Source organism: Coregonus clupeaformis, chromosome 24 (assembly GCF_020615455.1).
Source record: "Coregonus clupeaformis isolate EN_2021a chromosome 24, ASM2061545v1, whole genome shotgun sequence".
NCBI lineage: Eukaryota > Metazoa > Chordata > Actinopteri > Salmoniformes > Salmonidae > Coregonus > Coregonus clupeaformis.
In genome coordinates, this window is record NC_059215.1 from 45,687,000 (window position 1) to 45,757,342 (window position 70,343).

At 44.0% G+C, this 70,343-nt stretch overlaps 1 protein-coding gene and 1 pseudogene across 1 annotated transcript; both read right to left on the reverse strand.

Annotated features, from left to right (window-relative positions):
- Window positions 1-4,275: 4,275 nt before the first annotated feature.
- Window positions 4,276-21,207, reverse strand: LOC121538599 (coiled-coil domain-containing protein 71-like). The gene is made up of 2 exons (XM_045206897.1): window positions 21,005-21,207; window positions 4,276-5,761 (listed from the first exon to the last, which is right to left on the reverse strand). Exon 2 carries the CDS (start codon window positions 5,713-5,715, stop codon window positions 4,918-4,920), a length of 798 nt encoding a protein of 265 aa, XP_045062832.1. The 5' UTR covers window positions 5,716-5,761; window positions 21,005-21,207; the 3' UTR covers window positions 4,276-4,917.
- A 13,488-nt stretch (window positions 21,208-34,695) lies between these two features.
- Window positions 34,696-35,363, reverse strand: LOC121537304 (annotated as a pseudogene).
- Between the last annotated feature and the right edge of the window lie 34,980 nt (window positions 35,364-70,343).

Sequence of the window (70,343 nt, forward strand, 5' to 3'; positions counted from 1 at the left end):
TTTCAAGAAGACGATGGAGAGATGCTCAGCTATTTAGAATGAATAAATACTGATCATTTGTGCTCAAGGGGTAATCCTACAGATTCACATCTTGCAATGAGAAACTGATTTTAATTATATCAGTAAAGGGTGTTGTAACTGTTGCCAAATAATGACATTAACCTTATATTGCTAAGAATGTGAGAGTAGTGGGACTCCCCTAGCTGGTCTCGAACCCAGGCCACCAGCACCAAAGACAAACACCCTAACCACTGTCCAATGAGGGATATCCCTAGGACATGTGCTTATTGGGCCAGTATAGTTAGGCCCTGTCCAGAAGCAAACCCAAACCCCTTCTCTCTCGGCACTTGTGTAGATCTGAAACAACTGGCTGGGTGTAAGCAATAGGGTGACTGCACTTAAGTAAATCTCAGCTCTGTTAAAAATACACTCAAGAAAAACTATTTTTCTGGAGTAACATTAAAACAGGGTTATATGCCCCATCAACATTAGACAACTATACAAAAATCCCTACAATTACCGAAATAAGTAAACATCAAATCAATGATAAGAGAACAGTCAGATTAACATAACTGACACAGACATGGAGGTGTAGCAGGACGATAGGAATGCCGTGAACCAAGAGGTTGGGAGTTAAAATCCCAGAGGAGGCCATGTTGAATAATAACTGTATAAATGTATATGCACAATGTAATCATGTACAGTACCAGTAAACATTTTGGACACTTACTCATTCAATTTAATTTTTTTGTGAAGACATCAAAACTATGAAATAACACATATGGAATCATGTAGTAAGCAAAAAAAGTGTTTAACAAATAAAAATATATTTTATATTTGAGATTCTTCAAATAGCCACCCTTCGCCTTGACAGCTTTGCACACTTGACATTCTCTCAACCAGCTTCACCTGGAATGCTTTTGCAACAGTCTTGAAGGTGTTCCCACATATGATGAGCACTTGTTGGCTGCTTTTCCTTCACTCTGCGGTCCGACTCATCCCAAACCATCTCAATTGGGTTGAGGTCGGGGGATTGTGGAGGCCAGGTAATCTGATGCAGCACTCCATCACTCTCCTTCTTGGTAAAATAGCCCTTACACAGCCTGGAGGTGTGTTGGGTCATTGTCCTGTTGAAAAACAAATGTCCCACTAAGCCCAAACCAGATGGGATGGCATATCGCTGCAGAATGCTGTGGTAGCCATGCTGGTTAAGTGTGCCTTGAATTCTAAATAAATCAGTGTCACCAGCAAAGCACCCCCACACCATCACACCTCTTCCTCCATCCTTTACGGTGGGAACTACACATGCGGAGATAATCGTTCACCCACACCGCGTCTCACAAAGACACGGCGGTCGGAACCAAAAATCTCCAATTTGGACTCCTCAGACCAAAGGACAAATTTCCACCGGTCTAATGTCCATTGCTCGTGTTTCTTGGCCCAAGCAAGTCTTCTTCTTATTGGTGTCCTTTAGTAGTGGTTTCTTTGCAGCAATTCGACCATGAAGGCCTGATTCACGCAGTCTCCTCTGAACAGTTGATGTTGAGATGTGTCTGTTACTTTAACTCTGTGAAGCATTACATTTGGGCTGCAATCTGAGGTACAGTTAACTCTAATGAACTTATCCTCTGCAGCAGGTAACTCTGGGTCTTCCTTTCCTGTGGCGGTCCTCATGAGAGTCAGTTTCATCATAGCGCTTGATGTTTTTTGCGACTGCACTTGAAGAAAATTTCAAAGTTCTTGAAATGTTCCTGGATAGACTGACCTTCATGTCTTAAAGTAATGATGGGCTGTCGTTTCTCTTTGCTTATTTGAGCTGTTCTTGCCATATTATGGACTTGGTCTTTTACCAAATAGGGCTATCTTCTGTATACCTTGTCACAACACAACTGATTGGCTCAAACGCATTAAGGAGGAAAGAAATTCTACAAATTAACTTTTAAGGCGGCACACATGTTAATTGAAATGCATTCCAGGTGACTACCTCATGAAGCTGGTTGAGAGAATGCCAAGAGTGTGCAAAGCTGTCATGAAGGCAAAGGGTGGCTATTTGAAGAAAGAAAAATGAAAATATATTTTATATTTGACAAACACTTTTTTGGTTACTACATGATTCCATATGTGTTATTTCATAGTTTTGATGTCTTCACTATTATTCTACAATGTAAAACAGTAAAAATAGAGAAAAACCCTTGAATGAGTAGGTGTCCAAACTTTTGACTGGTAGTGTATGTCAAAGTGTCAAATATGTAAGTTGAAAACACTGTTAAAGGCATTGTTTGACTGGTAGTGTATGTCAAAGTGTCAAATATGTAAGTTGAAAACACTGTTAAAGGCATTGTTTGTGTGTACGCGTGCAAGTGTCCCTAACCTTGCCAACAAACAAAGAGCTCTGAATGGATCAGTGGTTCAAATATCAGAGCCTTGATGGGCTTGGCCACAGTAACAAGGGGTGATGTGTAATGATGAAACAAACGTTTTGGTTTCAAGAATGTTTCTTTGGGATCATCAGGCGACGTCCGGACAACTGATACACAAATGTTCTGGCAACGTTCCCCTGAAACGTGTCTAGAATGTTCATATTTTATAGTTTGCCATGAGCCCCCCGTGTAGCTCAGTTGGTAGAGCATGGCGCTTGCAACTCCAGGGTTGTGGGTTCGAGTACCACGGGGAGCCAGTATGAAAATGTATGCACTCACTAAGTCGCTCTGGATAAGAGTGTCTGCTAAATGACTAAAATGTAAATGTGCATGTTTGGTGAGACTGATGGAATATTCTCCTAACCCTTAGAAAACATGTCTAGAACATTAATATTGAATATTCTGTGAACATGGTAACCGCATTCTGGGTACGTTATGTTTGACATTAAAGGAATGGTCTCCTGGAAACAGTCCTTGCACATCACTGGAACATTCCTGAGACTTAAGGGAACGTTCTCTAAAGTTGTGGGAACGTTTGCTAGCTGGGTTTTGAGAGGTGGAAAATTCATGCACCTATACCCCAGTGGTCCCATGGGCTGCCAACTCCCCTAGCGCTCTGCCTTATTCATGTGATGTTCTGTACCTCCAATAATGGCTTGAATAATAGGCTAGTTAGTCAGAGGAGTTTTATAGGCAGAAACCATGGCATGTTTTCTAATATGAGATCGTGGCAGCTAGCATTCAGACCTTATGACTGTACACTCCCAGGCAGTAGCCTTTTGGACATATGAGCATTGAGTTGGACAGCTAAAGGGGTTGTTTGTTAAATGAACATCCCCTGATCAATCCATCCCAGTGTCACATATTTTACATCACAAAATTACTGTTATGATATTACAGCTATTATGAACAGCACATTTCAGTGATGAATAGGCCTATATTATGCAAATCACCTTGTCATTACTATTGACAGCTGTAAATTATCCAAAACGTTGTGTCAGAACATAGCTTCATGATCTAAAATGCTGCACAATGTTTGTAGTGCCACGCATTGATTCCTATGCCACCAGTTTAGCGAATGGTTACCCAGTAATGTCACAGCGCAATTAAAAGAAATCCAACTTTTAATGTCTCTGCAGAAAAAATGAAATTGAGATTACTATTGGTTGTGAATAGGCTACTGGGTGGTTGTAGAGTTGTTTTGTAACAGTTGTTTGCCCTGTTCAAATGTTTCATATACATCCTTTAACAAATGTATAGGTCTCCCGAGTGGCGCAGTGGTCTAAGGCACTGCATTGGAGTGCTAGCTGTGCCACTAGAGATACTTGTTCAAATCCAGGCTCTGTCGTAGCCGTCCGCGACCGGGAGACCCTTGGGGCGGCGCAAAATTGGCCCAGCGTCGTCCAGGGTAGGGGAGGGAATGGCCGGCAGGGATGTAGCTCAGTTGGTAGAGCATGGGGTTTGATTCCTACGGGGGGCCAGTATAAAACAATTATGTATGCACTCACTAACTGTAAGTCGCTCTGGATAAGCGCGTCTGCTAAATTACTAAAATGTAAAATGTATAGGACCTCCTAACTTTCAAAATCACACCATTTCAATGGACCCAATTATCCAAAATACAGTAATGACATGACTAGAAAGTGATATAAAATATCTGTATGTATATAGCCCTCCTGTAGCTCAGTTGGTAGAGCATGGCACTTGCAACGCCAGGGTTGTGGGTTCGATTCCCACGGGGGCCAGTATGAAAAATGTATGCACTAACTAAGTCGCTCTGGATAAGAGCGTCTGCTAAATGACTCAAATGTAAAATTCTAGCAAGTGAATGCTGCATAGTTATACATGACATGGCTTCATTGTCAAAGATGTTTATATCATTTATAAAACAGATAAGAAAATTACATTTCATAAGGGTCCAATAGAAGAAAAAGTGTAAAAAGACAAATATACTGTAGGTACAACTCATATGGGGACATACATTGTGCCTCACCACACTTCTCCATTCCTTCCCTTATCAGTCAAGGGGTGACCTATACTATGTGCAGTGTTAAGACAAAACATAAAGCATATTTTTGGATGTTTAGGCAATACCCCAGTGTCCTCTTATGTAAACATATTAACATAAATATCATTTTTTCCAATCTCAGAAAAGTATCCCAAACAATCCCTATCCTCCCAAGCTGAGCACAGCTAAGACAAAGCACTGTCTCGATATGAGATGCAACAAAAAAAAATAAAAAAAGTTTTAAAATGTACATGGAGGACAAATGGACTAAGACTCTTGACGGCCGTTCACATTGGGTAGGCAATAAGTGGTCAAATCTATGACCGGTGACCTCGAAGGATCTTCTGGGCTTACCTCACCTCCTTGTCTGTGATCGAGTCATCAACCTTGATCACCTCAGGTTGTTCTGGCTCAGTCGGCGGTCTTCCTGCTCTTTGACCAGCCAGACCCCATTTCTGGGCCTCTTCACAGAGTTTGTCCTCAGCCTCATCAGTCCTTTTCCTTTTCTGGTCCCTCCAGCAAGGCATTCTGTTGCATTCCTTCAAAACCCGGTCGTTTTGCAGCATGGCAGGAACAGGGACTCCAATGATATTGACTGGGCAAGGCACAAAGTTCACTCTCCTCAAAGTTACTGATTTTGCGGAGTTTCCGGTACCTTCCAAATGCAGTGCTTGTGTCCCTGTTAGAGATGGTGGCCGATGAGAGTTCGGCACCGTTACCTCTTCTGACCACACCTGTGTGGAACTGCAGTCTCGCTGTGTGGCCTGTAGAGGGTCCAATTATGTTTGTCAGTCTTATGTATGACTGCATCTGGACAGGCCCAACAGCCAATTCTGGTGGTTTTGAGAGGACAGTCTGTTTGAGAGACTCCTTTGACAGATTTGTCAAAAGAATCTTGGGTTGATTCTTCAGGACAACTTTCGCTGCTGCACTTAACAAAGCATAGTTGATTTCTGTGTTCTTGCCCAGGGGTTTTCTACCTTTCTTTTTGCCAGTCTTTTTAACCTTTGAGGAAGCAATGTCCAGTGTACTCTGCGTCTTTACTACAGGCCTGAGTACTGAAGTACAAGACCTGTAACCATAAACATCTTTACTTTTAAGTACAGTAGGCTTGTGACCTTCATCTTTGAGTCCCTCAATAAAAGCGGCCAGTTCCTTTTCACTGTCGAAAAGGTCTTTTGACATAGGACTGAATGCCTTCAGGGTCTCCAGTAGAGTAGTTTGGCCAGCTGAGGTGAATCGCGACCATGACAGGACAACCTTCTCTGTCGCTTCCTTACAATTCATGGCATATACCGGTTAGCATTGGTGATACTCACGTCCGAGATCAGCCCTGTGGGAAAGAAAAGTAAAATAAACGTTACAAAATGTGCAGTGACATCGTACTAAACTTCTGTAAATCATTGACATTCAAAAACTTGGATATGGGACATTTCAGGTTGCTGATTAATTAGGCTAACACAACATTTGATTAAAAAGTACCACCACAGACAAAAGGCAAAACCCAGACATGTCACAGGGGGTATAAATCTGAAGCATCCGTTTAGAACTTCCACTCACCACCAAATATGGTGATGATCAGCAGTCCAGTGGCGGGAAGTGGGAGAAAATGGTTCTAGATTAAACTCGGCTGACATTCTTTTAATTCTCTCATCAAGGAAAGATTAAATCTCAACACCGCTTTCGGTTCCCCAAACTAGAATCTGTGCACTAAGTTATGTAGACTTGACCATTTGCCCAAATTTCTAAAAATGGCATTGTTTAGAACGAGTGCACGGGTGTAGAGTTATTGCACACGCGCACTTCAGAGTAGTAACGGAACTATGCAAATGCAGCCTAAAATACGGCAATAGGCTCTTGCTAGCTTGTGCTTAGTTCTGCCCACCTCCTTGATTATTTTGCCCATTGTGCTTCATTTGCTCCAATTGGAAACAACGCCGATGATATATCTTGGGTTAGTTACCAGCAATATTCCCAAAATTTTTCTAGCAATGAGCAAATTTCAGGTCTGCTGAGCGCAAACTGGAACGTTGTGAAAATTCTGTGCAACTTCCAGCGCGCATTTACTGTGAACACCGAGGCTTCACCCGCTTTAAGTTAGTTTCAGACAGTGGTCAAGTAGGCTTCTGTGGCTATTTGATTATAATGTAGTGGCCTACCATCAAAAACAATGGAGAAAATGCATCCCATAACATTTTAACATGGAAATAGCTGTTCTATCATTCAGCCTACAGTAGCAGTCAATGTGTGGTGTTCGATGCCTACATTCCATGAGACTTTGAGGGGGGAAAAAAATGCACGATTTGACATTAACCTGCTTATTCACTTGTCCTTCAGACAAGGTGACTGAAAATGTTGTGTTCGACGCAAGAAATCACTTTACAAAATAAAATGCATTATTCCCATACCATTATACAGAGAATCAGACAAATTATGCTACCCTATGCCTATTAGCTACTTAGCTTATTCAAGCCGGTCTCAAAATACAACACTGCCCCTTTAAGACCCCAAAAAATAGCTTTTTACCCAACTCGCTTTGCAAAGATATCTAGAAAAGTACACGTTTAGTGCTCTTGTAGGACGCAATCACGCCCCCATTGCTGACTACAAATTATCTAACACTGGGCTAAAAACTCACTAACTAGCAAAGGATCTGAGCAAATCTGCACACGTGGCTACATGCAGCTCTCGCATGGATCTCAAAACAAGCACATCTACTCACGACCGCTCATGCTGTAACAGTCCAGTTCAACGTGAATGGCACAGATCTATATATGGCAATGGGATATTTGCATATAGGCCGACTGAAGCTCTGATTGGTTCTGCCGCACCGGTCTGTGTAGAGTACGGGCTGAGTTGTGCATGTCAATGCAAAATCTCTTGCGTAGTTTGTTTTGCATACTAAGTCTAGCATAGTTCATTTTGCTTCGGTATGTTGCATTGAAAGTGGCTAATATGTTGATTCAATCATAAGGGGGAAAACTCTTGAATGTTGAGAAGTTCAATCTCGCGCTTCTGTATCTTTCAGAATCTTGCCGAAGAGAGCTCGACAGACTCTGAAATAAAGTTGATCCATCAGTGGGGGAAAAAGGCACAACCTTTTGCCCATTTAAGAGAAAAGCAATAAGGCTTTTATTAAAACACTATTTCCTCTTGCTCCTAGCCTAACATTTGGTTAGCAACATACACTTTGACGCTATATGGAGGCATGGGCGGTATACCATATTTTACACCACACACGATGCACTGACCAGTTTGAGTTTTTACTTGACCTTCTAACAGTATTTAAATGTTTGGTTCGTTAAATGTGATACGCAACTCTGGCGAGTATAATGTCCATTTTGATAGTTTACTCTATATGCTATTTGAGCCATCTCCCTCTCCTCCTGCTGCTGCATGCCGCTAACCACACCAAGCCCTGCCCCGTCACTCAAGGAGAGAGCAGTTGCTCGACCACGGAGTCACAAGCACTTTCTTGCCGTTCACTCTGCATGGGCAGATGGATGCAACAATGTTGGTGACATGCTGCTTTCCACAAGCGTTCTAGAATTGCATTATTAGTTTGTGCATTACTGTTTGCTAGTTTGTCTTTTTTTAGCAAGGTGTTGCTAAGATAATTTGTGTTAGCCGCAAATTCCAAATCAATAGTTCGCACATTTAGCAAGCTAGCTAGCCAGATAAGAGTCAGCGCAAATGTAGCTAGTTAGCTAATACTGCCTGGTACCAGTGCTGGTGTAGGCCTAGATAAGCATGTCAGAGAGGAATATGCGAAGCATGAATATGTTGGCTAGCTAGCTACATGAAGTAAGAAAACATGTAATGTAACATCTAGGGTCACCTGGAAACACTGACCAACACATTGGTTCCTACCCTGTCAATAATTCCTCACTGGCTTATTCATTTGTTATCACGTCAAAACAATGCATTCAAGGTGCTGCCCACTATATGAATTAGAATAATCATATTTCCATGAGTCGAACAGTTCACCAATTAACTAGGCCTAGATTTGTTGCCCATACAATGATGCGTGGCACAATGTGGAAATAAAAGTGCAGCAAATACAGAAATGTATGAACATTCTGAAAATAATTTTTTGGGAGTAGGATTCAACAGTATAAATGGAGAAAGTCCCATTGAAATCCCTTATAATGTATGTGTTGCCAATCCATGGTCATGAACTACTAAAGCATATTTAGAACATGTATTATTCAAAAATATAAAATACCGTCAAATCAGAAGAATATTGTGATATGATATTTTGTCCATGTCGCCCAGCCCTAGTATACATACCGTATACCGGGGTATTTGGAAATAGCCACGGGATGGTTTTTCCAAAAACAGCAATACTGTTGAAACTATTTCCTTGAAGTTTTTCAATACATTTAAAATGTGTAGCTACTCAAGTAAAGTCCTGCAGGCAACTTGTGCAATACGTTAGGAGATAAAGCAGATCGCATTCATTTCACCTGTCACATTATGAAGCTTCCATAGTTCCCCAAAACAGTTGAGCCAGGCCCGTGTTTGTTTGTAAATAGCACAACGTGAGCAGGTCAGTCCACCTGTGTAGACAATGGTCGCTTTTTATATTGAAAGTCAGTTTTTTTTTTTTTGCTTCAGTGTTATCAGGGACATGCAACCTTCACAGAAAATGCATTAGTCCAACACGTGGCAGAAAACGGCTTCATTGACAGAGGACAACAGAAGTGCAACACTATTTGGCTGGCAGCCACACAAGTAAATGAGCTTACAATAAAAAAACAAAGCAGTATCTTTAGCAAAATGATGCATGGACATGTGGGGATCTATTCTCTTACAACTAGATGTGATGCCTAGCTTAGAAAGAATACATTAATGATTAAACATAATAGGTTTGTGCTGTACTGATATAGATTGTTTAACATAACAAGCTGTGATTAATGTGAGGAACCGTTAGGGGGTAGGCTGAGAGACTTGTGAGTTGTGACACACACACACTGCCTCTTTGTTAAACCGCTCAAGGACATGTGTTCTGCTACAATGAAGAAGAACAAACTATGTCTGAGGTTGCTGACTCGAGACAAGTTGTAAAGATAACTAATGCCCGGCAACAGTGAAGTGCCAAGGGGCTGGGACCAGCCTGTGCGCCATCGATAGGTTGGGTAAGTTTAAACCACACCTAGCCTCTAATCTGACAGGCCCAGCAGGGAGATGGGAACCATCTCTGTCAGAGTATTTAAAGAAGAACTTATAACAATAGCTCAGTTCTCTGTCTGCCCTGCGTGGTGTTTCAGTGGGCCCGTATATACGAACATCATATTTACCATTGAAGTGTTTGCATTAATTAAAAATACTAGTCTATTTTAGAAGATGTGTATTGACTTCTTTTTGTTCCTATACCAGATTTGAATTGACGCAACTTAACAGACATCATATTTCTAATGTTCATCACTGAAAGAATGTAGCCAGCTACATTTCTTAATGTTTTGCTTAAGTTCACCTTGGAGAAAAGTAGGCTGGCTACAGAGAAGTACCAGAGAAAAGTAGCTACACAGTCAGAGAGCAGTCTGCTGATAGAATGCCCAGTCGTGAATTCTCATCCGAGTGGAGAAGTGTAACTGAAGCTCAACATTTGTCTGATGCTGAGCAGAAATTACAAGAAGCATTTTTTGATCTGAGTTTACAAAAAGCATCAATAGATTTCTTATGCACTCTTTTTTTCCCAGTGTAAAAAATGTATTCTGCGTTAACTAGTGAGTTAAACTTAATGGTCTCGTTATCTAAGTAAGTTACTGAATTAATAAAGGTGACTGGGCATCATATTTTGCAAGCTTTCTGCCGTGTTTGAGAAGTCAAAGCCCATTGGATGAGTTCTGTACACCTGCCACCTTTTGATATGGTCGCATTTTTTCTGCTCTCCGTTCTAGGCCCATCTGCTCCTCCCCATCTTCTCTGAGCAGGCAGGCCTGTTGCCCTAGCAACTCCAGACACCGCGTGTATACATGCTATTTCAGAGCCAGTACGGTTCTTCTTTCAGACAAGCATGCATCAAAACTTTGTTCATTTTTACAATGTCTCTCGTTCACATTTAATAGTAAATCTAAATATATATATATATATATATATATATATATATATATTTTGGTAGCTCCCACAGACACATAAAAAATTGAACTGGATTGCCTGTCTTTGCGCTCTTTAGCTAGCAGCCTCCATGGAAATTCACAATTTTGCTAATTTTGTTAGCATTCTGGTGTACTAAGCCAGTGATACCATAAATCCCGGGATGCGAGAAGGACGGTATGAAAATCCGACATGTTATTGACTTTGACCAACTGCGGTCTATTGGTTAGAAAGATGGTTTTATACAGAGGGTGGTTCTATACTGAATGTGTACAAGTAGGTTAGGTAAGGGATGAAGTGTAAACCTATAGGAGGATAGCTCTCCACGACGAGGGATCGGCATGACAGCAGGCTGTTCAATACTGAGCCATACTGACTGACAAGTGGCGTGGATTGGTATAGCTAGGCTCAGTCCCACATAGTATGTTATCACTTATTTGGCTAAATTATCAATAGCAAGGTTTCCGTTAGCCGGCAACTACCGATAAAAAAAAATGAGTGAAAATGCTTTCATTAATGGAAATAACAGTCGATCTACAGTGCCTTCAGAAAGTATTCACACCCCTTGACTTTATCTAGACATTTGTTATCTTACAGCCTGAATTTTTAATTGATTACATTTAGATTTGTCATCACTGGCCTACATCCAATAACCCATAATGTCAGTGGAATTATGTTTTTCTACATTTTTACAAGTTAATAAAAAATGAAAAGCTGAAATGTCTTGAGTCAATAATAATTCAACACCTTTGTTATGGCAAGCCTAAATAAGTTCAGGAGTAAAAATGTGCTTAACAAGTCACATGGACTCACTCTGTGCAATAGAGTTAAACATGATTTTTGAATGACTACCTCATTCGGTACCCCACACACACACAATTATCTTTAAGGTCCCTCAGTCGAACAGTGAATTTCAAAACAGATCCTACCACAAAGACCAGGGAGGTTGTGGAATGCCTCGCAAAGGACACCTATTGGTAGATGGGTCAAAATAAAAAAAAGCAGACTTTGGACATCCCTTTGAGCATGGTGAAGTTATTAATTACACTTTGGATGGTGTAACAATACACCCAGTCACTACAAAGATACAGGTGCCCTTCCAAACTCAGTTGCCGGAGGGGAAGGAAACCGCTCAGGGATTTCACCATCAGGCCAATGGTGACTTATACAGTTATATAGTTTAATGTCTGTGACAGGAGAAAACTGAGAATGGATCACCAACATTGTAGTTACTCCACAATACTTACCTAAATGAACAGAGTGAAAAGGAAGCCCGTACAGAATAAAACATATTCCAAAACATGCACCCTGTTTGCAATACGGCACTAAAGTAAAACCGCATTGGAAAAAATCCAATGTCACCGAGTACCACTTCATAACTTCAAGCGTGGTGGTGTTGTAGAAAATAACCACTATACTTTATTACAAATAAGGTCTTACAGAGTTTTTGTTGCATCAAGAAGTGACTTTATTAAAATTTCAACAAAGCCGATACCAGTCTGCAGAGTGGCACACCATTCTTCCTCTCTCACGTCACATTATATACCATCATCCCAACTCTTCTAGCTCTAAATCCCTCCCTCTTCAGTTTCCCGCTCTTTATCACTCCACACCCACTTCCTTTTTGTCCCCGAGGACAGCTGAACTATTACGCTAACCAATCACTCGCTCCCCTGTCTTGAACACACACTCATGTATAGTTTAAACATGACAAGGCCCTAAATTCTTGAATCATACACAAACCTCACCCCCTCATGCTGTAATCAATCAAGATACCAAGGAGACAAAGGTCTAGCCCAAACTCTATTAAACCCTGGTGCCGCTCCCTTCACTGTGTTTGAAGAGAGAGACAAAAGGCCACCAGCTAGTTTCAGTCTCATCAGATAAGACAGCCATGGATTTAAGTAAGAGCAAGCAATCTGACCCTAGGGCAGATTCCCGCTCTACTCACCCACAGTGAAATTAAATGACCCAATACAATTCCTGGCCCAGTTACAAAGAATTCTAACTATATGCTCTTGATTAACCCAGTTCTACCTCATAGTCCATTAAACTCTACAGTCCATTAATAATAATAATTCACCACAGTGGCTGCATCATGTTATGGGTATGCTGGTCATCGGCAAGGACTAGGGAGGTTTTTTGGGGGCTAAACAAACTGTACAGAGCTAAGCACAGGCAAAATCCTAGAGGAAAACCTGGTTCTGCCTGCTTTCCAACAGAAACTGGGAGACAAATTCACCCTTCAGCAGGGCAATAACCTAAAAACATCCAGAGCATACGTTCATACTTCCCCCCCCGCAGGAATCGAACACACAACCCTGGCGTTGCAAGCGCTATTCTATACCAACTGAGCCACACTGGAATGGCTTAACAAGACGACATTTTACAGCCCTCTAACCAATTGTACTATTATGTGTGTTTTTCCGCGTTATTTGTAATGTATTTTGTACATAATGTTTCTGCCATCGTCTCTTATAACCAAAAAGAGCTTCTGGATATCAGGACAGCTATTACTCACCTCGTATTGGACGAAGATTTTTTCTTCAACGAGGCGGCCACGAAGGATATCCTACAGACACCCGACAAGGACCAAATCCCCGTCATTCGCATGTGAAAGAGAGAGATATCGTGGACGTAGGCCGGGGTGCCTTGTAAGGATCCGACAGCGAGCGAGTAAACTGCCTCTCCCATCAACCCTATTAGCCAATCTTCAATCATTTGAGAATAAATTGGATGACCTAAGATTACGGTTATCTTACCAACGGGACATTAAAAACTGTAATATCTTATGTTTCACCGAGTCGTGGCTGAACGACGACATGGATAACATACAGCTAGCGGGCTATACGCTACATCGGCAGGATAGAACGGCAAGGGGTGGCGGTCTGTGTATATTTGTAAACAACAGCTGGTGCACAAAATCAAATACTAAGGAAGTCTCGAGGTTTTGCTCGCCTGAGGTAGAGTATCTTATGATAAGCTGTAGACCACACTATTTACCAAGAGAGTTTATCATCTATATTTTTCATAGCTGTCTATTTACCACCACAAACCAATGCTGGCATTAAGATTGCACTGAATGAGCTGTATAAGGCCATAAGTGAACAGGAAAACACTCATTCAGAGGCAGCACTCCTAGTGGCCGGGGACTTTAATGCAGGGAAACTTAAATCCGTTCTACCTAATTTCTACCAGCATGTTAAATGTGCAACCAGAGGAAGAAAAAAAAAAGAAGAAAAAAAACTCTAGACCACCTTTACACCACACACAGAGACGCATTCAAAGCTCTACCTCGCCCTCCATTTGGCTAATCTGACCATAACTCTATCCTCCTGATTCCTGCTTATAAGCAAAAACTAAAGCAGGAAGCACCAGTAAAAAAAAAGTGGTCAGATGACACAGATGCTAAGCTACAGGACTGTTTTGCTAGCACAGACTGGAACATGTTCCGGGATTCTTCAGATCGCATTGAGGAGTACACCACATCAGTCACTGGCTTCATCAATAAGTGCATTGATGATGTCGTCCCCACAGTGACTGTACGTACATACCCCAACCAGAAGCCATGGATTACAGGAAACATCCGCACTGAGCTAAAGGGTAGAGCTGCGCTTTCAAGGAACGGGACTCTAACCCGGACGCTTATACGAAATCCCGCTATGCCCTCCGACGAACCATCAAACAGGCAAAGAGTCAATACAGGACTAAGATTGAATCGTACTACACCGGCTCTGACGCTCGTCGGATGTGGCAGGGCTTGAAAACTATTGCAGACTACAAAGGGAAGCACAGCCGCGAGCTGCCCAGTGACACAAGCCTACCAGACGAGCTAAACCACTTCTATGCTCGCTTCAAGGCAAGCAACACTGAAGCATGCATGAGAGCACAAGCTGTTCCGGATGACTATGTGATCACGCTCTCCGTAGCCGATGTGATTAAGACTTTTAAGCAGGTCAACATTCACAAGGCCGCAGGGCCAGACGGATTACCAGGACGTGTACTCCGAGCATGTGCTGACCAACTGGCAAGTGTCTTCACTGACATTTTCAACATGTCCCTGACTGAGTCTGTAATACCAACATGTTTCAAGCAGACCACCATAGTCCCCGTGCCAAAGGACACTAAGATAACCTGCCTAAATGACTACCGACCCGTAGCACTGACGTCTGTAGCCATGAAGTGCTTTGAAAGGCTGGTCATGGCTCACATATACACCATTATCCCAGAAACCCTAGACCCACTCCAATTTGCATACCGCCCCAACAGATCCACAGATGATGCAATCTCTATTGCACTCCACACTGCCCTTTCCCACCTGGACAAGAGGAACACCTACGTGAGAATGCTACTCATTGACTACAGCTCAGCATTCAACACCATAGTGCCCTCAAATCTCATCACTAAGCTAAGGATCCTGGGACTAAACACCTCCCTCTGCAACTGGATACTGGACTTCCTGACGGGCCGCCCCCAGGTGGTAAGGGTAGGTAACAACACATCTGCCACACTGATCCTCAACACGGGGGCCCCTCAGTGGTGCGTGCTCAGTACCCTCCTGTACTCCCTGTTCACCCACGACTGCATGGCAAGGCACGACTCCAACACCATCATTACATTTGCCGACGACACAACAGTGGTAGGCCTGATCACCGACAACGATGAGACAGCCTATAGGGAGGAGGTCAGAGACCTGGCCGTGTGGTGCCAGGATTACAACCTCTCCCTCAACGTGACCAAGACAAAGGAGATGATTGTGGACTACAGGAAAAAAAAAAGAGGACTGAGCACGCCCCCATTCTCATCGACGGGGCTGTAGTGGAGCAGGTTGAGAGCTTCAAGTTCCTTGGTGTCCACATCACCAACAAACTATCATGGTCCAAACACACCAAGACAGTCGTGAAGAGGGCACGACAAAGCCTATTCCCCCTAAGGAGAATGAAAAGATTTGGCATGGGTCCTCAGATCCTCAAAAAATTATACAGCTGCACCATCGAGAGCATCCTGACTGGTTGCATCACCGCCTGGTATGGCAACTGCTTGGCCTCCGACCGCAAGGCACTACAGAGGGTAGTGCGTACGGCCCAGTACATCACTGGGGCCAAGCTTCCTGCCATCCAGGACCTCTATACCAGGCGGTGTCAGAGGAAGGCCCTAAAAATTGTCAGAGACTCTAGCCACCCTAGTCATAGACTGTTCTCTCTGCTACCGCACGGCAAGCGGTACCAGGGCGCCAAGTCTAGGTCTTTTGCACTGCCCCCCCACCCCATCTTTTTACGCTGCTGCTACTCTGTTAATTATTTATGCATAGTCACTTTAACTCTACCCACATGTACATATTACTTCAACTAGCCAGTGCCCCCGCACATTGACTCTGCACCGGTACCACCCTGTATATATAGCCTCCCTGTTATTTTATTTTACTTCTGCTCTTTTTTTCTCTCAACACTTGTTTTATTTTACTTTTTTATTAAAAATAAATGCACTGTTGGTTAAGGGCTGTAAGTAAGCATTTCACTGTAACGTCTGCACCTGTTCTATTCGGCGCATGTGGCCAATAAAATTTGATTTGATTGTTCCCGAGTAGCCTAGTTACAGTTGACTTAAAATCTGCTTGGAAATCTATGGCAAGACTTGAAACTGTCTGTCTAGCAATGAACCACTAACTTGACAGAGCTTGAAGAGATTTTAAAAGAATAATGCGCAAACACTGTACAATCCAGGTGTGCAAAGCTCTTGGAGACTTACCCAGAAAGACTCACAAGTAGGTGATTCTAACATTTGACTCAGGGGTGTGAATACTTATGTAAATGAGATATTTCATTTCCAAAAAAGTTGCAGATTACTAAAAACATGTTCACTGTCATTACAGGGTATTTTGTGTAGATGGATGAGAAAAAAAATCAATTTAGAATTCGGCTGTAACAAGAAAATGTGGAATAAGTCAAGGGGTATGAATACTTTCTGAAGGTACTGTAAATACATTTGACCGCCATGCTTATCGGTCTATAGGTTAATATGCATAATATAGTTAATAAAATTGGCCTGTATTTGTTAGTCATCGTGTATCTTATTTATCCAACTATGACATGTGCACAGCATACAGAGCCTATTTTGAGCGTAATTTCTCCTGTAGCTCCTCAGTTGGTTGCTGCGGGAGAAAAGAACGGTGCTTTTACATGGCTATTCATTGCCCAACAATTCCAAAATGCAATCGCGTGTTAAAAGCAGTTTTGGTGCACAAGTATAAAAAAAAAAAAAAAAAAAAGCCTAGAACTTCCATTGCTCTTTCACACCGAGGATTGGTGATTAGAGGGGGAGATTGGTCTAAATATTTTTCTAATAGCTTACTGTGAGGAACTATAGTTTTAATGGATCACTAGCAATGGATGTTAAACACACCTACATTTCCGCGCAGCAGGCCAGGTACTCCTATGCTTGCTCAGGCGCACTCTCACCGTTATCAGGACAGAGAAACCAGACATGCTCATTGCTCACATTGAGCACTCCAAACAAGAACAAAAATATTTACACATCTCATAAATAATGGTTATGAAGTAAACCAAAACTTGTTTCTCACAAGTGTAGCAGGTTGTGAACTCTAAACGTTTCCAGAATGGTAAATGACCAACAAATACATTAACAGAATTTAAATGTAACGAAATTACTGGGATTAACGGTGCAAATGTACTACTGGTGACATGTTTAAACTGTATTTTTTTTTTTTATCAATCAAAAGGGCAAACAATTCACACATTGATTGCACAAGAATTGGCAGGAGACAGCTGAGCCATTCTGGAGGGAGACTCGCCTAGATCCTCGCCACACACCCCTCCCCTTCTTGTCTCAACATTTTATACTATACTCAGGACACATCATCTTTACACAAACTCAGCAAAAAAAGAAACGTCCCTGTACACTGGAGCGGGATCGATTTGGAGGTGGAGGGTCCATCATGGTCTGGGGCAGTGTGTCACAGCATTATCGGACTGAATTTGTTGTCATTGCAGGCAATCTCAACGCTGTGCGTTACAGGGAAGATATCCTCCCTCATGTGGTACCCTTCCTGCAGGCTCATCCTGACATGACCCTCCAGCATGGCAATGCCACCAGCCATCCTACTTGTTCTGTGCGTAATTTCCTGCAAGACAGGAATGTCAGTGTTCTGCCATGGCCAGCGAAGAGCCCGGATCTCAATCCCATTGAGCACGTCTGGGACCTGTCGGATCGGAGGGTGAGGGCTAGGGCCATTCCTGGGTGAGGGCTAGGGCCATGGACTGCACCACATTTGCCAGTTCTTGCTGAGATGTTACCCCACTCTTCCACCAAAGCACCAGTAAGTTCCAAGACATTTCTGGGGGGGAATGGCCCTAGCCTTCACCCTCCGATCCAACAGGTCCCAGACGTGCTCAATGGGATTGAGATCCGGGCTCGTCGCTGGCCATGGAAGAACACTGACATTCCGGTCTTGCAGGAATTCACGCACAGAACGAGCAGTATGGCTGGTGTCATTGTCATGCTGGAGGGTCATGTCAGGATGAGCCTGCAGGAAGCGTACCACATGAGGGAGGAGGATGTCTTCCCTGTAACTCATAGCGTTGAGATTGCCTGCAATGACAATAAACTCAATCCGATGATGCTGTGACACACCACCCCCAGACCATGACGGACCCTCCACCTCCAAATCGATCCCGCTCCAGAGTACAGGCCTCAGTGTAACGCTCATTCCTTCAACAATAAACGCGAATCCGATCATCACCCCTGGTGAGACAAAACTGCATCTCGTCAGTGAAGAGCACTTTTTGCCAGTCCTGTCTGGTCCAGCGACAGTGAGTTTGTGCCCATAGGAGACATTGTTGCTGGTGATGTCTGGTGAGGACCTGCCTTACAACAGGCCTACAAGCCCTCAGTCCAGCCTCTCTCAGCCTATTGCGGACAGTCTGAGCACTGATGGAGGGATTGTACGTTCCTGGTGTAACTCGGGCAGTTGTTGTTGCCATCCTGTACCTGTCCCGCAGGTGTGATGTTTGGATGTACCGATCCTGTGCAGGTGTTGTTACACGTGGTCTGCCACTGTGAGGACGATCAGCTGTCCGTCCTGTCTTCCCGTAGAGCGATCTTCGGCGTCTCACAGTACGGACATTGCAATTTATTGCCCTGGCCACATCTGCAGTCCTCATGCCTCCTTGCAGCATGCCTAAGGCACGTTCACGCAGATGAGAAGGGATCCTGGGCATCTTTCTTTTGGTGTTTTTCAGAGTCAGTAGAAATGCCTCTTTAGTGTCCTAAGTTTTCATAACTGTGACCTTAATTGCCTATCGTCTGTAAGCTGTTGGTGTCATAACGACCGTTCCACAGGTGCATGTTCATTGAACAAGCATGGGAAACAGTGTTTAAACCCTTTACAATGAAGGTCTGTGAAGTTATTTGGATTTTTTACGAATTTTCTTTGAAAAGCCTGCCTTCTTGGATGGGAACAAGGAAGAATGGCTCCCGTCAAATATGTGTATAACTAACCCAAGATAAACCCCTGCCTGTCGTTTCCAATGGGAACAAATTAGTCATAGTGAGCAGAACAAGCAAGGAGGGAGAAGGGCCAAGCACGAGCTAGCAAGATCCTATTTGCGCGTTATAGCATGTATTTGCATATTTCCGTTAGGGACCACCTACTCTGAAGTGCGCAATAACGCAATTCACCCATGCACTCCTAAACATTGCAATTTTTGGAAACCTTGGCAAAGAGTAAAGTCTACTAAACTTAGTCCACTGTTTAGTAAAAAATAGTTTTCGGAACAGTTAACTGTATTGAGATCAAATGTTTAATTGATGAGAACATTTTTGCAGAATGTCGGCAAAAATTCTCCCACTGCAGGCCACTGGGCTTCCGCTCACCACCATATTTGGTAGTGAGTGGAAAAGCCAAGCAGATGCTTCACACTTAACATCCAGTGAAATATCTGTGCTGTAGTCTTTACAAAGCTAGGCAAAATGCGTCAACCTAGATATCCTGCAATGTCCTGGCAGATAGGAAACTCGTTGAGACATGTCCCTTGGCTTTATTGAACAATGACAACCATATCTACTCACGTGATTGTGCAATTGGCGAAACACAAAGGCCACAATAATTACTACAAAACATGACTCCATGATTACTTTAATTTTTTTTATCAGACAGCAGGCTCAATCAACCAATGACATCATTGGTTTTACTCGCCCGGTGCAAAAATACAGCTATAAATGTCTGAAACACCTTCTCATCACTCAGTTATGAGGGAGACAGGAAAAACGCTATAACTAAAAATTCCATTACAATTTCCGGACAATTTAGGATGTCGCACACACTTGGCTGAACACGGTGTGCAACTTCCTAAGTTGTCCGAAAATGCTGGTGGAAAATACTATTTTATTAAAAGGGATACTTCATCGCATTTGTTTTATTACCACAGTACAAATTTTTCCAGTCCCCCCCCCCCAACGGCTCGCCATAAATGCTAGTTAAGGAGGGAAATTATGCCTTTGTAGCCTGAACGGAGAATGCTTATGTATGAGCCGGCCCATGGCACACGACTGTATTACCGGGAATGCACTTCAACCCCTAGGCGATTGTGCAGATCTAGCGGCAACTATGGACTGCCTAGGCTACATTCGTTTTTGTCCCATCCCCCTCCAGCAAGGCATTATTCGGGAAACACTTTTCACGCCACTTCGAAAAGTGACTTTTCCGCAGCAGGTTAGGAAATTGAACGTAGCAGGTTAGGAGACAGAGGTTAAGGTTATGAAAAGAGTTCGAGTTAGCTAAAATGCAATCCTAACCTGCTACGAAAATCACTCCGTATAGTAGTTGCGTGGGAAGTGTGTGTGCCGGCATTATTCTGCACCTTGAGTGAAGGGTGTGTCACAATAACTTTTAACCACTTTTGTAGTGAAATATTTTTACACAACCAACCATTTCATGGTTGTGTTTTTGTTCTACCTAGGGTAGCTACGTTAGGGGCATCTAAAAATGTGTGGAGGCCTTGCCACTACGCACTAGCCTATAAACCTTCTTGCGATATAAAACAGACTTGAATTCAGTCACATTAGCTAGTTAGATAAGTAGATGCCCCTGTCCTCATTCGATGATTTGAGTAGTTAACTAGTCATCACTCCCAATAGCGAGAAAAGGCAACAACATTAGCTACAAACAAAGTAGATAGCCGGTTATCAGCATTGTTCGCCTGGCCAGAGCAGAGGCAGTGCATTTGAAACACGAGTCGACGTAGATAACGTTAGCTAGCTAGTTAGCCGTTTCTTTTGAAGCCAGACAAAAAAAAATTGCCTTGACAAATTCCTGACTCGAGGAACAAGAGAACACAATACTGTATTGACAAACCGGCGGGTAACGTTAGTTAAAGCCAACTAACGTTAGCTATTTAAACACCAATGCCACCATGGCTTGCTATCCTTTCCCCCCACATCATAGTTTGTGTAACGTTACCTTCTTGTGCAAACCGCTGTTCCCTTGCGCCACTCAGCAGCGCCGATAACTCCAATCAAATTCTAACAGAGACACTTTCTTCATACAAACATTAAAGGGAACAGCACTCAAGTCTTCCTCAAATACTGCTTTGACAGCTAGAAATCTAGTCAAGCCTTGTCCAAAGTAAAATGGCAACTGATGGGGGTGTTTTAAGAACTGAAAGAGAAGACGGGCGGAGTTTCGTCTACAAAAAAAGAGGGACGGCCCTTTGAGCTAAGGCGCGCCCATTGTTCTTCTTCTTTGGTATAATGGTGTTCCCACATTTATTTGTGCATGCCGCCACCTACTATACGGTAGTATGTGATCGTTACATTTTTTGATACAAAAATAAAAAGGATGGGGGAAAGGAACATTTTTGACCTAACATGCTGACCACACCGTGCGCGAGCATTACAAAATAAATGTACACATACATGTTATTTAATCATTGCACCCACACTGCTCACGAGCGTCAAGGACCATCTGCATGGCTAGGCCCTAAAATAGAACTTGGTTCAATGTGTGACGCTCAACGTGCTGCAAGTCCTGCCTCTCCCATCTCCTCATTGGTTTTTAGAAGCATATACCCACGTGGGTGATTGAAAGATGAACTGAGGTCCACACTCTAGTCCAGTTGGTGGTGGTAATGCATCTTAAAGTTGGTTGCCAACCGACACAAAGTCCAAAGAAGATGAAGAAGCCTGAACTTGGTTTACCGTTTTATCTGTCGATAAATTGTTGGAGTAGAGGACCTTGTGCAGTTCAGGTAAATTAACAACCCAATGTTTATATCCCAGGACAAATTAGCTAGCAACAGCAAGCTAGCTAGCTAAATTGGCATAAATGTTTAATGCTTTTCGACCTGTCCCCAAGTTAATATAGTTGGTTCAGAGTTCGTTTAGATATTTAAACCTGTGTGTCCTGATCGTGTGTGGGAGGAAAACATCTGCATGCGCGCGATGGCTAACGCACGCGTGCGTGTGGTCTGGTCAGCATGTAACTTATCCTACACCAGGCCAACGGCCTGGGAAGACGGGACTACAGTAAACCTCATAAACCCAAGCACTTCTCTGCAGCTGCCACCACACCTATTGTCTGTGATTTACATTTCTGTGGTACAGATGATAACCATGGCAATGAATGCTAAGAACCCAACCTTACTGATGCACAAATTCTTATCAATCTGTACTGGCCTAGGCCTACTACTCACCTGTGACGAGGTGTGAAAGAAGGAGTCAGGCACAGGAGGTAAAATACCGAAGTCCAGAGTTTAATCCGTTTGCATAAATCAAACGCCCAAGCGTCAAACGAAACTGTACAAGGGAAAACATCCACCTTGGCAATAACACAGTGAAATGTAGCTCAACCGAGCTACACGCTCTCACAACAAAACAATCACTCACAAAGAAATGGGGAACAGCGGGAACACTTATACACATGCTAATTAGGGGAATGAGCACCAGGTGTGTGTGATTGACAAGTGGAGTGATGAGAATGGTCCTCTGTAGCTCAGCTGGTAGAGCACGGCGCTTGTAACGCCAGGGTAGTGGGTTCGATCCCTGGGACCATCCATAAACAAAAATGTATGCACGCATGACTGTATGTCGCTTTGGATAAAAGCGTCTGCTAAATGGCATATGATATTATATTATATTAATGGGATCGGCAGTAGCTAGTACTCCGGTGACGAAGTCCGGAAGTCGGCTGGTGATGGTGGAAATCCCTCAACAGGGAGGGATCGAGGATGTCCCGCCTTGGGACCCAGCACCGTTCCTCCGGACCGTACCCCTCCCACTCCACGAGATACTGAAGGCCCCCCACCCGACGCCTCAAATCCAGGATGGAGCGGACCGAGTACGCCGGGGCGGAAGAACCTCCCGTACCACAGACTACTGGAGCGGACCAGCTACCACCGGCCTGAGGTGAGACACATGAAACGTAGGGTTAATACGGTAATCAGGGGGGAGTAACAACCTGTATGTCACCTCGTTTATTCTCCTCAGGACCCACAAACCGCGGGCTCAGCTTCCGGCAGGGCAGGCGGAGGGCCAGACCCGATCCCCCGGTACGAAAACCGGGGCCTCCCTGCGGTGGCGGTCAGCGTTGGCCTTCTGACGACGCACAGCGCGCTGGAGGCGAACGTGGGCAGCGTCCCAAGTCTCCTCCGCGCGCCGAAACCAGTCATCCACCGCGGGAGCCTCGGTCTGGCTCTGGTGCCACGGTGCCAGGACCGGTTGGTACCCCAAAACACATTGGAAGGGTGTTAGGTTAGTGGAGGAGTGGCGGAGAGAGTTCTGAGCATATTCTGCCCATGGCAGGAACACCGACCACTCCCCCGGCCGGTCCTGACAGTAGGTCCGTAGGAACCTACCCACATCTTGATTCACCCTTTCCACCTGCCCATTGCTCTCGGGGTGAAAGCCAGAGGTCAGGCTGACCGAGACCCCCAGACGTTCCATGAATGGCTTCCAGACTCTAGACGTGAACTGGGGACCTCGGTCGGACACTATATCCTCTGGTACCCCGTAGTGCCGGAAGACGTGAGTAAACAGAGCCTCCACAGTTTGTAGGGCCGTGGGGAGACCGGGCAGAGGAAGGAAGCGGCAGGACTTTGAAAAGCGGTCCACAATGACCAGGATCGTGGCGTTACCTTGGGAGGGGGGAAGATCAGTGAGAAAATCAATACTCAGGTGAGACCATGGTCGTTGTGGAACTGGTAAAGGTTGTAGCTTACCCGCTGGGAGGTGACTAGGTGCCTTACTCTGGGTGCACACTGAGCATGAGGAAACATACACCCTCACGTCCTTAGCCAAGGTAGGCCACCAGTACTTCTCGGTCAGGCAGCACATTGTACGACCGATACCTGGATGACCAGAGGAGGGTGACTTGTGTTCCCAGTAGATCAGACGATCACGTACTGCAGCCCAGCTGGACACTGCGGTGGAGATGGATCTGTACGTAATGCCTGCGCTATATCTGCGTCCATCGCCCATACTACCGGCGCCACAATGCATGAGGCCGGGAGTATGGGGTGTTGTCTCTGGGCCTCTCCTCTGTGTCATACAGCCGAGACAGTGCATCTGCCTTCACGTTCTTCGTACCTGCAATGTATGAGAGTGTGAAATCAAACCGGGTGAAGAAGAGGGCCCACCTGGCCTGGCGAGCATTCAGCCTCCTCGCTGCCCGAATGTACTCCAGGTTACGGTGGTCTGTCCAGAAAAGGAAAGGGTGTTTCGCCCCTTCGAGCCAATGTCTCCACACCGTCAAAGCTCGGACAACAGCCAACAGCTCCCGATCACCAACGCTGTAGTTCTGCTCTGCTGAGCTGAGCTTCTTAGAAAATAAGGCACAAGGGCAGAGCTTGGGTGGCGTGCCTGAGCGTTGGGATAAGACAGCTCCTATCCCTACCTCGGACGCATCCACCTCCATTACGAACAGTAGTGATGGATCGGGGTGAGCCAGTACCGGGGCTGAGGTGAACAGACCCCGCAATCTACTGAATGCCAAATCAGCCTCAGCAGACCAGCGGAGCCGGGACGGCCCACACTTCAACAAGGAGCTAATGGGAGCTGCGACCTTGCCAAAACCCAGAATAAACCTTCGATAGTAGTTGGCAAAGCCAAGGAAGCACTGCACCTCCTTTACCGTGGTTGGAGTCGGCCAATTACGCACGGCTGCAATGCGGTCTCCCTCCATCTCCACACCTGTGGTGGTAATGCAATACCCGAGGAAGAAGATTGACTGCTGGAAAAACTCACACTTCTCTGCCTTGGCATAAAAATCATTTTTCAGCAGTCGGACCAGTACTTTGCGAACCAGGGACACATGCACGGCGCACGTAGCGGAATACACCAGGATGTCATTGATGTAGACCACCACACCACGACCAAGCATATCCCGAAACACCTCGTTCACAAAGGACTGGAAAACGGATGGAGCATTCATCAAACCGTAGGGCATCACCAGGTATTCATAATGCCCCGAGGTTGTGCTGAATGCTGTTTTACACTCATCCCCTTCCCGAATACGCACCAGGTTGTAGGCACTCCCGAGGTCTAATTTGGTGAAAAAACGGGCCCCATGCATTGACTCAATCACTGAAGGAATGAGGGGAAGAGGATAACTAAATCGTACCGTCACATTATTCAGTGGTCGATAATCAATGCACGGGCGTAAACCGCCATCATTCTTCTTCACAAAGAAGAAACTCGAGGAGGCAGGTGAAGTGGAGGGACATATATACCCCTGGCGCAGGGACTCGGTGACATATATTTCCATAGCCTCCGTTTCAGCCTGCGACAGGGGATACACATGACTCCTGGGAGGTACAGCGTCTACCCAAAGGTTTATCGCGCAATCCCCCTCCCGATTAAGTGGTAATTTAGTCGCTTGCGTCTTGGAAAACTCAAGCGCCAGATAATGGTATTCGGGGGGAATGTGCACGGTGGCGTAACGTCTGGACTTTCCACCGTGGTCGCACCAACGGAAACACCTAGACACCTACCCGGACACTCACGCGACCACCCCGTAAGAACCTCTGTGGCCATGAGAAATTGAGGTTGTGAAGGGCTAACCACAGGATACCCAATACTACAGCGTAAGCAGGAGACTCAATAATCAGAAAGGTGATGTGCTCAACATGTGTCTCCTGCGTAATCATGGTGACTGGTACAGTAACTTCCTTAACCAACCCGGACCCTTATGGTCGACTATCTATTGCTCTGATGGGGAGTGGAATGTTTAGGGGAACCAATGAAATGCCTTGACGGTGTGCAAATGCCCTGTCCATAAAATTCCCAGCTGCGCCTGAATCAACTAGCGCCTTACACTGGGAACCTACCAAGTGATCTGGAAAGGAGATAGATAAAGTACAGTGCGCCGCAAAGGGCTCTGAACAAGTTTGGGTGTTCATTACCTGGGGTGATGCGTGAGTACCCTGCCTACCGCCTCCAGACCCAAAAGAACGTTGACTGTGACGTGAGGTGGATTGTCCCTTCGTGCCACCAGAGTGGCACTGTCGCTGTCCTCCTGCGCTCTCTCGACCGGCGGCTCCCCCCAGCTCCATCTGCTCGGGGTCAGAGTCGTCCGGAGTGGGAACGGGCAGACCCCTACCAGGACGTCCTCTGGCTGCTAGCAGATTGTCCAGCCGGATGGCCATGTCCACCAGTTGGGATAACGATAGCATGGCATCCCGGCAGGCTAGCACGTCCTCCCTTAGATGGAACTGGACATTTTCTATCAGGGCCCGCTCGTTCCACCCGGACCCCGCTTCCAGCGTCCGGAACTCCAGCACGTAGTCCTGAGCGGTCCTCGTCCCCTGCCTTAGATGAACCAGTCCTTCGTCCGCCTCTCGACCCTCAGGCGGGTGATCAAAAACAGCCCGAAAGAGGCGAGCAAACTCCCCGTAGTTCTCCAACGTGGTACCTCCCTCGTTCCATAATGCGTTGGCCCACTCCAGGGTTCTCCCACAAAGGCAGGAAACGAGGACGGTCTCGATAGATCGGATCCTCTCCTCTCCAGACGTTCAACCACCTGTAGAACTCGATCCATCGCTTCCCCCAAGCTGGCCAACATCGAGGAATGCTCCTGGACCCTTGCCACATCTCCAGGCATGCAGTCTTCTCCTGCTGACTCCATATCAGATCAGGTGAGTGATTCTGTGACGAGGTGTGAAAGAAGGAGTCCGGCGCAGGAGGTAAAATACCAAAGTCCAGAGTTTAATCCGTTTGCATAAATCAAACGCCCAAGCGTCAAACGAAACTGTACAAGGGAAAACATCCACCTTGGCAATAACACAGTGAAATGTAGCTCAACCGAGCTACACGCTCTCACAACAAAACAATCACTCACAAAGACAAGGGGAACAGAGGGGAATGAGCACCAGGTGTGTGTGATTGATAAGACATGACAAGTGGAGTGATGAGAATGGGATCGGCAGTAGCTAGTACTCCGGTGACAACGAATGCCGAAGCCTGCCCGAACCAGGAGGGGGGGCAGCTTCGGCGGAAGTCGTGACATCAGCCTTAACCAATCATCCTCTACTCTTCACTGCTCTTCACTGCCTCAGCATACAACACCTTCTGTTCTACTCTGACCCTGGCAACCTCAACCCATCTTTTCACAACAGGCACTTCTGATCCCCAGCAACATGGGCATCCCCACAATTGACACATTTTCTTCCACCTATGCTACACATTCCTTTGTTCCATGCCCTCATTCACACTTCTCACATCTCGGAATCTCCCTCCTACAAACTGTTGCAACATGACCATAAGCTTGGCATCTAAAACACCTTAGTGGGTTCGGCACAAAAGCTCTCGTGGGATAACTGACATATCCTAACATGACTTTGTGAGGTAAAGACTCTGCTTCAAAACTCAAAAGGACTGACAGTGTCTTCTCAGTTTCGCCATGCTCGGCACTTGGTCTGCGTCACAAGCACGCCCATTAGACATGATCAGTGTCCTTAAAAGGGAAAGAGGCGTGGTTTGGGTGTGGTCCCGAGCAGGAAAGGATAATTTAAAGATCCTTTTATTATTTTTATTCACATGCTTTGAACTCGTTGAGAACGGCGATTGGCTAATGGAAAACAAGCTGCATTTCCCATAAACTAAAAGTACAGCTATCATGCTCATAAACAAATTATAGTGTTCAAAAACCATATTAATAGATTGTTTATATATAGTGTTTTGTTTTATTTACCTGCAGAAAATGCTGTTATTAAGTTAATATCAGTTCAGCTGCAGCATGTGGGAGAAGTCTGAGATCAGAGACGATAGATGAGTTTCCCATTAGTAATTATCAATTGGCGGGGCGTTCAAGTGTATTTTTCCCACTCCTATTCTTTTTAAAACAAATTTACGAGATGTTATGAACATGTAATGAGGCATAACCCTTTAGGTGTAATCACAGATTATCCATTATATTGACCAGATACTCTAGTGGCCGCTCTAACAATGAAAAAAAATGTGTTAAAAAATGGAAGGCAGTCAGGGGGAGGCATGACGAGGTGGGACCATTCTAGCCAATGAGAGGGCAGATACCCATACGAACAACAGGCACAACGGTTTCCATTAGTTACCGCTGCCACAAAGTCAAAATTGGCTATATTTTAAAAATGTATGAAAACCAAATGTGCTTTTTGGTCTTAATTTAAGGGTTAGGTGTAAGGTTAGCAGTGTGGTTAAGGTTAGGATTAAAATCAAATTCTAAGAAGATAAATTGTAGAAATAGGCAGGGTTTATGACTTTGTGGCTATGGTAACTAGTGACGACCAAAAAAGTGTTTTTTCTCAAAGTTGCCGGGATGTCACATGTCCTACTTATATCAGTATATTCGTAACAACCTAACTCTTACGAAATGCCTATTTGATCAAATAAGCCACACGTAGCAAATAAGCCAATCCATTTTTTGCTAACCAAATTCAACACTCTCTCATTGACCTCTATACAACAACTCCTCGCTTGGTGAGTGGAAATAATGACACCTGCTGGGCCCAGTTATCCCTCTCGCTTCGCTTCTTCCTCTATGGCGTAATCAGTCTTCCAGATAGATATACCAAGGTAGTGGGTTCGATCCCCGGGACCACCCATACACAAAAAAAATTATGCACGCATGACTGTAAGTCGCTTTGGATAAAAGCGTCTGCTAAATGGCATATTATATTATATTATATATACAATGTATGCAGCTGACAAGATTCTGTAGTCTACATCAGTGGCTTTATTTGACTGGACAGACCATCTACATCACTGATGACATGAGCTCTAGAGTGTTTCCTTTATTTTGGCAGTTACCTGTTACCACAGTGCAGGTATTGCAACCATATGCCATATAGGCCTAAACAGACATTGTTAATATACAGATGAGACAGACATATCCATATATTTACAGAAGGACTGATGATTATTATGAATTATCTTAATTTTACAATCAAATTGTGTTACTATTTACATCTCGTCAATTCGAAAACCAAGATGGCGTAGCAATGCGGTCGTGTATTCTGTTGTGTCCTCGTGTAAATAGCCAGTTTTTTTGTTTTTTGTCTTTTTTCGTATATATTTCTCTATCTCACTTTCCATCCTTTAACTAAATATACTTTCCTACAACCCACCTCACCCAATGTGGAATGGAATCTATTATTTCTTAATTTTTTATCAAGAACCTACGGCTGAAACTAGCCAGCTAGCCAGCTAACTAGCTACTTGCTATTAGCCACCATTAGTGGTCTTCACCACTGTCCGTGGCCTGCACTACCTACCAGCTCTAGCCTGGACAATTATCGGCCAGTGTGCACAGCGTGCTATCGACCCAGAGCATATCGGATTTTCTGCCGGAATCACTGAATCACTGGACCTTAACACCAGATCATCGCAATTAGCTAGCTGCAACCGAATGGCTGTTGTTGGCTAATCACCACTGTCCCGACGCACCAGTTAGCCTTGAGCTAGCCTCGAGCCAGGCCCATCTCCCTACTATCTACCTCTCTGTCAACCGGACGGGACCTCCTAGTGTCGACACGGAGCCCTGCCGATCCATCACGACTGGTCTGCCAACGTAATCGTCTGATGTGGTTTCAACAGGCTTCCCATTGCGACGACCATGAAGATCCATCTGCTAGCCCTGGCCCGCTAGCACGCGCAATCAACAGCCATGCCTCCTGCTCGCATGTGCTGTAGCAGCCTACGAACTGCTCCCGGACTTACCTATTGCTGTTCACTGGACCTTATGATCACTCAGCTACACAGCTGATGCCTGCTGGACTGTTCCTTTACACGGTACCCCATCCTGTTTATCTGTTTAGCCTCAGCCCAAACTTTCGTCGCCATTACCAGTTGTTGTCTTAGCCCTCTCGAATAACACCTGTGATTGCGTTATGCCTCTCTCCCATGTCAATATGCCTAGCCTATTGCTGTTTGGGTTAGTTCTTATTGTACTATTTCACTGTAGAGCTCCTAGTCCCGCTCAACCTGCCTCAGATAGCTCCTTTGTCCCACCCCCCATACACGCGGAGACCCGCTCAATCGGTACCTCCAGTGATGCTATCTCTTTCATCGTTACCCAATGCTTAGGTGTACCTCCACTGTACTCATATCCTTTCATATCCTTGTCTGTACATAATGCCCTGAATCTATTCTACAACGCCGGGAAATCTGCCCCTTTTATTCTTTGTACCCAACGCACTAGAAGACCAGTTCTTAAAGCCTTTAGCCGTATCCTTATTCTATTCCTCCTCTCTTCCTCTGGTGATGTAGAGGTTAACCCAGGCCCTGTAGCCCCCAGTATCACTCCTACTCCCCAGGCGCTATCATTTGTTGACTTCTGTAACCGTAAAAGCCTTGGTTTCTTGCATGTTAACATCAGAAGCCTCCTCCCCAAGTTTGACATTTCACTGCTTTAGCACACTCTGCCAACCCTGATGTTCTAGCAGTGTCTGAATCCTGGCTTAGGAAGGCCACCAAAAATTCAGAAATGTCCATCCCGAACTACAACATTTTCCGTCTAGATAGAACTGCCAAAGGGGGCAGAGTTGCAATCTACTGTAGAGATAGCCTACAGAGCTCTATCATACTATCCAGGTCTGTGCCCAAACAGTTTGAGCTTCTACTTCTAAAAATCCACCTTTCCAGAAATAAGTCTCTCACTGTTGCCGCTTGCTACAGCTCCCCCTCAGCCCACAGTTGTGCCCTGGACACCATACGTAAATTGCTTTCCCCCCATCTATCCTCAGAGTTCGTACTGCTTGGTGACCTAAACTGGGATATGCTTAACACCCCAGCCATCCTACAATCTAAACTAGATGCCCTCAATCTCACACAAATTATCAAGGAACCTACCAGGTACAACCCTAAATCCGTAAACATGGGCACCCTCATAGATATCATCCTGACTAATTTACCCTCTAAATATACCTCCACTGTCTTCAACCAGGATCTCAGCGATCACTGCCTCATTGCCTGCGTCCGTAATGGGTCCGCGGTCAAACGACCACCCCTCATCACTGTCATCCGAGCTGGTCATGGGTGCACCTCAGCCACGCTCAAGGTCCTAAACAATATAATAACCGCGATCGATAAAAGACAGTACTGTGCAGCCGTCTTCATCGACCTGGCCAAGGCTTTTGACTCTGTCAATCACCGCATTCTTATTGGCAGACTAAATAGCCTTGGTTTCTGAAATGACTGCCTCACCTGGTTCACCAACTACTTCTCAGATAGAGTTCAATGTGTCAAATCGGAGGGCCTGTTGTCTGGACCTCTGGCAGTCTCTATGGGGGTGCCACAGGGTTCAATTCTCTGGCAGACTCTATTCTCTGTGTATATCAATGATGTTGCTCTTGCTGCTGGTGACTCTCAGATCCACCTCTACGCAGACGACACCATTTTGTATACATCTGGCCCTTCATTGGACACTGTGTTAGCAAACCTTCAAACGAGCTTCAATACCATACAACACTCCTTCCGTGGCCTCCAACTGCTCTTAAACGCTAGTAAAACTAAATGCATGCTCTTCAATCGAACGCTGCTTGCACCCGCCCGCCCGACTAGAATCACTACTCTCGGCGGGTCTGACTTAGAATATGTGGACAACTACAAATACCTAGATGTCTGGTTAGATCGTAAACTCTCCTTCCAGACTCACATTAAGCATCTTCAATCCAAAGTTAAATCTAGAATTGGCTTCCTATTTCGCAACAGAGCCTCCTTCACTCATGCTGCTAAACATGCCCTCGTAAAACTGACTATCCTACCGATCCTTGACTTCGGCGATGTCATTTACAAAATAGCTTCCAACACTCAGCAAATTGGATGTAGTCTATCACAGTGCCATCCGTTTTGTCACCAAAGCCCCATATACTACCCACCATTGTGACCTGTACGCTCTCGTTGGCTGGCCCTCACTACATATTCTTTCGCCATTCCCACTGGCTCCAGGTCATCTATAAATCACTTCTAGGCAAATCCCCGCCTTATCTTAGATCATTGGTCACCATAGCAACACCCACCCGTAGTATGCGTTCCAGCGGGTATATCTCACTGGTCATCCCCAAAGCCAACACCTCCTTTGGCCGCCATTCCTTCCAGTTCTCTGCTGCAAATGACTGGAACGAACTGTAAAAATCTCTGAAGCTGGAGACACTTATCTCCCTCACTATCTTTAAGCATCAGTTGTCAGAGCAGCTTACCAATCACTGCACCTGTACACAGCCCATCTGTAATTAGCCCACGCAACTACCTCATCCCCATATTGTTATTTACATTGTTATTTATTTTACTAATTTTCACCCCAGTATCTCTATTTGCACATCATCTTCTGCACATCTATCACTCCAGTGTTAATACTAAATTGTAATTATTTTGCACTATGGCCTATTTATTGCCTTACCTCCATAACCTACTACATTTGCACACACTGTATATAGATTTTCTATTGTGTTTTTGACTGTACGTTTTGTTTATTCCATATGTAACTCTGTGTTGTTGTTGTTTTTATCGCACTGCTTTGCTTTATCAATGATGTCGCTCTTGCTGCCGGTGATTCTCAGATCCGCCTCTACGCAGACGACACCATTTTGTATACATCTGGCCCTTCATTGGACACTGTGTTAACAAACCTCCAAACGAGCTTCAATACCATACAACACTCCTTCCGTAGCCTCCAACTGCTCTTAAACACAAGTAAAACTAAATGCATGCTCTTCAATCGAACGCTGCTGGCACCCGCCCACCCGACTAGAATCACTACACTCGACGGGTCTGACCTAGTGTATGTGGACAACTACAAATACCTAGGTGTCTGATTAGACTGTAAACTCTCCTTCCAGACTCACATTAAGCATCTCCAATCCAAAGTTAAATCTAGAATCGGCTTCCTATTTCGCAACAAAGCCTCCTTCACTCATGCTGCCAAACATGCCCTCGTAAAACTGACTATCCTACCGATCCTTGACTTCGGCAATGTCATTTACAAAATAGCCTCCAACACTCTACTCAGCAAATTGGATGTAGTCTATCACAGTGCCATCCGTTTTGTCACCAAAGCCCCATATACTACCCACCACTGTGACCTGTACGCTCTTGTTGGCTGGTCCTCACTACATATTTGTTGCCAAACCCACTGGCTCCAGGCCATCTATAAATCACTGCTAGGCAAATCCCTTCCTTATCTTAGCTCATTGGTCACCATAGCAACACCCACCCGTAGTATGCGCTCCAGCAGGTATATCTCACTGGTCATCCCCAAAGCCAACACCTCCTTTGGCTGCCATTCCTTCCAGTTCTCTGCTGCCAATGACTGGAACAAACTGCAAAAATCTCTGAAGCTGGAGACTCTTATCTCCCTCATTAACTTTAAGCATCAGTTGTCAGAGCACCTTACCGATCACTGCACCTGTACACAGCCCATCTGAAATTAGCCCACCCAACTACCTCATCCCCATATTGTTATTTATTTTGCTCATTTGCACCCCAGTATCTCTATTTGCACATCATCTCTTGCACATCTATCATTCCAGTGTTAATACTAATTGTAATTATTTTGCACTATGGCCTATTTATTGCCTTACTTCCATAACTTGCTACATTTGCACACACTGTATATATATTTTCTGTTGTATATTTGACTTTATGTTTTGTTTTACCCCATATGTAACTCTGTGTTGTTGTTTTAATCGCACTGCTTTGCTTTATCTTGGCCAGGTCGCAGTTGTAAATGAGAACTTGTTCTCAACTGGCTTACCTGGTTAAATAAAGGTGAAATAAAAAGAATAATAATAAAACTAGTATTAGACCATGAATTTACCACTTGTTATTCACACCTTCACTCTTCCATGGTATGAAAGTGACTCCATATACTACAGATGTGGCATAGTTGTCAGTCTTCTATACTGAACAAAAATATAAACGCAACATGCAACAATTTCAAAGATTTTACTGAGTTACAGTTCATATAAGGAAATTCATAAAAATGAATTAATAGGCCCTAATCTATGGATTTTGCATGACTGGGCAGGGGCGCAGCCATGGGTGGCCCTGGGAGGTCATATGCCCACCCACTTGAGAGAAAGGCCCACCCACTGGGGAGCCAGGCCCAGCCAATCAGAATGAGTTTTTCCTCATAAAAGGGTTTTATTACAGACAGAAATACTCCTCAGTTTCATGAGATGTCCGGGTGACTGGTCTCAGACGATCCCGCAGGTGAAGAAGCCAGATGTGGAGGTCCTGGGCCGGTGTGGTTACACGCGGTCTACGGTTGTGAGGCCGTTTGGACGTACTGCCAAATTCTCTAAAACGACTAATGGTAGAGAAATTAACATTAAATTATCTGGCAACAGCTCTGGTGGACATTCCTGCAATAAGCATGCTAATTGCACACTCCCTCAAAACTTTAGACATCTGTGGCATTGTGTTGTGTGACAAAACTTCACACTTTAGAGTGCCATTTTATTGTCCCCAGCACAAGGCACCTGTGTAATGATCATCATGCTGTTTAATCAGTTTCTTGATATGCCACACCTGTCAGGTGGATGGATTATCTTGGCAAAGGAGAAATGCTCACTAACAGGGATGTAAACAAATATGTGTACATCATTTGAGGGAAATAAGCTTTTTGTGTGTATGGAACATTTCTGGGATCTTTTATTTCAGCTCATGAAACATGGGACCCACACTTCAGTATATTTTGCGAGCCAGCCTGCAGAATGTCCAGTGGTGCTCCACTCTATTCTCATTGGCTCACTCGCTCATGTGATGCACTCAAGTGTTCCGAATGGTGAAGCCCTGCTTCATGATGTAGTCCATTAGGTGAACCGTGATTGACACTTCCTGGTGATAGTCACACGGTCCAAAGGTGAACGACACCTGGAAGTCTCTGGTGTCCATCATGTGTTTATTCCACTTGGTGAAGTTTTTGCAGATGCCCTCCAGCAGGGCATCGACCTTGGTTGTTATGGTGAGCTGCGTGATAATGACAGCCACCGGGTTTGAGTACATGGAGAGCTTCCTCGTGCTGGACAGCTCCATCACCTGCTCAAAGATGTCCAGAGGATAGAGTGGCTTGGGGTCATTGAGGCAAGGAATCAGTGGCTCGATCTGGTAAGTCTGCCTCCTTCCTCAGGAGGTCCATCTCTGTGAAGTCCACAGGGACGGTAAGCTCAGACATAAGCAGGAAGTTTAGCACGTATCGGAAGAGCGTCCCGTCGAGGTCGATTAAGTAGTTTCCCTGGGTGTCCCGCGTTGTGGGAAAATCTCTGCGGAACATGTCTAGGTAGCGCTGCAGGGTCGATAGGGAGGTAGTGTACAGGTGGCCCCCCCACATTCAAGGTGACTGGGTTAGTCATCTACAGAGAGTGAGAAATTGAGAAATAATACATCAGGGCATTTCCATGTAAAAGGACCCATGTTCATAGGAGTATGTCAAATCTGGTGTCAAATGAAAGAGTCTATATTTTGTAGAAATTAAGTCATATATTTTTCAACAATTTTCTAGCCTATTAGGAATAAGCAAAGGCTTTGATTGATTACTGGACAAACAAATGGAAAAGGGGTCTTAGAAAACAGTGCTGAACGATTAATGCTTTTTGAGGTCGGTTCGGTTTAAAATAAAAAATACCAATAACTTTCGATATTTTTTAACAATTGATGGTAGTGTCTGTCCATTACAATACCTTATTAGGCTCTAAGCATCATTTATTCACATTACTTTACTTGAATAAAATATTTGGGTTGTGTATATTACATATTTGTTTTTAGTATGATGATGACTATTATTTCAAAACCACCCACAGTGTGGTGAAGAATGCGCAACAGCGCCTCTTCAACCTCAGGAGGCTAAGACCCTCATAAACTTTTACAGACGCAAAATGAGGGCATCCTGTCGGGCTGTATCGCCGCCTGATACGGCAACAGCACCGCCCGCAACCACAGGGCTCTCCAGAGGGTGGTGCGGTCTGCCCAACGCATCACCCGGGGCACGCTGCCTGCCCTCCAGGACACATACAGCACCCGATGTCACAGGAAGGCCAAAAAGGTACTCAAGGACATCAACCACCCGAGCCACAGCATGTTCACCCCGCTATCATCCAGAAGGAGAGGTCAGTACAGGTGCATCAAAGCTGGGATCGAGGGTTAGGCCATCAGACTGTTAAATAGCCATCACTAGCCGGCTACCACCGGCTACTCAACCCTGCCCTATATACATAGACATGGAATCACTGGCCACTTTAATAATGGAACACTAGTACCTTTAATAATGTTTACATACTGCTTTACTCATCTCATATGTATATACTGTATTCTATTCTACTGTATTTTAGTCAATGCCAATCCGACATTGCTCGTCCTAATATTTATATATTTTAATTACTGCAATTGAATTTGCTAATTGGGAAATCATAGTAGTCACAAACTACAATTGGGTCACCTGCTACAGTCTTCCCTTCCACTGGAATACTGTTATGTTCAGCTAATACTTTCTCATTTTTTTGTCTGGTGGTCAAAGCAAGTGTGAAAACAGTCTGGACAACCCCTCCCTCTCTCGCCGGTTAATGTCACCTCTCCCGGTCAAATACTTATTTCCCTCATTAAAATGCAAATCAATTTATAACATTTTTGACATGCGTTTTTCTGGATTTTTGTTGTTGTTATTCTGTCTCTCACTGTTCAAATAAACCTACCATTAAAATTATAGACTGATCATTTCTTTGTCAGTGGACAAACGTACAAAATCAGCAGGGGATCAAATACTTTTTTCCCTCACTGTATGTTTCACAAGTCTGAAGAGCACAGTACAGTAAAACATTTTTTAGTATAGTACATTTTAGTCATTTAGCAGACGCTCTTATCCAGAGCGACTTACAGGAGCAATTAGGGTTAAGTGCCTTGCTCAAGGGCACATCGACAGATTTTTCACCTAGTCAGCTCAGGCATTCAAACCAGTCACCTTTCGGTTACTGGCCCAACACGCTTAACCACTAGGCTACCTGCCGCCCCGTTCAGTACAGTACAGTAAAGTACAAAAAGTTGTGTAACGCAGGGGTTCCCAACCTTCTTTCCCTATGGCCCCCCCTTTTCAAATTTGAGTAATGGTAGCCTATATTAAATACAACACCGGCTTGATTTTGTTTAATTTGAGGGACCTAGGAAAATGGTGTCATTTTGAAGCTCATTTCCTGCAATTCTACGTAGTTTAACAAAACTCATTACATCTTTAGGTAGTCTATTAAATGATAATAATAATAATAATAAAAAATACAATATTATTCCACTACCAAATATGTTTTATTGTGATAATTTATATGAACCCTTAATTTAATTATGAATATGATATTTTACAGAAAGAAAAAAAAATCAATTGATAGCGACAGTGTCACACATTGTATAAGATGACTTCCAAACAAAGTCCAATTTCTTTGACTCCTTGACTTTGGTTGTAGCTCAGCTTCTGAATGTCAGAGGCAAACAAAAAATATTCCCATGTTTCCGCTTTTTTCTAGCCTAAAGCATTGCGGATTTATGCGTTGTTTTAGATCGATATAAACAATTGTGAATTTTTAAATATATATCCACTACCGGTCAAATGTTTTAGAACACCTACTCATTCAAGGGGCTTTCTTTATTTTTGCTATTATCTACATTGTAGAATAATAGTGAAGACATCAAAACTATGAAATAACACATATGGAATCCTGTAGTAACCAAAAAAGTGTTAAACAAATCAAAATATATTTGAGATTTGAGATTCTTCAAATAGCCACCCTTTGCCCTGATGACAGCTTTGCAAACTCTTGGCATTCTCTCAACCAGCTTCATGAGGTAGTCACCTGGAATGCATTTGAATTAACAGGTGTGCCTTCTTAAAAGTTAATTTGTGGAATTTCTTTCCTTCTTAATGCGTTTGAGCCAATCAGTTGTGTTGTGACAAGGTAGGGGTGGTATACAGAAGATAGCCCTATTTGGTAAAAGACAAATTCCATATTATGGCAAGAACAGCTCAAATAAGCAAAGAGAAACGACAGCCCATCATTACTTTAAGACATGAAGGTCAGTACATTCAGAACATTTTAAGAACATTGAAAGTTTCTTCAAGTGCAGTCGCAAAAAACATTAAGCGCTATGATGAAACTGACTCTCATGAGGACCGCCACAGGAAAGGAAGACCCAGAGTTACCTGCTGCAGAGGATAAGTTCATTAGAGTTAACTGCACCTCAGATTGCTGGCCAAATTAATGCTTCACAGAGTTAAAGTAACAGACACATCTCAACATCAACTGTTCAGAGGAGACTGCGTGAATCAGGCGTTCATGGTCGAATTGCTGCAAAAAAAAACACTACTGAAGGACACCAACACCTCAATACGAAGAAGAGACTTGCTTGGGCCAAGAAACATGAGCAATGGACATTAGACCGGTGGAAATTTGTCCTTTGGTCTGATCAGTCCAAATTGGAGATTTTTGGTTCCAACCACTGTGTCTTTGTGAGACGCGATGTGGGTGAACGGATGATCTCCGCATGTGTGGTTCCCACCGTGAAGCATAGAGGAGGAGGTGTTATGGTGTGGGGGTGTTTTGCTGGTGACACTGTCAGTGATTTATTGAGAATTCAAGGCACGCTTGGCTACCACAGCATGGCTACCACAACATTCTGCAGCGATACGCCATCCCATCTGGTTTGCGCTTAGTTGGACTATCATTTGTTTTTCAACAGGACAATGACCCAAAACACACCTCCAGGCTGTGTAAGGGCTATTTGACCAAGGAGAGTGATGTAGTGCTGCATCAGATGACCTGGCCTCCACAATCACCTGACCTCAACCCAATTGAGATGGTTTGGGATGAGTTGGACCGCAGAGTGAAGGAAAAGCAGCCATGTTTAAAGCTGTCATCAAGGCAAAGGGTGGCTACTTTGAAGAATCTCAAATATTAAATATATTTTGATTTGTTTAACACTTTATTGGTTACTACATGATTCCATATGTGTTATTTCATAGTTCTGATGTCTTAACTATTATCCTACAATGTAGAAAATAGTAAAAAATAAAGAAAACCCCTTAAATGAGTAGGTGTCTCCAAACTTTTGACTGGTACTGTATATATATTATACATACTTTGTTTACCCCTCAAATCAGGGAAGGTCCCATGCCATTAGCCAATCTGTGTTTTTCATTGCCTTCAAATCACATGAATGCATCCAACTGGTATTTATGGCTTCACAACTGGTAAACGCCCACCTCCCACATGGTTACAAACGCAGCATCAGAGTGGAAACTTGAGAGGCCCAACATAACAATCTTGTCACAACAGACAATGCAAGGAACATTGTGAATGCTAAACATTGTGAATGGCATTTAATTTCCCCCTGTACCGAAACCGTACTGTGAACCCAAAACATACCAAACCGTGGGTTTGTTGAACCGTTACAGCCCTATTCAGTACACAGTAGAGCACGCTAGAGTTGAGTACACTATAATTTACTGTATTGTACTGTGCTGTACTCTATTTCAGTGGTTCCCAACATGTTTTGAACCATGGCACACCTTGCTGCACACCTAAAATTAATTAATTGGTTGTTCTAAATTCCCTGCTGGGGAGTGTTATCAGCTCCTCACAACCCTGAGCAGCACACTCCACTTCCCATCCCCCACAACCGGAGCCTGAGAGTCTAGGGGGATGCCATAAACCTGCCTCTCAAACTCTCCCTGACCTGTGTTCTGATAGGTTGCTAGGGAGGTTACTAGGGGGGCAGACATCTGCCCATCCTCTTGACTCTGCAGGTCCAACACAATCTCACACTCAATTCCTGCAAATACTGCTGAGGAGTATTTCTGTCATTCAGCTAAAACTCATTCTGATTGGCTGGACCTGGCTTCCCAGTGGGTGGGCCTATGCCCTATCAGGCCCACCCATGGCTGCACCCCTGTCCAGTCATGTGAAATCCATAGATTAGGACCTAATGTATTTCTTTCAATTGACTGATTTCCTTATATGAACTGTAACTCAGTAAAATCTTTGAAATTGTTGCATGTTGATTTATATTTTTGTTCAGTATAAATTACCATCAACCCCACACAAGTATTTGATTGGTCATCTGCATAGCTGGACTAGTTTTGCTGCAGCCTGGGGCAACATTGATGGGTTTCCACTAGATAGCAAAGTCACAAAGTAAAAATAGGCTATATTGTAAAAATTATTGAAAACAAAAATCCGTTTTTAGGTCTTAATTTAAGGTTAGGATTAGGCATAACGTTAGCAGTGTGGTTAAGGTTAGGGTTACACCTCAGAGTGGTTGGGTAGGCTGTTTGGAGTGTTTATTTATGTTTATTCGACTGGATTTAGGACCACGCGGACGCCACAGTGCGGGCTGACAGGCTGTGTGAAGGCAAAGCCTCTGGAAGCCTGGCTGGACCAGCACGGGAGAGTAGAGCATAGTTCAGTGTATGCGTTGCAGTCTTTCACCGAGTTGTAAAAGGAACAGAAACTGGCTACTCTTTAGTTGTGTGATGTAGCTGGCAAGGTAACTGCTGCTTAACTTAACAGAAAGAAACTAAACTAGTGTTTATTCGCAGTGCTGAGCTAGTATTGTAACTGACATGTAACGTTAGCTAATGTTTCATCCCCTCTCGACTGAGTTGAATGAATAAGCTACACTGGTGAGTAGCTACCACAGCCAGGTCAGCTCTAGCCTCTAGTTATCTGTCAGATAGCGATATGAGGTGGCTATTATTACTATCTAACAGCAGTTGTTTGTATGGACATTTTTTGTAGCCTTTGTTTTGTCATGTTTCAGAAGTAAATGAACCTGGCAAGCTTCCCCAGTTAGAGAGAGAGCAGGCCAAAAGTTGGCTTACATTAGTTATTATTTGAAGATTGATATTCTGACGTTTTTTTCAGTGCAGTGTGAGCTGTATTAGTCAGTATGTCAATGTAACGTTATTGATCTGTCAGTTTCCCTAGCTAATACCCTACTTTTCACACTGACACAGTAATAAACAGCTCTAAAGTTACAGGCTTCACTGTCACGGTGCACAGTAGAGGTCTGCATGGGACTAATTTCTTCCTCCCGCTCCCGCCCACACCCTCTGGCTTTCTGTCCGACTCCCACCCGCTACCTCAAGAACTGGTCCCAAACCAAACCGCAGTCCCGCAATGTTATTGTAGGCGTATGTGACGCAGCTCACTTGCCAGCCATGGTCCCAGCAATTTTGTGCCCTATAGGCAATATCAAATGCGCAAAAGTAACTTAAGAAATAGGTTAAATTACCAGAGATTCTCACATGGCCCTTACATTGTATTACTGGGCTATATCAGCAAATATGCTAGTTTGAAGAGAGCAGAGTTGGAGACACTTGCACTTTCTCTTGAGTTATTTTTTATAGCCTACCTTTTAGGAGTGGGTAGATTTTCAGACGGAGAAATATGGGTGATCAATATTTAAGCCTATTTCTAGGCAATGTAGTAAACTATAGCCTAATCATAGGCCTATTTAGGAAGTACATTTCCTTGGAAAGATAACTGTCTCGTGCTTCTCCGCCATGTATACATAGACTATAGCCTACTCTATTTAATTGAGACCACACGTGCACCTGATCTCGCAGGTATGGCTACTGAACTGGAGGCAGCAAGAATGATGACAGCGACACTTGCTATGTTTTGCATAGTCCTATAGGATATAGCCTACCTTTTTAGGAGGACGATTTGTAGGCAGAGACAAATAAATGGGAAATCTATACTGATTGAAAATGAAAAGGCGCAACGCTCGCTCACCATAGTAGCCTAACCTATGTGCGTGTTGTGCCTTTTCCTTTTCAATCATGATTACATTTTTTGATTGCACTTCGACTCACGTTGGTTGTGCGCCCTCCACGTCTTTCCATTATCAATATTTATTTACAGACACTGTAGTAAACTACAGTCTAATCATGTTTAAGTTAATTTCATATTCAAGTTAACTGCCACATGATTCTCCGCCCATGTAGTCAGCCTACTCTATTTCAATGAGACCACACACACTAGGCACACTTGAACTCTCACGCCCAACTAGGAGAGGTAGGCTACTGAAGTTGAAGCAGCGAATTGTGAATAATGCGAAGAATATGTGCTTTTAATACAATAGGTAGGCTAATGCATACAAAGCAGAAAGAGGACCGTTTCAAAATAATATGTGGGACAACAAAAATATTTTCATCCCAAAGTCATCTGTCTGACCGCCCATTCCCGCCTACAGCGTGAAAAATGCCGACCACACCGCAATGATCTCTGTCGGGACCCGCAGGTCCTGCAGGCATCCGGCGGGAATGTAGCCCATTAGTGCAATCAGTACACAACACTATGCTCATCATGTCTTAGCAGGATCATATGGTGACAGGGGTCCCAGCATCGTCAGCCAGGGAAGACCAGTCTACGGAGCTCAGGTGAATTTTGCAGTATATTAACAATATCAGTGAATGATACAAAGTTCCATCTTGAATCGATGGGTAGACCTACAGTAGCTACAGGACAGCAGCTTAAGCTTAAAGCTACAGTCTGGGATCTGGGAATAATGGTCATTTCAATTATTGAACCATTGATTCTATTCTTGGATATTATAATGTATAAATGTACACCAAGGTAATTGTTTGTCATGTCTCATTTTAGGAGGATCTGATGGTGACAGGGGTCTCAGCAGAGTCAGGCAGCCAGGGAAGACCAGTCTGTGACAGAGGTGAGGTGAATCTTTGCAGATACATCACTTTAGTCCCTCTGTGCAGCAAACACTGGACAAACCAGATGCTATTTTAAGGCAGTCTGACAAACCTCCAAAGTTGATTTCCAAACTGTATCAAGGGTTGATCGAGGATTTTCCCGATGACACAAAACGTGTCAAACAAAAATGTGAGGAAGACCTGGGAGACGCTATTGATGATCATGAATGGATACAGATATGTTAGAATGCCCAGTCATGTTCATCTAATCTCAGACATAAATGACTGCAGTTTAAGACCATCCATAGAACGTACTATATGCCAGTGAAACTGAATATCATGCACTCAGAAATTGTATTGTTCTGCTGGAGGTATAAAGCACAAAAGGGGACATATTTGCATATGTTGTGGTCCTGTGAAGGCTGGCTGAATTCTGGCAAGTGTATGTTCTTTTATCTCAGCATGTCTACAGATTCTCCCTTCTCCCTGTTTTTGTTTGCTTGGAAATGTTGATACTGGAGACTGTTATCATTAGAAACTATGTAACCTAGCATTTATAGTGGCTAATAAATGCATTGCCATTAATTGGAAGGTTGGTTATCCTCCCACAATGTATGGAAGAAATGTGAAGTTATGTACAGCATCACTATATTTGTTTAAAGATTAAGGGTATACTGTGCAACTTTCATAAGGTCTGGATGCCTTATATGGAATACTGTACGACAAAAGGAGTCTGTATTGAAAACATGCCCACGTCAGGGGAGAGTTATGCAATCCCTAGCTGCTGGGCTGCTTAGTCCTGGCCCTGGGGGTCTGCTGTACTGTTGTCATTCTGGCCTTGGCCTAACACACCTGAAACCAATAATTAATGGGTTGGGGCGCTACAGGGCCGTGGACCCCTAGGGGCAGGACAGGGTGACCCAGCTATATTGTGTGCAAGTAAAAAGATATCTACAGTACTATTAGGCCTATGATATTAATTATATGGAGGGTGTACTGTTTCTGTGTGTTAATGTGTGGTGTATGTGTGTTTTCATTCAACTTCTGTTTTCTAAACCTTTCCCTTGAGACATAAAAAAAAGATTGGAAGGAAGTTGTGTTGGGGAGAGAGTTTAGTTTTTGACTAGACTGGTGGGGTTCAGGCGTGTAGGTGGCTAGGGTTGGCTGGGCGGTCTGGCTGAAATTTGATAGAGGATGTCTTAAAAGACAATCAAAATGTGTCTTTATACTTTATTTGTAGGAGTTGTTTGTTTGTTAGGCTATTAGATGACTGTGGGCATTTTTGCTTACTTTTTGTTGTTCTAAATAGAGATGGCTAGAAGGGTCAAGGGTCATATTAGATTGTTTAGAAATGCAGGAAATCTGCTTTAGATGCCCCCAAAATTGGAGGGCCCCCAGACCCCTGCCAAGTTATGTCCCCCTCTGCAAATAGCACTGATGGGTGATTTTTAAAAGTAATAGTCAATCGATCAATAATATAATAAAATGTTTATTTTTTATTTACAATATGTAGAATCTATGTTCAGAAACATCACAGCACAGTTGAAATACAGTGAGGGAAAAAAGTATTTGATCAACTGCTGATTTTGTACGTTAGCCCACTGACAAAGACATGACCAGCCTATAATTTTAATGGTAGGTTTATTTGAACAGTGAGAGACAGAATAACAACAAAAAAATCCAGAAAAACGCATGTCAAAAATGTTATAAATTGATTTGCATTTTAATGAGGGAAATAAGTATTTGACCCCTCTGCAAAACATGACTTAGTACTTGGTGGCAAAACCCTTGTTGGCAATCACAGAGGTCAGACGTTTCTTGTAGTTGGCCACCAGGTTTGCACCTGTCCCACTCCTCTTTGCTGATCTTCTCCAAGTCATTAAGGTTTCGAGCCTGACGTTTGACAACTCGAACCTTCAGCTCCCTCCACAGATTTTCTATGGGATTAAGGTCTGGAGACTGGCTAGGCCACTCCAAGACCTTAATGTGCTTCTTCTTGAGCCACTCCTTTGTTGCCTTGGCCGTGTGTTTTGGGTCATTGTCATGCTGGAATACCCATCCACGACCCATTTTCAATGCCCTGGCTGAGGGAAGGAGGTTCTCACCCAAGATTTGATGGTACATTGCCCCGTCCATCGTCCCTTTGATGCAGTGAAGTTGTCCTGTCCCCTTAGCAGAAAAACACCCCCAAAGCATAATGTTTCCACCTCCATGTTTGACGGTGGGGATGGTGTTCTTGGGGTCATAGGCAGCATTCCTCCTCCTCCAAACACGGTGAGTTGAGTTGATGCCAAACAGCTCGATTTTGGTCTCATCTGACCACAACACTTTCACCCAGTTCTCCTCTGAATCATTCAGATGTTCATTGGCAAACTTCAGACGGGCCTGTATATGTGCTTTCTTGAGCAGGGGGACCTTGCGGGCGCTGCAGGATTTCAGTCCTTCACGGCGTAGTGTGTTACCAATTGTTTTCTTGGTGACTATGGTCCCAGCTGCCTTGAGATCATTGACAAGATCCTCCCGTGTAGTTCTGGGCTGATTCCTCACCGTTCTCATGATCATTGCAACTCCACGAGGTGAGATCTTGCATGGAGCCTCAGGCCGAGGGAGATTGACAGTTCTTTTGTGTTTCTTCCATTTGCTAATAATCGCACCAACTGTTGTCACCTTCTCACCAAGCTGCTTGGCGATGGTCTTGTAGCCCATTCCAGCCTTGTGTAGGTCTAAAATCTTGTCCCTGACATCCTTGGAGAGCTCTTTGGTCTTGGCCATGGTGGAGAGTTTGGAATCTGATTGATTGATTGCTTCTGTGGACAGGTGTCTTTTATACAGGTAACAAGCTGAGATTAGGAGCAATCCCTTTAAGAGTGTGCTCCTAATCTCAGCTCGTTACCTGTATAAAAGACACCTGGGAGCCAGAAATCTTTCTGATTGAGAGGGGGTCAAATACTTATTTCCCTCATTAAAATGCAAATCAATTTATAACATTTTTGACATGCGTTTTTCTGGATTTTTTTGTTGTTATTCTGTCTCTCACTGTTCAAATAAACCTACCATTAAAATTATAGACTGATCATTTCTTTGTCAGTGGGCAAACGTACAAAATAAGCAGGGGATCAAATACTTTTTTCCCTCACTGTATACAGTGGGGGAAAAAAGTATTTAGTCAGCCACCAATTGTGCAAGTTCTCCCACTTAAAAAGATGAGAGAGGCCTGTAATTTTCATCATAGGTACACGTCAACTATGACAGACAAATTGAGGAAAAAAAATCCAGAAAATCACATTGTAGGATTTTTTATGAATTTATTTGCAAATTATGGATTTATTTGCAAATTATGGTGGAAAATAAGTATTTGGTCATCTACAAACAAGCAAGATTTCTGGCTTTCACAGACCTGTAACTTCTTCTTTAAGAGGCTCCTCTGTCCTCCACTCGTTACCTGTATTAATGGCACCTGTTTGAACTTGTTATCAGTATAAAAGACACCTGTCCACAACCTCAAACAGTCACACTCCAAACTCCACTATGGCCAAGACCAAAGAGGCTGGGAATACTGAATCTGCAATAGGTAAGCAATTTGGTTTGAAGAAATCAACTGTGGGAGCAATTATTAGGAAATGGAAGACATACAAGACCACTGATAATCTCCCTCGATCTGGGGCTCCACGCAAGATCTCACCCCGTGGGGTCAAAATGATCACAAGAACGGTGAGCAAAAATCCCAGAACCACACGGGGGGACCTAGTGAATGACCTGCAGAGAGCTGGGACCAAAGTAACAAAGCCTACCATCAGTAACACACTACGCCGCCAGGGACTCAAATCCTGCAGTGCCAGACGTGTCCCCCTGCTTAAGCCAGTACATGTCCAGGCCCGTCTGAAGTTTGCTAGAGTGCATTTGGATGATCCAGAAGAGGATTGGGAGAATGTCATATGGTCAGATGAAACCAAAATATAACTTTTTTGGTAAAAACTCAACTCGTCGTGTTTGGAGGACAAAGAATGCTGAGTTGCATCCAAAGAACACCATACCTACTGTGAAGCATGGGGGTGGAAACATCATGCTTTGGGGCTGTTTTTCTGCAAAGGGACCAGGACGACTGATCCGTGTAAAGGAAAGAATGAATGGGCCCATGTATCGTGGAGATTTTGAGTGAAAACCTCCTTCCATCAGCAAGGGCATTGAAGATGAAACGTGGCTGGGTCTTTCAGCATGACAATGATCCCAAACACACCGCCCGGGCAACGAAGGAGTGGCTTCGTAAGAAGCATTTCAAGGTCCTGGAGTGGCCTAGCCAGTCTCCAGATCTCAACCTTATAGAAAATCTTTGGAGGGAGTTGAAAGTCTGTGTTGCCCAGCGACAGCCCCAAAACATCACTGCTCTAGAGGAGATCTGCATGGAGGAATGGGCCAAAATACCAGCAACAGTGTGTGAAAACCTTGTGAAGACTTACAGAAAACGTTTGACCTGTGTCATTGCCAACAAAGGGTATATAACAAAGTATTGAGAAACTTTTGTTATTGACCAAATACTTATTTTCCACCATCATTTGCAAATAAATTCATTAAAAATCCTACAATGTCTCATTTTGACTGTCATAGTTGACGTGTACCTATGATGAAAATTACAGGCCTCTCTCATCTTTTTAAGTGGGAGAACTTGCACTAAATACTTTTTTCCCCACTGTATATATATACAGTGGGGAGAACAAGTATTTGATACACTGCCAATTTTGCAGGTTTTCCTACTTACAAAGCATGTAGAGGTCTGTCATTTTTATCATAGGTACACTTCAACTGTGAGAGACGGAATCTAAAACAAAAATCCAGAAAATCACATTGTATGATTTTTAAGTAATTAATTTGCATTTTATTGCATGACATAAGTATTTGATCACCTACCAACCAGTAAGAATTCTGGCTCTCACAGACCTGTTAGTTTTTCTTTAAGAAGCCCTCCTGTTCTCCACTCATTACCTGTATTAACTGCACCTGTTTGAACTCGTTACCTGTATAAAAGACACCTGTCCACACACTCAATCAAACAGACTCCAACCTCTCCACAATGGCCAAGACCAGAGAGCTGTGTAAGGACATCAGGGATAAAATTGTAGACCTGCACAAGGCTGGGATGGGCTACAGGACAATAGGCAAGCAGCTTGGTGAGAAGGCAATAACTGTTGGCGCAATTATTAGAAAATGGAAGAAGTTCAAGATGACTGTCAATCACCCTCGGTCTGGGGCTCCATGCAAGATCTCACCTCGTAGGGCATCAATGATCATGATGAAGGTGAGGGATCAGCCCAGAACTACACGGCAGGATCTGCTCAATGACCTGAAGAGAGCTGGGACCACAGTCTCAAAGAAAACCATTAGTAACACACTACGCCATCATGGATTAAAATCCTGCAGCGCACGCAAGGTCCCCCTGCTCAAGCCAGCGCATGTCCAGGCCCGTCTGAAGTTTGCCAATGACCATCTGGATGATCCAGAGAAGGAATGGGAGAAGGTCATGTGGTCTGATGAGACAAAAATATAGTTTTTTGGTCTAAACTCCACTTGCGGTGTTTGGAGGAAGAAGAAGGATGAGTACAACCCCAAGAACACCATCCCAACCGTGAAGCATGGAGGTGGAAACATCATTCTTTGGGGATGCTTTTCTGCAAAGGGGACAGGACGATTGTACCGTATTGAGGGGAGGATGGATGGGGCCATGTATCGCGAGATCTTGGCCAACAACCTCCTTCCCTCAGTAAGAGCATTGAAGATGGGTCGTGGCTGGGTCTTCCAGCATGACAACGACCCGAAACACACAGCCAGGGCAACTAAGGAGTGGCTCCGTAAGAAGCATCTCAAGGTCCTGGAGTGGCCAAGCCAGTCTCCAGACCTGAACCCAATAGAACATCTTTGGAGGGAGCTGAAAGTCCATATTGCCCAGCGACAGCCCCGAAACCTGAAGGATCTGGAGAAGGTCTGTATGGAGGAGTGGGCCAAAATCCCTGCTGCAGTGTGTGCAAACCTGGTCAAGACCTACAGGAAACGTATGATCTCTGTAATTACAAACAAAGGTTTCTGTACCAAATATTAAGTTATGCTTTTCTGATGTATCAAATACTTATGTCATGCAATAAAATGCAAATTAATTACTTAAAAATCATACCATGTGTTTTTCTGGATTTTTGTTTTAGATTCCGTATCTCACAGTTGAAGTGTACCTATGATAAAAATTACAGACCTCTACATGCTTTGTAAGTAGGATAACCTGCAAAATTGGCAGTGTATCAAATACTTGTTCTCCCCACTGTATATAGATATATTTGGTTGTATTATGTCCCCCCCCACTTCTAAAACCAAAGTTGCTCCCCTGGTTGGCACAGCCACAGTTATAAAATCAGATTTTAAACCTAACCAGTAGTCCAATAATGGACTAAAGGAGCCTAACATTACTCCTTATAGTCCAAGGACATTGGCTCTGTTTAGAGGTGAAATGGCTCTGGCAGCCAAAACAGCCAAATACTCCATCTAAACGTGAATCGATTCTCAATTGCGGTACAGTTCTAGAAACATATAGTCCAACCTTAACCACACTGCTAACCGTAATGCCTAACCCTAACCTTAAATACATATTTGTTTTCATGAATCTTTACAATATAGCATTTTCTATACTTTGCAGCTGGCCCATCGAGTGGAAACCACTCAGTTCTGCCTCCAGGACAAGACTCGTCCCAATAAACATCAACCTACTCAATATGATGACATTTCATCTTGCTTTGTGACTTGTTTTCCCAGGTGATATTGAAGACAGAGTCTGCTCATATCAGCAGCCTCTCTGGGTCTGACATTAAAGTGGCCTTCTTTGTTTACAAATGGAGAATGGAGACTAGGGCCTTAGGGTACGTAACACAGAATAGCTTAAAGTCAAAGCTACCTCAAAATTCTGTGCAGATTATGTTGGGGCTGCTGAGAGGAGTATGTTGATCAGTACCAGAGAGCATGGAATGAAATCTGTGATGCATTGTCAGATGTTTTTTGTTCAACATACATGCTTGCTCTTGATGCTATTCTTTCTTGATTTCTTGATGTCTTGATATGGCTATATTGACTTTCTTGACTTTCACCACAATGCTGATGGGCAATTTCACGATAACGGAATTGCGCAGACACTCAGATTTTTCACTTTAAAATGTATGTCAAATAAAAACGATTGATTTCAAAGTTTAACAAACCATACAACTCTATCTACAAGGACTACTTTGAACAATTTCAACTGAACATTTTACAAAAAAACATTTACTGGAAGAACTGTGTAAAATAATTTTGGTAAAATCTTCCTCAGTTTTTATGTGACCACGTTTTCCAAAAACTCTGTTAAATATCACCTTGACTTTGAAAAAATAACACTTTTGGTTATTGAACTACAGTAAGTGAAGTGGACCCGGTAACAGTATTACAGTAACAGAATTTCATCATGGGTCTCTGATCTGTACCGTTCGTTGAGTACAGGATTTGATCAAGGTGCAGGGTGGAATGCATACATGTTTATTCACTAAGTTCACACACAACAAAAACAACATAACGTGAAGCTCACAATGGCTACACACAAACAAGCATCAAGATCCCACAACATAGGTAGGCAAAATGGCTACCTAAGTATGATTCCCAATCAGAGACAACGATCGACAGCTGCCTCTGATTGGGAACCACACCCAGCCAACATAGAAATACACCACATAGATTTACACATAGAAATTCACATTACATAGATACTCACACCCTGACCAAACCAACTAGCGAACTCTGTCAGGGCGTGACAGTACTACACATAAACACATACTTATGGATATGAATGTAATTATTTTCATGGGGATGTAACCTAAATAAAACAAAGGTAGAAATATGCAATATCCTCCTTTGCATATTTGGCTGTTATTATTATTTGGGTATTATTATTATTTTAATGAGCTCCTGCCCCTTTAAAAGCTAGCATTGATTTTGTACCCTATGTTATTATTGTGATCCTCACCAAATATGTTGTAGTTTTCTCACATTATTCAAACACTACAATCAAATTAACAGCCTATGAAGCTATTTTGTAGCCTATAGATTAAATGTAGCAAAAATTATAATCGGAACATTTAGTCAGTACAAAACTCCACACGTTTTGGCATTTCTGTGCATCCTTGACGATCAATGTCCAAAAACGGCACACATATTTTCCTGCAAAACATCTTCTCTCATTTGTGGCACCAATTTGAAGGGTTATTACATGCTGACCACACCGCTCGTGTTACGTGTGCGAGCGTTGCAAAATAAATGTACACATATATGTTATTCAATCATTCATTCACTTCCGGAAGTTTACTCGAAAGATGAGTGAACCATTCCTTCACCTCATTATAACATCTTTGCTCTGACAGACGTTTACGTGACACCCAGAATGCATTGTATAATGCCAACATACATAGCACCACACATAGCTGGAAAATAGCTTAGCATTAGGCTCATTATAATCAGTACAACCTTAAAAAGGTATTTTACACACATCATAGGTGTCATTAATCTCTGCAATAATTGGAATGCATTATTTGTCACCAGTACTTGAAAACATGTGAATAAAACAGTAAATACATTATGCTTCGTAAATACATACATACAGTGAGGGAAAAAAGTATTTGATCCCCTGCTGATTTTGTACGTTTGCCCACTTACAAAGAAATGATCAGTCTATAATTTTATTGGTAGGTTTATTTGAACAGTGAGAGACAGAATAACAACAAAAAAATCCAGAAAAGCGCATGTCAAAAATGTTATAAATTGATTTGCATTTTAATGAGGGAAATAAGTATTTGACCCCCTCTCAATCAGAAAGATTTCTGGTTCCCAGGTGTCTTTTATACAGGTAACGAAATGAGATTAGGAGCACACTCTTAAAGGGTGCTCCTAATCGCAGCTTGTTACCTGTATAAAAGACACCGTCCACAGAAGCAATTAATTAATCAGATTCCAAACTCTCCACCATGGCCAAGACCAAAGAGCTCTCCAAGGATGTCAGGGAAAAGATTGTAGACCTACACAAGGCTGGAATGGGCTACAAGACCATCGCCAAGCAGCTTGGTGAGAAGGTGACAACAGTTTGTGCGAATATTCGCAAATGGAAGAAACACAAAAGAACTGTCAATCTCCCTCAGCCTGGGGCTCCATGCAAGATCTCACCTCGTGGAGTTGCAATGATCATGAGAACGGTGAAGAATCATCCCAGAACTACACGGGAGGATCTTGTCAATGATCTCAAGGCAGCTGGGACCATAGTCACCAAGAAAACAATTGGTAACACACTACGCCGTGAAGGACTGAAATCCTGCAGCGCCCGCAAGGTCCCCCTGCTCAAGAAAGCACATATACAGGGCCGTCTGAAGTTTGCCAATGAACATCTGAATGATTCAGAGGAGAACTGGGTGAAAGTGGTGGTCAGATGAGACCAAAATCGAGCTCTTTGGCATCAACTAAACTTGCCATGTTTGGAGGAGGAGGAATTCTGCCTATGACCCCAAGAACACCATCCCCACCGTCAAACATGGAGGTGGAAACATTATGCTTTGGGGGTGTTTTTCTGCTAAGGGGACAGGACAACTTTACCGCATCAAAGGGATGATGGACAGGGCCATGTACCGTCAAATCTTGGGTGAGAACCTCCTTCCGTCAGCCAGGGCATTGAAAATGGGTCATGGATGGGTATTCCAGCATGACAATGACCCAAAACACACGGCCAAGGCAACAAAGGAGTGGCTCAAGAAGAAGCACATTAAGGTCCTGGAGTAGCCAGTCTCCAGACCTTAATCCCATAGAAAATCTGTGGAGGGAGCTGAAGGTTCGATTTGCCAAACGTCAGGCTCGAAACCTTAATGACTTGGAGAAGATCTGCAAAGAGGAGTGGGACAAAATCCCTCCTGAGATGTGTGAAAACGTGGTGGCCAACTACAAGAAACGTCTGACCTCTGTGATTGCCAACAAGGGTTTTGCCACCAAGTACTAAGTCATGTTTTGCAGAGGGGTCAAATACTTATTTCCCTCATTAAAATGCAAATCAATTTATAACATTTTTGACATGTGTTTTTCTGGATTTTTTTGTTGTTATTCTGTCTCTCACTGTTCAAATAAACCTACCATTAAAATTATAGACTGATCATGTCTTTGTCAGTGGGCAAACGTACAAAATCAGCAGGGGATCAAAAAATGTTTTCCCTCACTGTACATACATACCTACTTCATGCTACAGTAGAAACAATAACACGATATACAGAAAATAAGGCACTTACTTTGATAGGAACGCACACATGTCCAAAGTTATTATTTGTAAGGAAAACCACAAAGGCGGCAATGCGAGCGCCAGCCAGAAAATGTGCCAGTTCGTGCAAGACTGTGCAAATGTCAGCATACTTGATGTGCGGAAAAAAAGGGGAAGGGCTTTCCTCAAAGAGCCTCAAACATAAATTGTCCGCAACACTGAAATGGACTACTTCTATGTGAATTAATGAGGAGGCGGAACACACCTTAATTGAAACTGTTGTTAGAAAATACAACTTGTTAGAAAATAATTTGAAATTGACAAGTTGAAACATAGCATTAGCTCATTATAATCAGTGCAATGCAACCTTAACAACCTGGACAAGAGGAATACCTATGTAAGGATGCTGTTCATTGACTATAGGTCAGTCTTCAACACCATAGTACCCTCCAAGCTCATCATTAAGCTCGGGGTCTTGGGTCTGAACCCCGCCCTGTGCAACTGGGTCCTGGCCTTCCCGACAGGCTGCCCCCAGGTGGTGAAGGTGGGAAACAACACCTCCACTTCACTGATCCTCAACACAGGGGCCCCACAAGGGTGCGTGCTCAGCCCTCTCCTGGACTCCCTGTTCACCCATGACTGCGTGGCCACGCACGCCTCCAACTCAATCATCAGGTTTGCAGACAACACAACAGTAGTAGGCCTGATTACCAACAATGACGAGACAGCCTACAGGGAGGAGGTGTGGGCCCTGGCAGAGTGGTGCCAGGAAAATAACCTCTCCCTCAACGTCAACAAACGAAGGAGCTGATCGTGGACTTCAGGAAACAGCAGAGGGAGCACACCCCTATCCACATCGACGGGACCGCAGTGGAGAAGGTGAAAGCTTCAAGTTCTTCGGCGTACACAGCACTGACAATCTGAAATGGTCCACCCACACAGACAGTGTGGTGAAGAAGGCGCAATTGATGGTAGTGACTGACCATTACAATCCCTTATTAGGCTCTAACCATCATCTAACCATCACATTACTTTACTTAAATAAAATATTTTGGTTGTGTATATTACATATTTGTTTTTAGTATGATGATGGCTATTATTTCATTAATAAAACCACCCACACAGACAGTGTGGTGAAGAAGGCGCAACAGCACCTCTTCAACCTCAGGAAGCTGAAGAAATGTGGCTTGGCACCTAAGACCCTCACAAACGTTTACAGATGCACAATGAGAGCATCCTGTCGGGCTGTATCACCACCTGGTACGGCAACTGCACTGTCCGCAACCGCAGGGCTCTCCAGAGGGTGGTGCGGTTTGCCCAATGCATCACCGGGGGCACAGTGCCTGCCCTCCAGGACACGTACAGCACCCGATGTCACAGGAAGGCCAAAAAGATCATCAAGGACATCAACCACCCGAGCCCGGCCTGTTCACCCCGCTACCATCCAGGCGAGGTCAGTACGGATGTAGTGATCACAATATAGTAGCCATATCTAGGAAAACCAAAGTTCCAAAGGCTGGGCCTAATATAGTGTATAAGAGGTCATACAATACGTTTTGTAGTGATTCCTATGTTGTTGATGTAAAGAATATTTGTTGGTCCGTGGTGTGAAATGAGGCGCAAACAGACGCTGCACTTGACACATTTATGACATTTCTCATTCCAGTTACTAATAAGCATGCAACCATTAAGAAATTGCAGGTAGCTTAGTGGTTAAGAGCGTTGTACCAGTAACCGAAAGGTCGCTGGTTCTAATCCCCGAGCCGACTAGGTGAAAAATCTGTCGATGTGCCCTTGAGCAAGGCACTTAACCCTAATTGCTCCTGTAAGTCGCTCTGGATAAGAGCGTCTGCTAAATGACCAATTTATTTATAAATTGACTGTAAAAACTGTTAAATCCCCGTGTATTGATGAGGAATTGAAAAATTGTATCTTTGAGAGGGATGAGACAAAAGGAATGGCAAATAAGTCTGGCTGCACAACCGATTGGCAACGTATTGTAAATTGAGAAATCATGTGACTAAACTGAATAAAAAGAAGAAGAAACTACACTATGAAAGAAAGATAATTGACAAAGAATGATAGTGAAAAGCTTTGGAGCACCTTAAATTAAATTTAGGGAAAAAAGGCAAAATCGGCTCCATCACTCATTGAATCAGATGGCTCATTCATTAAAAAAAAAACTGATATTGCCAACTACATTAATAATTTTTTTATTGGCAAGATTAGCAAACTTAAGCATGACATGCCAGCAACAAACGCTGATACTACACATCCAAGTATATCTGACCAAATTATGAAAGACAAGCATTGTAATTTTGAATTCCGTAAAGTGAGTGTGGAAGAGGTGAAAAAAATGATAGTTGTCTATCAACAATGACAAGCCACCGGGGTCTGACAACTTGAATGGAAAATTACTGAGGATAATAGCGGACGATATTGCCACTCCTATTTGCCATATTTTTTATTTAAACCTACTAGAAAGTGTGTGCCCCCAGGCTTTGAGGGAAGTGAAAGTAATTCTACTACCTAAGATTAGTAAAGCCCCCTTTACTGGCTCAAATAGCCAACCAATCAGCCTGTTACCAACCCTTATTAAACCTTTGGAAAATATTGTGTTTGACCAGATACAATGCTATTTTACAGTAAACAAAATGACAACAAACATTCAGCATGCTTAAAGGGAAAGACATTCAACAAGCACAGCACTTACACAAATGACTGATGATTGGCTGAGAGAAATTGATGATAAAAATATTGTGGGGGCTGTTTTGTTAGACTTCAGTGCGGCTTTTGACATTATCGATCGTAGTCTGCTGCTGGAAGAACGTATGTGCTATGGTTTTACACCCCCTGCTATATTGTGGCTAAAGAGTTACCTGTCTAACAGAACACAGAGGGTGTTCTTTAATGGAAGCCTCTCCAACATAATGCAGGTAGAATCAGGAATTCTCCAGGGCAGCTGTCTAGGCCCCTTACTTTTTTCAATCTTTACTAATGACCTGCCTTGAGTAAAGCCAGTGTGTCTATGTATGCAGATGACTCAACACTATACATGTCAGCTACTACAGCGACTGAAATGACTGCTACACTTAACAAAGAGCTGCAGTTCGTTTCAGAGTGGGTGGCAAGGAATAAGTTAGTCCTAAATATTTCTAAAACTAAAAGCATTTTGTTTGGGACAAATCATTCACTAAACCCTAAACCTCAACTAAATCTTGTAATAAATCATGTGAAAATTGAGCAAGCTGAGGTGACTAAACTGCTTGGAGTAATCCTGGATTGTAAAATATCATGGTCAAAACATATTGATACAACAGTATCTAAGGGGAGAAGTCTGTCCATAATAAAGCACTGCTCTACCTTCTTAACAGCACTATCAACAAAGCAGGTCCTACAGCCCCTAGTTTTGTCGCACCTGGACTACTGTTTAGTTGTGTGGTCAGGTGCCACAAAAAGGGACTTAGGAAAATTGCAATTGGCTCAGAACAGGGCAGCACGGCTGGCCCTTGGATGTACACAGCACAGAGAGCTAATATTAATAATATGCATGTCAATCTCTCCTGGCTCAAAGTGGAGGAGAGATTGACTTCATCACTGCTTGTATTTATGAGTGGTATTGACATGTTGAATGCACCGAGCTGTCTGTTTGAACTACTGCTGCACAGCTTGGCAACCCATGCATACCCCACAAGACATGCCACAAGAGGTCTCTTCACAGTCCCCAAGTCCAGAACAGACTATGGGAGGCACACAGTACTACATAGAGCCATGACTACATGGAACTCTATTCCACATCAAGTAACTGATGCAAGCAGTAAAATTAGATTAAGAAAACAGATAAAAATACACCTTATGGAACAGCGGGGACTGTGAAGCAACACAAACATAGGCACAGACACATGCATGCACACACGATATCATACGCACTATACACACACGTACACATGGATATTGTACTGTAGATATGTGGTAGTGGTAGAGTAGGGGCCTGAGGGCAAACAGTGTGTTGTGCAATCTGTGAATGTATTGTAATGTTTTTAAAATTGTATAAACTGCCTTAATTTTGCTGGACCCCAGGAAGAGTAGCTGCTGCCTTGGCAGCAGCTAATGGGGATCCGTAATCAATACAAATACAAAGTACACGTGTATCAAAGCTGGGACCGAGAGACTGAAAAACAGCTTCTAGCTCAAGGCCATCAGACTGTTAAATAGTCATAACTAGCCAGCTACCACCCGGTTACTTAACCCTGCACCTTAGAGGCTGCTGCCCTGTATACCTAGACATGGAATCCCTGGTCACTTTAATAATGTTTACATACTTCTTTACTCATTTCATATGTATATACTGTATTCTATTCTACTGTATTTAGTCAATGCCACTCCGACATTACTCGTCCTAATATTTATATATTTCTCAATTCCTCTTAATTCCATTATTTTAGATGTGTGTATTGTTGTGAATTGTTAGATACTGATGGAGCTAGGAACACAAGCATTTTGCTACACCCGCAATAACATCTGCTAAATATGTGTATGTGACCAATACAATTTGATTTGATTTGATTCATAGATAATGACAGGCAGCGCGTGTTAACTGTCATGTGGCGTAACAATCACATTTTGGAACAGTGAGTGCATTCTGACATCACGTGCATAAAACAACTCACGCTGGGGCGACCGTTAGAGATATTTGGAACTCACTTGTGAAAAGGTTCAAACCTACGGGGTATAAGATGTTGGGAATAGTGCCATAGGATAGTCTGAAATGAATTAAATAACCTAACCCTAAGCTATGTTCAATGTCAGCAGCAATTTCCAGTGTGAAATGCTCATTCTGAAGCCATTAGGCTATGGGTTTCACAGCCCTATAATAATGATAGAAGTTATATCACCTTAAAAAGGGATTATTTACAACCTCTGAGGTATAACATGTTGGGCAAAGTGGTAAAGGAGAGTCTGACATATAACCCCTAACTTGAGTTCAGTCTTCGCCAATGAGAACCAAGAGGGGCCTAGCTTCGTCCTTCATGACTGGGAAAGGCCTCGATTCTAGGCCGTAGAAAATCATACATCCATCTCATTAGATCAGAACAGGATGAATCAACAGTGATTTATATTACTGGTTTGCATCCTACAAAAAGGTGTTACGTGAATTATTTAACAAACTAATTCAGTGTCTCTGTGCGTCTCCCAAAAGGTTGTAAGTCTTTTGGGATTTAAGTAACGGACAGAGTCCCGGTCTGCATAGTCAGAGATTTATTCATTGAGAATTCTGCCATCACAATTTCAGAGTCCATCTTTTATACTCATATGTCATACAAAAACCCCTCCTCTCTGTAGGCAGGCTGTAGTTTTCCACTTTATAATTGCTCTCCTGACCATCAGTTCACACACACACACACACACACACACACACACACATATGCACACACATATACACATTTACACACATACATTTTCTTATCATAGTCTCTCTCCTCCCTAAATTCCTCAGTTATCTTGGTTTCTCAGTTGCCTGTAGACAGTTCTCCTTGTCCTTTGTTGTCTGGCCTAACTCTTACTCACATTGCTAAATAGTAGCACAATGTCATAATCTTTACTGGTCCTACACTCACACATTACCAGGTAGTAGATTCTAACACATCTTACACAGTTTCAGAGTGTAATAATTAGTCACTACTAAGAAAGTACTAATCATACTTAAAACAAGAACATTTCACAACTATATTTAAGGGTGGAACATTTAGTCATTACTTTTAACCTGTATATAGAATTAATTTCTATATCAAAAGGTTAGTTGTGTTTTGCTGCATAACACATTATTTGTATACCCATATGATGTGGATAATTGTCAGGTTATTTGATATACACTACCGTTCAAAAGTTTTGGGTCACTTAGAAATGGCGTTGTTTTCGAAAGAAAAGCAATTTTCCTGTCCATTAAATTGATCAGAAATACAGTGTAGACATTGTTAATGTTGTAAATTGCTATTGTAGCTGGAAACGGCTAATTCTTAATGGAATATCTACATAGGCATACAGAGGCCCATTATCAGCAACCATCAGTCCTGTGTTCCAATGGCACGTTGTGTTTGCTAATCCAAGTTTATCATTTTAAAAGACTAATTGATCATTAGAAAACCCTTTTGCAATTATGTTAGCATAGCTGAAAACTGTTGTTCTGATTAAAGAAGCAATAAAACTGGCCTTCTTGAGACTAGTTGAGTATCTGGAGAATCAGCAATTGTGGGTTCGATTACAGGCTCAAAATGGCCAGAAACAAATAACTTTCTTCTGAAACTCGTCAGTCTATTCTTGTTCTAAGAAATGAAGGCTATGATAAACTTGGGGCTCCCGAGTGGCGCACTGCATCTCAGTGCTTGAGGCATCACTACAGACCCCCTGGTTCGATTCCAGGCTGTATCACAACTGGCCGTGATTGGGAGTCCCATAGGGCGGCGCACAATTGGCCCAGCGTTGGCCGGTGTAGGCCGTCATTGTAAATAAGAATTTGTTCATTACTGACTTGCCTAGTTAAATAAAGCAAACACAACGTGCCATTGGAACACAGGACTGATGGTTGCTGATAATGGGTCTCTGTACGCCTATGTAGATATTCCTGGAAAAATCTGCAGTTTCCAGCTACAATAGACATTAACAATGTCTACACTGTATTTCTGATAAATTTGATGTTATTTTAATGGACAGAAAAATTGCTTTTCTTTCGTGAATACAGTGTAGACATTGTTAATGACCCCAAACTTTTGAACGGTAGTGTAAATTAGACAGTCACAGAGGATTTTCTTATGAATAATTGGTCAGGGCATAGCCCTTTCCATTCAGCTTCAGGCAACTTTAATGTAAGGCTTAATCACACCTGTAGTGACTACTTCTATCCGTCACACCCATTGTTGCTTATCCATTGTTCACTAGATATATCAATGTAATTACACCCAACACAATATTGAAAAACAGAATGCTTCCCTCCACTAGATCACATAACTAGACATGAGCTGGACGTGATCCCAACACTGCCACCAATGTAGCGGAAGAAAGTGAAAGCTGTAACAGGGACTCTAACCAGGGCTCATACTTGGCAAAGTGAGCTCTAATGGCCGTTGCCATGAAAGCCTAGTAGGCCTCTGGGCAGAGGCAGTAGGACTACAATGCTGGCATATGCCTTGTTACAATAGCCTAAGTATATAACATGATTGACACGACCGTAATAATCATAATGAAATGGCCTTGGATGTGCCATAAGTGTAAGCCAACATAATTCATTATGTTACATTAACCTGTTTAACTACACTGATATGGCTTAACTGATCATAGTCCAGACTCGTTATAGTTGCAAATACCATGCAATTGCACCAGGGGAATTTAAACCACAGATTTCTTGCAGGTGTTCTGTTTCCCCACATTTATTGATGTATTAATTTCCCATCATGAAAATCTATCCCTATTCCCCAATCAAATACCTTAAATTGATACCACAATAAAAAAAAGACTAAAACAGTTTTTTACTCCAATCTGGCAACCCTCATAAAAGTATTAAGCGAAAACAAGCATAGAAAACAGCATAGGTATTAATAAAAAATATATTTAAAAAGTATGGCTACTATTATTATAAGTATTTCGGTGACAACCTGGTTGATTAACAATATTGGGTTGTTAACACGTTTGTTTTTTATATAAATAAATGTGGGACACCAAAAAAGGCAGTGTAGAACACCATTGCCCAAAAACATTGCTCCAATAACTTTCAAAAGATTGTTCATAAGCTTGCCCCCCAAAAATGTATTTTCCTACGAATTAAGTCGCACACAGTATTTTTCCCACCCGAATTAAGCCATACAAAAACTCACAAAATCTGTTGAAATACTTTTTGAACATATTTGCACGAATTGAGTGTGAGATTGTGTTGCACCTCTAGAAGATAATAGTCAGACCTTCAAAATTCTGATTACTCCATGCAAAACAATTGCGCACATTTAGCTCTATCATCAGAGTTACAGTTGAAGTCGGAAGTTTACATACAACTTAGCCAAATACATTTAAACTGTGACGAGGTGTGAATGAAGGAGTCAGGCGCAGGAGGTAAAATACCGATGTCCAGAGTTTATTCCGTTTACATAAATAAAACGCTACAAGTGTCCAATGAAACTATGACAAGGGAAAACATCCACCTTGGCATAAACACAGTGAATAGTAGCTCAACCGAGCTACACGCTCTCACAACAAACAATCCCTCACAAAGACAAGGGGAACAGAGGGAACACTTACACACATACTAATTAGGGGAATGAGCACCAGGTGTGTGTGATTGACAAGACATGACAAGTGGAGTGATGAGAATGGGATCGGCAGTAGCTAGTACTCAGGTGACGACGAACGGCGAAGTCTGCCCGAACCAGGAGGGGGGGCAGCCTCGGCGGAAGTCGTGACAGTAGCCCCCCCCCCCCCCGACGCGCGGCTCCAGCAGTGCGCCGGCCTCGGGGACGGCTAGGAGGACGCGGAGCAGGGCGAGCCGGATGGCGACAGTGGAAATCCCTCAACAGGGAGGGATCGAGGATGTCCCGCCTTGGGACACAGCACCATTCCTCCGGACCGTATCCCTCCAACTCCACGAGATACTGAAGGCCCCCCACCCGACGCCTCGAACCCAGGATGGAACGGACCGAGTACGCCAGGGCCCCCTCAATGTCCAGAGGAGGTGGAGGAACCTCCCGTACCTCAGACACCTGGAGCGAACTAGCTACCACTGGCCTGAGGAGAGACACATGAAACGAGGTGTTAATAAGGTAATCAGGGGGGAGTAACAACCTGTATGTCACCTCGTTTATTCTCCTCAGGACTTTAAATGGCCCCACAAACCACGGGCTCAGCTTCCGGCAGGGCAGGCGGAGGGGCAGATTCGGGTCGAGAGCCAGACCCGATCCCCCGGTACGAACACCGGGGCCTCCCTGCGGTGGCGGTCAGCGTTGGCCTTCTGACAACGCACGGCATGCTGGAGGTGAACGTGGGCAGCGTCCCAAGTCTCCTCCGCGCGCCAAAACCAGTCATCCACCGCAGGAGCCTCGGTCTGGCTCTGGTGCCACGGTGCCAGGACCGGTTGGTAACCCAAAACACATTGGAAGGGTGTTAGGTTAGTGAAGGAGTGGCAGAGAGAGTTCTGAGCATATTCTGCCCATGGCAGGAACACCGACCACTCCCCCGGCCGGTCCTGACAGTAGGTCCGCAGGAACCTACCCACATCTTGATTCACCCTTTCCACCTGCCCATTACTCTTGGGGTGAAATCCAGAGGTCAGGCTGACCGAGACCCCCAGATGTTCCATGAACGCCTTCCAGACTCTAGACGTGAACTGGGGACCTCGGTCGGACACTATATCCTCTGGTACTCCGTAGTGCCGGAAGACGTGAGTAAACAGAGCCTCCGCAGTTTGTAGGGCCGTGGGGAGACCGGGCAGAGGAAGGAGGCGGCAGGACTTTGAAAAGCGGTCCACAACGACCAGGATAGTGGTGTTACCTTGGGAGGGGGGAAGATCAGTGAGAAAATCAATAATCAGGTGAGACCATGGTCGTTGTGAAACTGGTAAAGGTTGTAGCTTACCCGCTGGGAGGTGCCTAGGTGCCTTACTCTGGGCGCACACTGAGCATGAGGAAACATACACCCTCACGTCCTTAGCCAAGGTAGGCCACCAGTACTTCTCGGTCAGGCAGCACATTGTACGACCGATACCTGGATAACCAGAGGAGGGTGACGTGTGTGCCCAGTAGATCAGATTATCACGGATAAGCGCAGGCACGTACTGCAGCCCAGCTGGACACTGCGGAGGAGATGGATCTGTGCGTAATGCCTGCGCTATATCTGCGTCCATCGCCCATACTACCGGCGCCACAATGCATGAGGCCCGGGAGTATGGGGGTGTTGTCGCTGGGCCTCTCCTCTGTGTCATACAGCCGAGACAGTGCGTCTGCTTTCACGTTCTTCATACCCGGAATGTATGAGAGTGTGAAATCAAACCGGGTGAAGAAGAGGGCCCACCTGGCCTGGCGAGGATTCAGCCTCCTCGCTGTCCAAATGTACTCCAGGTTACAGTGGTCTGTCCAGACGAGGAAAGGGTGTTTCGCCCCTTCGAGCCAATGTCTCCACACCGTCAAAGCTCGGACAACAGCCAGCAGCTCCCCGATCACCAACGGCGTAGTTCTGCTCCGCCGAGCTGAGCTTCTTAGAAAAGAAGGCACAGGGGCGGAGCTTGGGTGGCGTGTCCGAATGTTGGGATAAGACAGCTCCTATCCCTACCTCGGACGCATCCACCTCCACTACAAACGGTAGTGATGGATCGGAATGGGCCAGTACCGGGGCTGAGGTAAACAGACCCCGCAATCTACTGAAGGCCAAATCAGCCTCAGCAGATCAGCGGAGCCGGGACGGCCCACCCTTCAACAAGGAGGTAAATGGGAGCTGCGACCTTGCCAAAGCCCCGAATAAACCTTCGATAGTAGTTGGTAAAGCCAAGGAAGCGCTGTACCTCCTTTACCGTGGTTGGAGTCGGCCAATTACGTATGGCTGCAATGCGGTCTCCCTCCATCTCCACACCTGTGGTGGTAATGCGATACCCGAGGAAGAAGATTGACTGCTGGAAAACTCACACTTCTCTGCCTTGGCATAAAGATCATTTTCCAGCAGTCGAACCAGTACCTTGCGAACCAGGGACACATGCTCGGCGCGCATAGCGGAATACACCAGGATGTCATTGATGTAGACCACCACACCGCGACCAAGCATGTCTCGAAACACCTCGTTCACAAAGGACTGGAAAACAGATGGAGCATTCGTCAAACCGTAGGGCATCACCAGGTATTCATAATGCCCCGAGGCTGTGCTGAATGCTGTTTTTCACTCATCCCCTTCCCGAATACGCACCAGGTTGTAGGCACTCCTGAGGTCTAATTTTGTGAAAAAGCGGGCCCCATGCATTGACTCAATCACTGAAGGAATGAGGGGAAGAGGATAACTAAATCGTACCGTCACATTATTCAGTGGTCGATAATCAATGCATGGGCGTAAACCGCCATCTTTCTTCTTCACAAAGAAGGAACTCGAGGAGGCAGGTGAAGTGGAGGGACGAATATACCCCTGGCGCAAGGACTCGGTGACGTATGTTTCCATAGCCTCCGTTTCAGCCTGCGACAGGGGATACACATGACTCCTGGGAGGTACAGCGTCTACCCAAAGGTTTATCGCGCAATCCCCCTCCCGATGAGGTGGTAATTTAGTCGCTTGCATCTTGGAAAACGCGAGCGCCAGATCATGGTATTCGGGGGGAATGTGCATGGTGGGGGTAACGTCCAGCTGGTCTCGATAGATCGGATCCTCTCCTCTCCAGGCGTTCTACCACCTGAAGTACCCGATCCATCGCTTCCCCCAAACTGGCCAACATCGAGGAATGCTCCTGGACCCTTGCCACAACTCCAGGCATGCGGTCTTCTCCTGCTGACTCCATATCAGATCAGGTAAGTGATTCTGTGACGAGGTGTGAATGAAGGAGTCAGGCACAGGAGGTAAAATACCGAAGTCCAGAGTTTCTTCCGTTTACATAAATCAAACGCCCCAAGCGTCAAATGAAACTATTACAAGGGAAAACATCCACCTTGGCATAAACACAGTGAAAAGTAGCTCAACCGAGCTACACGCTCTCACAACAAACAATCACTCACAAAGACAAGGGGAACAGAGGGAACACTTATACACATACTAATTAGGGGAATGAGCACCAGGTGTGTGTGATTGACAAGACATGACAAGTGGAGTGATGAGAATGGAATCGGCAGTAGCTAGTACTCCGGTGACGACGAACGCCGAAGCCTGCCCGAACCAGGAGGGGCAGCCTCTGCGGAAGTCGTGACATAAACTCAGTTTTTCACAATTCCTGACATTTAATCCTAGTAAAAATTCCCTGTCTTATGTCAGTTAGGATCACCATTTTATTTTAAGAATGTGAAATGTCAGAATAATAGTAGAGAAAATTATTTATTTCTTTCATCACATTCCCAGTGGGTCAGAAGTTTACATACACTCAATTAGTATTCGGTAGCATTGCCTTTAAATTGTTTAACTTGGGTCAAACGTTTCGGGTGGCCTTCCACAAGCTTCCCACAATAAATTGGGTGAATTTTGGCCCATTCCTCCTGACAGAGCTGGTGTAACTGAGTCAGATTTGTAGGCCTCCTTGCTCGCACACGCTTTTTCAGTTCTGCCCACACATTTTCTATAGGGTTGAGGTCAGGGCTTTGTGATGGCCACTCCAATGCCTTGACTTTGTTGTCCTTAAGCCATTTTGCCACAACTTTGGAAGTATGCTTGGGGAAATTACATGATTATTGATGTGTACTGATCATGAAAAGCATGCAGTTACTTGCTGTATAACTCTGATGATAAAATACCAAGATGGCGTAGCAGTGCAGTTTAGTTTTTGTCGTGTGTCTGTAAATAGCCTATAAATACCCAGTTTTTTTGTATTTTTCGTACATATTTCCCTATCAGACTTTTCATCCTTCTACAAAATATACTTTCCTGCAACCCGCCTCACTCAATGTGGAACAGATTCTATTATTGACTTACCTTTTATCTAGAATCTCCAGTTGAAACTAGCTAGCCAGCTAACTAGCTACTTGCTATTAGCCACAGTTAGCGGTATTTCACCCAGAACATTGGATTTTATGCCGGAATAATTTAATCACTGGACATTAATCACCGGATCGCAACTAGCTAGCAGCAAACGAATGGATGTTGCTGTTTGGCTAATCACCACTGCCCCCGATGCAAGCACCAGTTAGCCTCGAGCTAGCCTAGAGCCAGGCCCATATCCCGGCTATCTACCTCTCGGTCTATCGGACGGGAGTAGCCAGCTAACTAGCTACTTGTTATTAGCTACCGTTAGCGGTTTTTCACCATTGTCCGTGGCCTGCACCACCTACCAGCCAGCTCTAGCCTGGACTATTATTCGGCCAGTCTGCACTGTCTGCACAGCGCGTTATCGACCCAGAACATATCGGTTTTTCTGCCGGAATCACTGGATCACTGGACCTTTAACACCGGATTCATCGCTACCAGCTAGCTGCAACAAAATTGCCGTTGTGGTTTGGCTAATCAGCCTGAGCTAGCTTTGAGCCAGGCCCATGAGATGAGCCAGGCCCATCTCCCGGCTATCAACCTCTCTGTCAACCGAACGGGACCACCTAGTGTTGACACGGAGCCCCGCCGATCCAACACGACTGGTCTGCCGACGAAATCGTCTGATGTGGTTACAACAGGCTTCCCGTTACGACGTCGACCACGAAGATTCCATCTGCTAGCCCTCGTCCCGCTAGCACACGCTAGCCGTGGCCTCTTGCTCGCTAGTGCTTTAGCAGGCCCCAAACTACCTCCAAACTATTCTATTGCTGTTCACCGGACCTTATGATAACTCAGCTATACAGCCGATGCCTGCTGGACTGTTCCTTTTTACGGTACATCATCCTGTTTATGTTTAGCCTCAGCCCAAACTGTGTCACCATTACCAGCTATTGTCTTAGCTCTCTCAAATTACACCTGTGATTGCTTTATGCCTCTCTCCCATGTCAATATGGTTTGCTTGTTGCTGTTTCAGTTATTTCTTATTGTACTATTTCACTGTAGATCCCCCAGCCCAGCTAAACCTGCCTTAGATAGCTCCTTTGTCCCACCCCCCATACATGCGGAGACCGACTCAGATCGGTGCCTCCAGTGATGCTATCTCTTTCATTGTTACCCAACGCTTAGGTTTACCTCCACTGTACTCATATCCTTCCATATCCTTGTCTGTACTTAATGCCCTGAATCTTTTCTACAACGCCCGGGAAATCTGCCCCCTTTACTCTCTGTACCCAATGCACTAGAAGACCAGTTCTTAAAGCCTTTAGCCGTATCCTTATTCTATTCCTCCTCTGTTCCTCTGGTGATGTAGAGGCTAACCCAGGCCCTGCAGCCCCCAGTATCACTCCTACTCCCCAGGCGCTATCATTTGTTGACTTCTGTAACCGTAAAAGCCTTGGTTTCTTGCATGTTAATATCAGAAGTCTCCTTCCTAAGTTTGAATTATTCACTGCGTTAGCACACTCCGCCAACCCTGATGTTCTAGCAGTGTCTGAATCCTGGCTTAGGAAGGCCACCAAAAATTCAGAAATGTCCATCCCCAACTATAACATTTTCCGTCTAGATAGAACTGCCAAAGGGGGTGGAGTTGCAATCTACTGTAGAGATAGCCTGCAGAGCTCTATCATACTATCCAGGTCTGTGCCCAAACAGTTTGAGCTTCTACTTCTAAAAAAACACCTTTCCAGAAATAAGTCTCTCACTGTTGCCGCTTGCTACAGCCCCCCCTCAGCCCCCAGCTGTGCCCTGGACACCATATGTGAATTGATTGCCCCCCATTTATCCTCAGAGTTCGTACTGCTTGGTGACCTAAATTGGGATATGCTTAACACCCTGGCCATCCTACAATCCAAACTAGATGCCCTCAATCTCACAAATTATCAACGAACCTACCAGGTACAACCCTAAATCCATAAACATGGGTACCCTCATAGATATCATCCTGACTAACTTACGCTCTAAATACACCTCCTCTGTCTTCAACCAGGATCTCAGCGATCACTGCCTTATTGCCTGCGTCCGTAACGGGTCCGCGGTCAAACGACCACCCCTCATCACTGTCAAACGCTACCTAAAACACTTTAGCGAGCAGGCCTTCCTAATTGACCTGGCCCAGGTATCCTGGATGGATATATATCTCATTCCGTCAGTACAGGATGCCTGGTTGTTCTTTAAAAGTAATTTCCCTCAATCTTAAATAAACATGCCCCATTCAAAAAATACAGAACTAAGAACAGATATAGCCCCTGGTTCTCCTCAGACTTGACTGCCCTTGACCAGCACAAAAACATCCTGTGGCGTACTGCATTAACATCAAATAGCCCCAGCGATATGCAACTTTTCAGGGAAGTTAGGAACCAATATACACAAGCAGTTAGGAAAGCAAAGGCTAACTTTTTCAAACATAAATTTGCATCCTGTAGCACTAACTCCAAAAAGTTTTGGGACACTGTAAAGTCCATGGAGAATAAGAGCACTTCCTCCTAGCTGCCCACTGCACTGAGGCTAGGAAACACTATCACCACCGATAAATCTACAATAATCGAGAATTTCAACAAGCATTTTACCAAGGCTGGCCATGCGTTCCACCTGGCTACCACTACCCCGGCCACCAGCTCTGCACCCTCCGCTGCAATTTGCCCATGCCCCCCCCGCTTCTCTTTCACACAGATTCAGACAGCTGATGTTCTGAAAGAGCTGCACAATCTGGACCCCTACAAATCAGCTGGGCTAGACAATCTGGACCCTTTCTTTCTAAAACTAGCCGCCGAAATTGTCGCAACCCCTATTACTAGCCTGTTCAACCTCTCGTAACGTCTGAGATCGCCAGAGATTGGAAAGCTGCCGCGGTCATCCCCCTCTTCAAAGGGGGTGACACTCTAGATCCAAACTGTTACAGACCTATATCCATCCTGCCCTGCCTTTCGAAAGTTTTTGAAAGCCAAGTTAACAAACACATCACCGACCATTTCAAATCCCACCGTACCTTCTCCGCTATGCAATCCGGTTTCCGAGCTGGTCATGGGTGCACTTTAGCCACGCTCAAGGTCCTAAACGACATTATAACCGCGATTGATAATAGACAGTACTGTGCAGCCATCTTCATCGACCTGGCCAAGGCTTTCGACTCTGTCAACCACCGCATTCTTATTGGCAGACTAAATAGCCTTGGTTTCTCAAATGACTGCCTCGCCTGGTTCACCAACTACTTCTCAGATAGAGTTCAATGTGTCAAATCGGAGGGCCTGTTGTCTGGACCTATGGCAGTCTCTATGGGGGTGCCACAGGGTTCAATTCTTGGGCCGACACTTTTCTCCGTGTATATCAATGTTGCTGGTGACTCTGAGATCCACCTCTACGCAGATGACACCATTTTGTATACATCTGGCCCTTCATTGGACACTGTGTTAACAAACCTCCAAACGAGCTTCAATGCCATACAACACTCCTTCAGTAGCCTCCAACTGCTCTTAAACACTAGCAAAACTAAATGCATGCTCTTCAATCGAACGCTGCTGGCACCCGCCCACCCGACTAGAATCACTACACTCGACGGGTCTGTCCTAGAGTATGTGGACAACTACAAATACCTAGGTGTCTGGTTAGACTGTAAACTCTCCTTCCAGACTCACATTAAGAATCTTTCGCAACAAAGCCTCCTTCACTCATGCTGCCAAACATGCCCTCGTAAAACGGACTATCCTACCGATCCTTGACTTCGGCGATGTCATTTACAAAATAGCCTCCAACACTCTACTCAGCAAATTGGATGTAGTCTATCACAGTGCCATCCGTTTTGTCTCCAAAGCCCCATACACTACCCACCACTGTGACCTGTACGCTCTTGTTGGCTGGTCTTCATTACATGTTCGTTGTCAAATCCACTGGCTCCAGGCCATCTATAAATCACTGCTAGGCAAATCCCCGCCTTATCTTAGCTCATTGGTCACCATAGCAACACCCACCCGTAGTATGCGCTCCAGCAGGTATATCTCACATATTGTTATTTATTTTGCTCATTTGCATCCCAGTATCTCTATTTGCACCTAATCTCTTCCAGTGTTAATACTAATTTTAATTATTTTGCACTATAGCCTATTTATTGCCTTACCTCCATAACTTGCTACATTTGCACACACTGTATATATATTTTCTGTTGTATTTTTTGACTTTATGTTTTGATTTACCCCCATATGTAACTCTGTGTTGTTGTTTTTAATCGCACTGCTTTGCTTTATCTTGGCCAGGTCGCAGTTGTAAATGAGAACTTGTTCTCAACTGGCTTACCTGGTTAAATAAAGGTTAAATTATAAAATAAAAAAAATAGAGCTAAATGTGCGCTATTGTTTGGCATGGAATAATATAATCGAAAATATGTAGTTCTGACAATGCACAATGGGTGATGATATTAAAACAAAATAGTTATAACATTTATTTAACAATCCCTTGAAAACGGCACGTAGTTGTCACTTGTTTTAGCGTAGCCAGGGGTCTCCTTGTCCCCTGCCAGCAGCCAAATCGAACATATTGCGACGTTTTACTGAAAACAACCTATTACAAAGTATGTCATTTCAGCAATAACTCCCAACAAGGGCTGTTGTGAGATACAGCCCTTGGAGGGCATTGTCACACGATAATTCCCAGGTTTTAAGGCATCATTTCTTTTATAAAACG

What these genes read in the sequence shown, in the direction of transcription:
- LOC121538599 (XM_045206897.1), bottom strand. Translation starts at nt 5,715, where the DNA reads ATGAATTGTAAGGAAGCGACAGAGAAGGTTGTCCTGTCATGGTCGCGA.